General features: G+C 48.1%; 1 protein-coding gene across 5 annotated transcripts; it reads right to left on the reverse strand.

The window, feature by feature from the left end:
- Nucleotides 1-11,305: 11,305 nt before the first annotated feature.
- Steap3 (STEAP family member 3) lies at nucleotides 11,306-55,973 on the reverse strand. 5 transcript variants are annotated; one of them, XM_006529845.3, is made up of 6 exons: nucleotides 55,830-55,973; nucleotides 55,017-55,151; nucleotides 28,660-29,159; nucleotides 26,324-26,851; nucleotides 19,134-19,298; nucleotides 11,306-12,820 (listed from the first exon to the last, which is right to left on the reverse strand). In XM_006529845.3, exons 2-6 carry the CDS (start codon nucleotides 55,120-55,122, stop codon nucleotides 12,539-12,541), a joined length of 1,581 nt encoding a protein of 526 aa, XP_006529908.1. In that variant the 5' UTR covers nucleotides 55,123-55,151; nucleotides 55,830-55,973; the 3' UTR covers nucleotides 11,306-12,538. The 5 variants fall into 5 exon arrangements, with proteins under 5 accessions (XP_006529908.1, NP_001078878.1, NP_001366283.1 ...); NM_001085409.2 differs by having other exon boundaries at nucleotides 54,875-55,151; nucleotides 55,830-55,972; NM_001379354.1 differs by lacking the exon at nucleotides 55,830-55,973 and having other exon boundaries at nucleotides 54,875-55,162.
- Between the last annotated feature and the right edge of the window lie 15,684 nt (nucleotides 55,974-71,657).

Below are 71,657 nucleotides of genomic sequence, written 5' to 3' on the forward strand. Positions count from 1 at the left end.
ATCCTAGCACTTGGGAGGCAGAGGCAGGCGAATTTCTGAGTTTGAGGCCAACCTGGTCTATAGAGTGAGTTCCAGGACAGCCAGGGCTACACAGAGAAACCCTGTCTCGAAAAACAAAAACAAAAACAAAACAAAACAAAACAACAACAAAAAACCAACCCATGTCTCTCAACATCGCCCTCCTCAGGCATGAGTGGATTCTGAGTGTGTCATGTGGCTGCCTTCCTCTGGCTCAGCATGAAGTCTTTGTTGACGAACCAATAGTTGTCTGTATCAAAAACTTGGTTCTTTTTTTTACTATGCAAGACTTTCAGACGGGTGATGAACTAGTCTTTGTTGTTTTTTTCTGGAATTTTCTTCCATACCACTGATAACTATTCTATAAGTTATAGTAAAAGCCCTTTCCTCCCTCTCCCTTTCAGCCTGCACTTCAGGCTGGCCCCAAACTTGCTGTGTAGCAGAGGATAACCTTGAGTTCCTGATCTTAGGGCCTTGACCTTTCAAGTGCTGGAATTACATGCTTGCACCGCCATATTGCCTGAAATCCCTGTCCTGATTACACCGGCAGGTAGCTATAGCTTCTTCTTTATGCTACTCCTTAAATCACTTCCTGCCTGAAAGATCAAGTACAAGATGTAGTGTCCAAAGCTGGTACAAGGGCTGGCAAGATGGCTCAGGGGGTGGAGATGCTTGGTGCCAAGCCTGAAGACTTGAGTTTGATGCCAGGGCACCCCTGACCTCCACATGTGCACTGTGGCATGGATGTACTCATACACGTACACATGTTCATACACATACACACACACATACACATACATGATAAGTAAATGTATAATTTATTAAAAAAAAAACCTTATGTGCTGGTGGGTGGGAAGAGTTTAGTAACTGCTCACCAATGGTGCTGTAGACATTATCAGTTGCAAGAAGTGTTTTAATTTCAGAGAAATTAAAATATGCAAAATATGTGTCTCTGAATCAACAAAACATGGTGCCTCAGGTTTCCGTATCTGTGTGGGCCTGTTTTTAGGTTTTCTGTTCTATCTATTCCTGGGCTTCCACCACACTGTGTTAATGAGGATAACTTTAAAATACATCTTGATATTTAGTAGAGCGCATTTCCACGCCTGATTCATCACGAGCACCTTAACTTGTCTTGGTTCTTCTGCGGAGATGTTGGCACCAGCTTCTTCACCCGTGACTCCAGCTTCTGGGGAACCTGTGCTCTCACCCCTGCCCCGCCTGTGCCTGCCAGGCACACCTTAATTTGGACAACCTGATAAGATGATCAAGCCACCTCACCTTGGTCCCTTGCTTCTCTTTCACCCACCTTCTTCTGGGTGCACATTGTGTATGTATATGGTGTGTGCACGTGTATGTGAACACATGTGAACATGCAGAGGCCAGAGGACAATGTCAGGCATTCCATTCTATCCCTCACTCTACAAGATGGCAGACTGCACCTGCAAGTCCCCGTGTTCCCCAATTCCTCCTCCTCCCTATAAGACTGAGGCTACAGAAGCATGCAGACAAGCATGACTCTTTTTTAAAAATTTACTTATTTTTGTTTTATGCATATGGGTGTTTTGCCCGTGTGTGTACACCATGTGAGTACCTGTTGCACAAGGCCAGAAAACAATGTTGGATCCTTTGGAACCAGAGTTAATACATAACTGTGAGCTACCATGTGGGTCCTGGAAATTGGACCTGGTTCCTCTGAAAGAGTAACCGATGTTCTTAACTGCTGAGCCATCTCTCCAGCCCCCACTCCTGGCTTTTTGTGGGGGTTCTGGGATCTGAACTCAGGTCCTCATGCTCGCATAGTGAGCACTCTTACCTACTGAGCCATCTCTCCAGGACGCACTTTCAAAACAACATCCTCAGCATGTGCCACTTCTGTATTGGGGTCTCACACTTCAGCTCTCTCTGCTCCCACAAAATCATCTCGTAGCCAGGCACTCAGCACCCAGAGACAGCCCATATTCCCAGGGCCCACTGATATTCTAAACCTGCTTGCTCTACCATGCCAATCCCCTGTGGTGGACACCATGATGAAGCCCCCTTTGTCTTGACCTCCAACTGACTCCAGTGCACCCTCGGGTGGCCAACTGCCGCTGATGCTTCTCTTTCATTAGATCTGTGAGTAATGCACTATTGACAGTACTATAATAAAATAATAACAAAACCTATTAAACCAGCTGGACAGTTTCTTTTCAAAAAGATTGGGTTTTTATCTCATTGAATATATAAATAAATTTAGAGACAACTGGAATTACTAACATGGAGTTTTCCTTCCCAAGATCATAATATATAATGCTTTCAATAAAATCCCATCCTTTCCCATATGGATTAGGCTTTATTTTACACAGCTTGTATTTTTGTCATTGTAAAAGCCATTTTTTAAAACTGGTTTTATTTATTTATTTATTTTACCACTGTTGTTACCGTGTGAGAATTCAGTATTTTTTATTTTCTTAAGAGAGGATCCTGAAGGTTGAACAATCTATCTGTCTGTCTGTCTATTTATTTTGGGACAGGGTCTCATGTATCCCAGGATAGCCTCAGACTCTCTAAGCAGTGGAAGCTGACCTTGAGCTCTGATCCTCCTGCCCCCACCCCCCTCCCCAAGAGTACTGGGATGGACTCACCAGCCCTGGTTTATTCTGGGCTGGAAATAGAATTCAGGGCTTTGCATGCACTAGGCAAGCGCACTACCGACTGAGCCAAATTCCAGCCTCAGCAGATCTTTATGTTAATGAAGAGCAGGCTGGCTGAAGCCTCCGAGTGGCTATGAGAATGTTTCCACTCTTCTGATTTTCCAGGACACGGTGACTGTGTCATTTGAGAGTCCTGAGAGGTGCATCTTCCGTGTTGCATGTGGCTTTGCCTCTCTAACCATTTGGTCCTTCCACTTTGGCTGAGATCTCTTCTCTACGATAGATACGGTCTTAAATAGTGATGGTGATGATGAGCACTGTTGACCTGTTCTCTAATTAATTAGTCAATTAAATCATGGTAACAGCAAGGATGGAGTCCAGAGCTCTGAGCAAGCTAGGCCAGTGCTGCGCCACTGAGCAGCATCCCCGGCCCTGTTCTTGACTTTGATGTGAAATGAGACAAATGTGTCAGCATCTAAATGATTACAGATGGTGTAACAGGTTAAGATAAAAATCCTTCCGGCTTCTCTTTTGTAAGAACTCTCTCTCTCTTTCTCTCTCTCTCTCTCCCTCCCTCCCTCCCTCTGCATAATAGTCGTATTAGTCTGTTTTCTGCTTCTATAACAAAATACCTGAAGCTCAGTAATTTATAAAGAAGACAGGTTTTATTAACGGTTTTGGAGTCTGACAGTCCATGACTGGACAGCTTTATGGATTGGGGTTTTGATAGCTTTTTGGTAGATAGTATCATGATTGTGGGAACTTGTTTGGAGGGAGAAATCTCACGTGAGACAGAAAACTGAACACCAAGAAGGAAGAAGCTGTTCTTTCATGGGCATGCGTTTATATGTGCTATGTGCATGTTTGCGTGTGTGCAGATCTATGTGTATGTGTGGTTTGAGAACATGTGCGTACATATGGAAGGCAGAGGAGAACCTTGGGTATCCACCCTGTTTTTAGAGACAAGGTCTCTTCCTGACCTGGACCTTTCCTGTAGGCCAGGCTGCCTAGGCAGTGAGCCTCAGGGATCTACCTGTTTGTCTCCTCCATGCTGAGATTGCAATTGCACACACCATGCTTGGCTTTAAAAAGAAATAATGTGTATATATATGCTAGGGGAGTGGCTTCTGGTTAACCAAGCTCAGGTCCTCATGCTCTAAGGTGAGGGCTTTACCTGTTGCGCTGGATAGTTTTGTGTCAACTTGACATAAACTAGAGTCATCTGAGAGAATGAACCTCAACTGAGATGTTGCCTCCATAAGATCAGGCTGCATTTTCTTAATTAATGATTGATGGGGAGGGCCCAGCCCATTGTGGGTGGAGCCATCCCTAGGCTGGTGGTGGTCCTAGGGTCTATAAGAAAGCAGGCTAAGCAAGCCATGGGGAGCAAGCCAGTAAGTAGCATCCTTTCATGGCCTCTGCATCAGCCCTTGCCTGGTTTGAGTTCCTGCCTTGGCATCCCTCAGAGGACTATGATTCAGGATATATAAGCCAAATAAACCCTTTCCTCCTCAAGTTGCTTTTGGTCATGGAATTTTATTGCAGTAATAGTAACTCTAACTGAGAGCCAACGGGGCTGCCTCCATGGGGAGTTTTTCTTGATTTGTTTTCATTTTTTGTTGCAATTTTTTCTGTCAACCAAATCTTACAGGCTTCTTATGTCCCTTGAGTCCTATGTTAATCCCTGCCCTTGACCCTTTGTAAGGGCAATGCTCAGTGACTACCTAGTCACCTTACCCAACAGGCCTCACTCCTAAAGGGTCCCATCGCCTCTTTTTATTTTTATTTAGATATTTTCTTCCTTTATATTTCAAATGCTATCCCAAAAGTCCCCTATACCTTCCCCCTCCCTACTCCCCAACCCACCCACTCCCACTTCCTGGCCCTGGCATTCCCCTGTACTGCCCCACCCAGGGATCCGTCCCATAAAGAGCCACCAAACCCAGACACTATTGCATATGCCAGCAAGATTTTGCTGACAGGACCCTGATATAGCTGTCTCCTGTGAGGCTATGCCAGTGCCTGGCAAATACAGAAGTGGATGCTCACAGTCATCTATAGAATGGAACACAGGGCCCCCAATGGAGAAGCTAGAGAAAAATACCCAAGGAGCTGAAGGGGTCTGCAACCCTACAGGAGGAACAACAATATGAACTAATCAGTACCCCCCAGAGCTCATGTCTCTAGCTGTATATGTAGCAGAGGATGGCCTAGTCAGCCATCATCTTCTTCAAGTTGCTTTTGATCTTGGTATTTTATCACAGCAACAGAAAGCAAGCTAGGATGCAATTTTTTCTATACACACGAGCGCGCACGCACGCAGGCACGCACAAGCACACACACACACACACATATTTAAATTATATATTTAAATTATATATATTTAAATTATGTGTATGTAAGTGTGTCTATGTGAGTCTGTGCATGTGAGTGCAGGTGTCTGGCGAGGCCAGGAGGGGTTGTTGGAAACCTCTGGAGCCCAGTGTGTGTCCTCTGCAGGATCAGCAAGTGTTCCTAACCACTGAGAAATCTTTCTAGCCCCTCCTCATGTATGTTGAGACATTATCTAATGCATTCATTTATAAATACTTAAATATTTTAACTTTATATGATGATCCTCCACCCCAAAATAATGCCTTTTGTCATAAACTACACTTGATGTGGTAACCTAGCCACCCCTATCTTAATGTTTCTCTCTTCCTAACGCATTGTCTTCTACCATTGCCTTTGGTCTTTAGATATGCAGCTGTATACATAATTAATTATATGCATAACTAGATTGACAAAATCTAATCAGATAGTCTCCATCTTTTTTGAAATAATAAAAAAATTGTTTTTATTTTGTAAGAAAGTTCACTTAGTTTGAAAAATACCTTAGATTTCTTTCTTTTTAGAAAGCTTAATCTTCATACTTTTCTTTGTTGCAAATATTTGATGTGTTTACTATTTACTATTATTATTTTTATAATGATAACATTTCATGATGTTATTTTATTTTAATTAATTAATGTACTTATTTATTTACATCCAGAACACAGCTCCCTCCTCCTCTCCTCCCAGTTCCTGTTCCCCTCCCCTCTCCAGTCTCCATCTTTTAAAATAGATTTTTGTTTATTCTTTCAGAATAAAAACTTTATTTTGTATTTATTTATTTCATGCAGGCTGACGATGTGTTTTGATCGAGTCGGTTGCTGTTCCTTCCCCTTTGGCTGCTCCAGGCCTGCCCTGTCACGTCCTCTTCACAGTGTCAGGATGTCTTTTTGTTTAAGCCATTGAATCTAATTAATGCTGCCAGCAGGCATGCCCTGGGTACAGGGTCAGCCACTTTCTCTCCCTCTGCGCCAGCCTTCGCCTGCCACCAGCTCCCCAGCCAGGGTGAGTTTTCACAGCCACTCCTCACAATCTCTTGTCTTTTGATTGAAGAGCACAATCTATGAGAGCACATTGTGGTGACTGCCCACCCAGCCTGGGCTAATGTCAGAGGTCAACCTCAGGTGCCAGTCCCTATTTTCTACCTGGTCTTGAGACAGTCTTTTGTTCACTGCTGGGTACCCCAGGTTAGCTGGCACTTGGACTTCTGGGGAGTCCCCTGTTTTGCTTCTCATTCCCCTTTGGCAGCCCCAGGATTACAGACACCACATATCCTGCTTTTTATGTGACATCTGGGATTCAAATACAGGTCCTCCCACTGGAGGGTTGCCTAGAGTGGCCTCCTTCTGAGCTCCCCAGCTGCAGTGGGGAGGGGCTCAGGGAGGCTGGGTTAGTGTCCTGGCAGCCTGTGCTACAGGACAGGCTCGCTCTCAGGGGTGGGATCCTGTTCATTCTGTGAGCAGAAGAGCTGTGCTCCTTTGCCTCGGTAGACACTGGTGTCTAGGTTTATGCAAAGGCTCAGGGCAGTGCATCTGTGTTAGAAAGATCCTGTCAGACTTGGAGACTCTGGGGAGTTAGAGCTCTTAGTGGACATTGGTGAGTTTGTCCCAGGGCACAGTGGCTTCCTGGGGTCCTGGGGATCAAACTTGGGTCCTCAGACTTGGCAGCAAGCCCCTTTACCCCCTGAGCCTCCCTGGAGGTTTCCTTGTTTCCTTTTCAGCCTCCCCTCTGGGATCCTATGCCTTCTCACCAAGCCTGACTTTAGAGAAGAACTGTTGGGAACCTCTTAGTTTTTGCTTCCTGGAAACACTTATGTTGCCCTCATTTCTTTTTGACAAGGTCGTGTGCCTCTCAGGTTGGTCTTGGACTTGCTATATAGCCAAGGGTGACCTGGAACTTCTGATTCTCCTCCTAAGTGGTGGGTTTGGAGGATTGCATCCCTATGTCTGGGGACCAAACCCAAGGTTTCACTCATGTCTTTCAAATCCTAACTTGAGCTGGGCCTGGTGCATACACTTTAAATCCCAACACTTGGGAAGTAGAGGCCAGTGGGTCTCTATTAGTTCAAGGCCAGCCTGGTCTACGTAGTTATAGGTTGGCCAAGACTACATAAGAGACTGTCTCAAAACTTAATAAATAAAGAATGCATACATAAGTAAATAGAGACGATCACTCCTTCCCTGCCTTTTAAGAGATGTAGCCACTGCTTGCTGATTCCCACTGACCTGTTACGAATTCTCTTCCCATCCACAACTGTAAGTGGCTTGTCTTTTTGTCTTTCCTGGCTGCTTTTCAGAGCAGCTTGCTGGGTCTGAGTGTGGCTTACTTTTGTTTTCCTGCCTGCTGGTGAGCCCTGTGCTTTCTGCTTCAGTTAGATCCCAGTCTTACTGGCTTTAGAGGATCTTGGTTTTCACCTTGTCACCATTTGCCTTCTCACAATTCTTTCCTTGTGCAACTCCAACGATTGGTGGCATGTGAGTCTCTCTTTCTTTCTTAAAATTTTGTTTATTTATTTTATGTGTATCAATATTTGGCTATATGCACGTATATGCACTGTATGTTGGATCCCCTAGAGTGGGATTACAGAGGTTTGTGAGCCACTGTGTGGGTGCTGGGAATCAAACTGGGTTCTATTCAAAAGAAAGTGCTATTAACCACTGAGCCATCTCTCCAGCCTCTCCCCCTTTTAACGGTGTTTTATTTGGAAGATATGAATGTGTATGTGTCTATGTATCTCTGTGTGTGTATGTGTGTGTTTCTCTGTGTGTCTGTGTGTATATCTCTGTGTGTATGTGTGTGTCTGTGTATCTGTGTGTGTGTGTCTCTCTCTGTGTATCTGTGTGTGTCTGTCTGTGTGTCTTTCTGTATGTGTATCTCTCTCTCTTGTATTGTGTGTGTCTGTCTCTCTGTGTGTCTGTGTCTCTCTCTCTCTCTGTGTGTGTGTATGTGTGTGCAGTTGTGTTTTTGTGTGTGTCTTTGCCACATATGTGCAGGTGCCTACTGAGGCCAGGTACGATCCCTGGAGGTTGGATTTACAGGTGCTCACAAGCCATATGATTCAGATACTGAGAACTGAACTCCTGTCCTCTGCAGGAGCAGCAAGCACTCTCTACCTGAGCTCTATCTCCTGCCCCAGGGCCATTAGTCTCTTCAGTTTTAATTGCTTTTTCCTTGGAAAACAATTACTTTTGTTTGATTTTATGTGTATCGATGTTTCACCTGCATGTATGTATACTTGGTGCCTGCAGAGGCCAGAAGAGGGTGTTAGATCCCCTGGGGACTGCAGGGAATTGTGAGCCATCATGTAGGTGCTGGCAACTGAACCCCAGTCTTCTGGAAGAGCAAGTGCTCTTAATTGAAAAGTCGTCTCGCCAGCACCTCTTTTAAAAATTCAATATTTTAATCAATTTCTTGAGAATTTCATGAGCGCACAACGAATTTTGATCGTATTTACTTCCAACTAGTTCTGCCAATATCTCCCAAATCATCTCCTACTTCCTACTAACTTCATGGTTTCCATGGATGGTTGGCTGGGGTTTGTTGTTGTTTTATTAACCCACTGAGTTCAGTTGGTGCTGTCTGTATATTCGTGGGACTGGGGCCATTTACTGACACATGGTCAGCTTGCCAGTGGCCACACCCTTAAAGAAAACTGACTCCCCCTACTCCAAAAGCCACCAGCTGTCCACAGCTGCTCAGCTAAAGGTGGAATGCACTCCGTGCTGGAATATTGAGTGGCTCCGTCTTGTTCAGGCAGCTGTAGCTGCTGTAGGTTCATGAATGCATTGGTTCTGTCATGTCTAGAAGACACCATTTCTGCTCTTTAAGATCCTTGGGGATGTCCCTGTGCTGCCTCACCTGTGGTTTGCGGACAGTGGACAATGAGCTCCTCCTGAGCTGGTGTGAACAAAGTTGGTTTCCACTAGGAAGCAGCCAGTAGCCAGGCAGCCCTTTGCACATCTGTGTGCCCCTGTTTATTTTCAGCCCACTAACTACCTTGCTTCCTGAGAGTTAAGTGGAGCCATGCCTTAAGAGAATGTCTCAAGGTCAGAGAGATGGCTCATCGAGTAAAGGCACTTGTTTCTAAGACCTCAGTTCTGTCTCTGGAGCCTACTTGGAGGAAGCAGAAAACTGACTCTTTGTTCTCCTGAGTTGTACACCCACACACAATCACACACACACACACACACACACACGCACGCACATGCATGCGCCACCACACCACACCCATACATAATGAAATAAAAAAGATCAAACAAATAAAAAGTATATTTTCAGTCCAGAGACTGGATTTAGCAGGATAGATCCTTTGGAAGTAGAAGTCTGATGGGTGGGACATATTTCGCGATTGACTAAGTGTTTTGAAAACCAGTCTCTGCTTACAACGGGAACTTGCAGAAACAAGCCAGGTTTCTAGTCCAGTAAACAAAACCAGCGCTTGGTAAGCAGGGCCTCGTTATTCACCTCATGGGAGGGGAGGGAAGCTTCACATGTCCACTGTGTCCGAGGGGAGGTTGGAATGGCCAGGGTATCCAAGTTTCCACTGTGTGCGGAGCAGAAGCTCTCTGCAACCGTTGGAGATGTAACTCAGCAGAGATAAACTATCTGAAATTGTAGAACTTTTTGAGACCAACACCCAACACTTTATATGCTTCCCAGGAAATATGCAGTTTTTCGTATATGTGTGTGCAGGGTGGCAGACAACTCTGACTACCATTCCTCAGGCACCTTGTGTTTTACAACCCAGACTGTGTTGTGGGGACCTTGCCCGCTCCATCATTGGCTTGTCATTCCTCTGCACACCTGCCATTCCTCAGTGGCCACCTCTGGTGCAGATTAATGTTCACCTTGGCATCCCTATCATCTAATGTATGGCCGAGTGAGCACAGGCTCCAGGCACAAAGGAACCATTGCCCGTGTGGTCCTGTTGCCAGAAAGGAAAGCCTGGCGTTCACATGGCTCTGTGCTGTCGATTCTGAGAGATGAGACAGGAACTGTGTCCACCATAGAGAGACTTTGCAAGTCCACTGCAGGCTGTGGCATTTCATCTCTAGATCACTGGGCTGGGGTACTCTGGGACTTTACCAGGCTTAGAGTGACCAGTCTCCTTGAAGCTGCTGACTGCCCGGGGAGATGGGGAGAAACAGGGACAGATGCAAGATCACCTGCCACCTATGAGCTGATTGACAAGTACCCACTGCCCATCTGATAAGCAGCTGTGACAGCAACAAGGCAAGGAAAGGAACTTGTCTTGTTCCCACCGTGGGTATCCTTGCTAAAGTGGGCACCTCTGCTACAGTGGGCACCTCTGCTACAGTGGGTACCCTTGCTACAGTGGGTACCTCTGCTACAGTGGGTACCCCTGCTACAGTGGGTACCTCTGCTACAGTGGGTACCCCTGCTACAGTGGGTATCTCTGCTACAGTGGGTACCTTTGCTGCAAGGAACTGTCTCCCTCCAGAGAAAGATGGAGAAGGCAGTAGATCCCCACCAGCTGGGACTACTTGTGATTTTCAATGTTCTTCCTGCTTGCAGTCAGCAGGGAATTCATTGGTCCCTGTTATGCTGGGATCTCTGCTTTGCCTCCAGTGGTCCTCTCTGTGGGCCATAGCTGGCACCAGTTCAGGTCGTAGGCCCTGTTTCTAGCATGAAATATTGGCTGTCATACTTTCAAGAAGCAGCCAGACTCTCCAGTGTGACACCTCTGCCCAATAACAAAAGGGTTTTGCACTGGGCTCTTGTCCCCTTTTCACTTAAGGACCCTTGTGACACCCTCCCTGGTGGGAAGAAGGACATCTCATCCTGGGTACTTTGGCCAAGTACGTCTTCCTTCCCTGTGTCAAAAGATGCTTCCTGGCCCAGGGGAGTCAACAGGATCTCTCTTATGGAATGATAGATCACTCAAGCTCCGCAGGATTTAGGGGACTGGCTCTTTCCTAACTCTTTCCTCATAGATGGACGTCACAGGGCTGGGAGGATAGATGCGCCATGCCCTGACAATGGTCTGGCCCTCTGTGTTTGGGGCAGTAAAGCTTGACACTTGTAGCTTTGGCAGAAAAGCCACTCCCAGTTGTTTTGAATTATAAAGCAGTCTCAGGATTCCTGAGACTGTAGATAATCAAAACACATGTGGGAGTGTGCGCACGTGTGCGAGCACACACACACACACACACACACAAGCATATGTTACATTTCTCCTATACACGCCTGTGATTAAGTCTAATTAATAAACCAGGCCCAGGAAAGCTTAATAAGAATAATAAACAAAGGACAATTTTAACTATTGTAATAAAATGAGGTCTCTTTAAGAATTCAAAAAAACAATATTTGAAGACTTTTGTGGTTGAACGTAACAGTGAGGGAGGGAGGGAGGGGAGGAAGGAGGGAGGGAGGCAAAAACACGGGGAAGGGGGCTGTGGAACCCCCTGAAGAAGAGCATGGGGCCACTGTGTTTTCTGGGTGCTCAGAAGGTAGGTTTTCTGCCTACAGGCGACAGGGTAAATGAAAAGGGTCCCTATTATTCTCCTCAGGGACCAATTTAATGAAGGCAGGCCTGGGGCACATCCAAGGGGAGGGTTGCCCCAAGAAGAGGATTCGATGGTTATTCTCTGCAATCTCTAATGCTCCCCCCCACCCCGGACTGCCCAGACAAGTGTCCACTCCACGGAGATGTCCAAATTAATGATGGAAAAGGCGAGAAGGCACAGTGATTTAAAGGGGGGGTCACCAGCAACTTAATGGAGAGGAAACAATTATCCTCCTCCCGAAGACCAGGTTCATTAATGGCTCTGGAGAGGCGGTGACTTCACACCTTCGCAGAAGGATCAATTTGCAGGCTCCGGTGGTGACTCTGGACTTTCAGGGGGTGGGGAAGAATCTTCTCAGCTCAGCTAGGATCAGATGGGGCAGCTTCAGACCCTTCCCTGAAGAAAGGACGGACCTGAAAAAGCTCCTGCATAGATCCCAGGGGGTCTTGCTGAGCCTCCCCACGCACGCCCAGGGAAGCAGCAGAGTCCAGACCTGGTTCCCTGTTCACTCGAGGCTTCTTTCTTAGCCCTGGGATGGGGGTAGGCGGCACCAGAGGCATTTCTTGCCCCAGCTTTGCACCAACTTTAGGATTCAGCTAATAAGGAGCATAGAGATTAAAGGAGAGAATCCAACGAAAGACAGTTTCTCCTATACCAGAGTGTCTGTCTGCCTCTGTAGATACCACAAGGGTGGGATCTGCTGTTCAATGTGTGGCATTTGCTTTGAAATGCTTACGCTGAAATATAGGGACCCACTTTTTTTTTTTAGCTAAGTAAGAATAATAGCAAATCTTATTATATGTGAAATATATGTAAGTACATATCACATGTATGGGGTGTCATTCTGAGTATGTCAGTTTACACCTGCATCCCAGGAATTAGGATCTCAGCCACCCACGCATATATCATCACCTCGCTGTGCAGCATCCAGAAAAGAGACCCGAACCCAGCTCAGGGCCCCCACAAGCCATCTCCACTTCCAGGGCCTCACACGTGGCTTGTTTTCTCCCCCTGTGTGTGGTCGCCGGGCAGCATGAACTTGACAGCCCCATCTTTCTCCCAGCCCCTGCGTATCTTGGTGAGTCTGCGGTTGAGGCAGGGCAGGAGGAAGAGGCCCTTGGCCAGGATGATCACACAGGGCAGGAGCAGCGTGAGTGTGAATGTGGGCGGCAGGTAGAACTTGTAGTGGTTTTCCTCAAAGGCACGGGTCCAGCCGTAGGTGAGTGTGTGCATTGTGCTGAGTATCAGGGCCACGAAGCCCAGTGTGGACTGTGGAAAGAGAGAAGGCAGGAATGAGAGGACGGCCCCTGAGCCCAGGGCATCTCTGGGTCAAATCCCAGCTCCCTGTGCCAACTTGGAGGAGTCGATCTTCTCATTTTCCCATGTAAGTCCCAGGAATGAACTTCAGGTTGTCAGGGTTGGCAGCAACTGCCTTGACCACTGAATCATCTTGCTGGCCCTGGCCACCATCCCCTCCCCTACTTCTTGACAGGGCGTCTCCTCTTCTAGTCTACCCTCAAACTCAGTATGTAGCTAAGGATGACCTTGACCTCCTCATCTTTCTACCTCTGTCTCACAAGTGCTCTGTTGGGAAGAGAATCCAGGGCTTCATGCACATAAGGCTAGCTCTACTCCTGAGCCATAGCCCCAGAGCCCTCTGCTCTTCTTCTCTATGATGCTATGATTGCTTCCTAAACTATCTGGGCCTGCATCCCTGGCTGAAAACACACCAGGCTAAAGGCATATAAAGACTGACCCCAGCAGATCTGACTGACTGACGACCGTGCTTTCTGTCCTCTCTTTTGCTTTTTCTTTTCTTCCAACAACACTGTTTGGAATTCTGATGACTCCCAGAAAACTTTTAAGTGGGATTATACTGAAAGAGCTTAAGAACAAAACACTCTACTGATTTCATGTATATTTTCACATATATTAGAATAGAAACAAGATCTGCTGGCATATCCACCAAAATTTTACAGATAATACTTAGCTGGATTATAAAGGAAATTCATTATCAATTGTCTTAAGGAGAAACACAAAGTAGTTAAGAATGGTGGTGAGCTCCAGATAGAGGGAGAACATCATTCAGAAGGTCACTCCTTGTGATGTTCCAGGCTAACATTACAACAAGCATTTTCCAAGGGCTGCCCACTGTCTTCATGGGCACTGCCTTAGTGTGTGTGTGTGTGTGTGTGTGTGTGTGTGTGTGTGTGTGGGTATGTGTGCATGTGCAGGCTGAGGCTGATGTCAGGAATCATCCTTGCTCACTCTTCCACCTTATGTATTGAGGCGGGGGTCCCTCAGTCAAACCAGAGCTTGCTGACGAGCCTAGTCTCAGTAGCCAGCTTGCTTAGGGTTCCCACCCCCACCTCCTGAAGTTGGAATTGCAGATATGTGGCCCCCCTGTCTACTCAGCATTATGTGGGTTGTGGAAACCAAAACTCTAATCCTCAAGGTATGTGTGTAGCAAGCATTTTAACCATCTTCCTAGATCTCCTCCCACTACATTTTTAAAAGTTCAAATAAAATTCCCAAATGCAGCCAGGCATATGCCTTTAATCCTAGAACTCAGGTGGCCAGCCTGGTCTACATTTCGAGTTCCAAGTCAGAGAAACCATGTCTAGAAAAGCCCCCCCCTAAAAAAACCCAAATACAATAAGACCCCCTGCCTCTCTCCATCTGATTTTATTTCTGAAAAATCAGTCAATCAGAGGCTGGTTTCGAACCGATGCTGCACATTAATGTCACCTGGGAAGCTTAGTGGAAACAGGAGTCAGCCCCACCCTCAGAAATTCAGATTCAACTGGTTTAGGGTGGAGCGCAGTCATCTGTTGTTTTTTTTTTCAGAGTTCAGCAGATGATACAAATGTGTCACCAGGACTAAGCCACTAATTTTGGAAACCCTCGCACCCACACCCTTCTAGCTGGAGGTTGAGGAGCCCACGCAGGGCCCCAGGGTGAGGGCCCAGCTCCAGCCCCTCTTCAGATCCTGAACCACTGGCTGCACGCAGGGGCAGTGTCTCCTGCATGGTCCGATGAAGCAGCAATAAGAACTCACTCAGGCCTAGGATGTGGCCTCACAGGAGGTCGGGTATCTCTCCCAGGGATACACCCTGTGTTTGACCCACGTGGGTCAGTGTCTTAAGCACTGAGGGACAAGCATGCTGGCCCAGCATGGAGACCTGCCCAGGGTCCAGCAGCTACATCTAGCATCTCCTATATCACTCCTTTTGTTTTCTGAGTTAGTTCCATGATACACGTGGCAGGAATCCTAACTTTGGGCCAGTAGTTTCTAGCCAGGGCCGACAGCCAGAAAGCTTTTTGATTTTCCAACCCTGCTGGGAAGCCTGGATGTTTTCAGAGAATTTGTTTTCTTTAAAATTCTCTCTGTCCTTGGGAACAGTTTTTAAAATTTCTAGAGGACCAAAGGAAATTAGAAGGAAAAGTCTTGTCAAGAAGCCATTAATAACCCCAGCCCCAGACACGCACACCAAGCTAGGGCCATTTTTATTACACAGAAGCTTGTTAGCCGTGGGTCCTGCTGGCACTCAATTACTACAGCATGAAGGGGCTTTGGCCATCGCTCACCAAGTCAGGGTCAGGCTGGTCCTTGTCATTATTTCAGGCGGTGGCTGCATCAAGCAAGGTCAGAGGAATCGCCTATAACTCAGGGACAGAACTTGGGGTTTCAGGGCTACACCCTGGTTTCTGCTCAGTTGTATTACGTCCTCCTGGACACTTTACAGTGATATAGAATTTAACTGATAGGGAGAGTCCAATACAGCTGATGCTAGATAAAAACAAACACCACCCCACCCCACCCCCAACAAAAAGAAACACAAACCAAAAACTTTGAAAAGCGCTCTGGAGGGCTGGGCATATAACTCAGGAGCAGACTGCTTGCCTGGCATGTACAAGTTCCTGGGATCTATCCCCAGTGCCTCATAAACAGGGCATGGTGGTGCACACCTGTAATCTTATCATTTGGGTGACAGAAGCAGGAGGACCAGAAGTTCAAGGCCATCCTCAGCTATATAGATAGCCAGTTTAAGGCTAGCCTGGGATTCATGGGATCCTGTCTCGAAAAAGAAACAAGCAAAGGGAGGAGTTGCGGGTCTAAATCAGCTATCAGACACTTGCCTAACATGCGCAAAGGCCCGATGTCATCGCAGTACCACAGAAATGCATGTGATGGCCCATGCCTAATCCCAGCACTTGGGAGCTGAGGCAGAAGGGTCAGGCACTCATTCAATGGTTTTCTTTACTACATAGCTCAAGTTTGAGGCTAGCCTGGACTAAATGAGACTCTGTCCCCCAAACTGAACTGAAACCAAACCAAACCAAACCAAACCAAACCAAACCAAACCAAACCAAACCAAACCAAACCAAAATGAAACAAACAAAATAAGACCAAACCAAATCGGACCAAACCAAACTAAACTAAACATAACAAAACAACACCTGAATCACTTTGGAAACAGAAGGTTAAATGCAGGCATATGGGATCTTTTAATGGGATCAATATTTCAGTGGCTCTCAGATCAGCTAAACAAAGCATTCCCGGCCCAGGGATTGGCCCAGGGTCTTTGGAACACCAATAGGTTTCTAAATCCGATAGCTCCTCACTGCACGTGAACTTGACAGGAGTCAAGAAGGCCAGCTCTTCCCTTGAAAACCTCCCATCTGTTATTGGGTACAGAAAGCCTGCCTTTTACGTGTGTCCACTCATAGTCCTGGGTGGGGACAGGGACAAGCGATGAGACAGAAGCTCCAGAACATGGAGATAAAGTTTATCTGGTGAACCAGGGAGGCCAATGGGTGCTTTGGAGCTGATCCTGTGTTCCTGCCACTGGAGGGCAGCATGCACGCTTACGGGTCACCTAGACTTCCAGGCTGTCCCTGAGCATTTTATCTGAGCAGGAAGCCTGATATCTGTATCTCTCCCGAAGTTCTTTGTGGCTTTAGAGCCTTCCCCAGATGGTGGCTGACAATAAAGTTTATGACGTATTTCACATGCCCAGTGGACAGCCAGGCATAACACAGTGAGAGACAGAGACAGTAGCAGTTGGGAGTCAGGTCTGTAGCATGCACCTGTAGTCCAAGAGAAAAGGATCTTGGAGCCCAAGAGTGCAGTGAGACCCTGTCCCCAGAAGAAACCGATGGCCGATGCTTTTCAGAGATAGTAGGGGCGTGGCCAGACACCCCAAGAAGAGGAGCAAGGTGCTTTCCCTTCTCCTCTCACCTGCCTCACAAACATTTCTCTTACAACATTAATTTCATTTTTCAGGAGTGTAAATTGAGGGTTGGGGGCAGGGGCATGGGCATGGTCTGCCCACATGCACAGAGCAGGTGGTGCTGGAACTGGCCTCAGGGCGCCCTGGCAGACCCTCCTCCATACTAGGGCCCTCAGGAGAGGGGGCTGAGGTATCTGAGGCTAGAGCACAGGCGTCAGACACCCACAAACGAAACCCTCGCTTCACTCTCTTCAATATGTAAAGCAAAGCGTGACTTCTGGAGCCCTAGCCGGCTTCTGCTAACAAAATCAAATCCAAAGGCTTCCTGCAGCAGCCAGAGCTGGAGCATGTAATCTACAGCTGCTTAAGGAAAGAACTTTCTGGAAAGGGAAGCGACCCACAGCCTGTTTTAATTGTGACCAAACCACATACCCGGGATACTTGAGGCGGGAAGAGAAAAATCCAAGATTTGGGTATGAGACAAACAGGGATTAGTCCCAGATCAAGAAAAGTCCTTTCCTCCCCACCCTCTTAGGCCAGCGTGCGTCAGCCCTGAGCCCTCCTCCAGGGGCCTTCTGGGAGAAGCAGAGCCCTTGAAATTCACAGCCATGCTTTAAAAACCAACCACAACTGTTTGGTTCTAAGGTACACTAAGGGTCCCTAGTCACAAAGAATTAATTTGGATTACATAAGAGCAGTATTCTGTCACTGTCCCTTTGAGTTTTTGATGAACAGAGAAGCTACGACAGGTTTTGGTTGACAGTGGGGATGGGTATGAGGCTGTGCTCTGCCCTGATACAACTGGCAGGAGCCAGGATGAGCCAGCCTCCATCCCCCGGAGGGATGAGTTGATCTGCAGGTTCTGACCCTCCTGGGCTTCATAAAAAATAGCGGGAGGTGCCCAGGGAATTTGAGACAAGTCCCCAGGTGGGTGGTGTGCCTCTTACAAGCTCTGTCACCTTGATCCCAACTGCATCCTGGGCCTAGAGTGCCGCCTGGTGTGCGGTGCGTGCTCAGAGTGGCCACTGCCTCGAGGAATGCAAAGGAGACCCTTTCCCAGCAGCATTGGCTCCCTGAGTGTTGGCAGCTGTCAGCTGAGAGACAGAATCAACATGACAGTGTTCATAGATACCTGGCTATCAGAAGTCTGTGTGTATAAACTACACTAGAGTCTCCACTGTGTCAATGTATTCCATGACTCTCTTAGGGCAAGTAAATCCATAATCTATTGGAGGACTATCATTTGTCTGTCTGTCCATCTGTCTGTTTACCTATCACCATCAATTCATACATGCACTCATTCATCTATATGTCTGCTATTCATTCATACATCTGTACCAACATGGACCCACTCATTATCTATCTATCTATCTATCTATCTATCTATCTATCTATCTATCACCTATTTATCTATTATCTATCTATCTATCTATCTATCTATTACCTATTATCTATCTATCTATCTATCTATCTATCTATCTATCACCTATTTATCTATTATCTATCTTTCACCTATCTATTATCTATCTATCACCTATTTATCTATTATCTATCTTTCACCTATCTATTATCTATCTATCACCTATTTATCTATTATCTATCTATCTATCTATCTATCTATCTATCTATCTATCTATCTATCTATCTATCTATCTATCTATCCATCCATCCATCCTATCTATTTACATATTTACCTATCTAGTCTATCACCTATTTAGTCTGTCTGTCTATCTATCTATCTATCTATCTATCTATCTATCTATCTATTGCAGAGATTGAAGCATGAGCCTTGCACATGCTTGGCAAGTACTCTACCTGTAAGTGCCACCCTGGTCCTCATTCTTTTTTCTCTGGATCTGCCCAAGAAACAGCGCCATTTAGGAAACACTGCTTGATCCCATCACCCAGCAAGCCTCACACTTAGTTACCACCTGCCCCACATAGGGACGGGGTACACGTTGAGTTGAGGGTGTGTGCTGGCAGAGTTACCAAGCTAAGTCACAGCTCACTGCTTCCCACGTACACCAGGATTCTGCAATGACTGTATGGAAGCAGCATGTCCCCTGAGTAAGTTCAGCCCTGGTTCCATGCTCTGTCCTCCATTCTTGTCAGAACCTCTATGTGACAGACTTCCCAGGGTCAGAAAGATGAACTTGTCCTGAGCAAGTTGAAGCAGGATCAGGAGGCTGGGAGAGCCTGCAAAGTGAAGAGTGCTCAGCACCTGACCCAGTGCCCTGCCTATGACTAGGGAGACCCTGTAAGGTGGGGAGTTCTCAGCACCCGACCTGGTGGCCTGCCTATGTCCAGGAGCCAAGCTGCAGATGGCTCTCAAGGGGAATCTGCGTTACCTGCACGAAGCTGAACTCCTTCCAGTTGAGGGAATTAGCAATGGACGGGAGCGAGGTGACAGCCAGCAGCGACAACATGCCCAGGGCCAGCACACCCAGGGACAGGTATATCTCCATCCTCCAGACTTCTTCCTCAGCCCAGAGGCGGCTCTTGTTGGCCAGGACCTGACAAGAGAAAAACCATGACCGCTGTAGCCGAGGCTGGCACCCTAGAACACATTGACTAAGCACCGAAGGACAAGAGAGCCACGGTTATGTTCATGCTCTGCCAGATGGCTAACATGTGTCAGACACTGAAAGCCATTAACTATGGCTGCAGAGATGGCTCAGCAGTTACAAGCACTTGCTGCTCTTGCAGAAGAGCCAGGTTTGGTTCTTAGCACCCAAGTCAGGCAGTTTGCTACCACCTATAACTCCCACTCCAGGGGCTCTGACCCCCCTCTTTTGGCCTTCAAGAGCTCTTGTACTCATGTGCACATACTCATACATGGACATACACACGTAAATAAAAATAAATCTATTACCTGGGTGGTGGCAGTGCAGGCCTTTAATCCTAGCATTTGGAAGGCAGAGGCAGGTGGATCTTTGTGAATTCAAGGCCGGTCTGGTCTACAGAGTGAGTTTCAAGACAGCCAGGACAGAGAGACCCCCATCTCTAATTAATTAATTAGAGTTGCTTTCTTAAGTCATGGCTCCCTTTCTGGCTGCTGGCCAAGCACAGGGGTTACCTCAGCTAGAGGGTAAGAGATCAGCGAGATTGACAGGATATACAGACCCTCAGCCCGGCCTGGTGGTATGTGCCTAGAATCCCAGCACTTGGGAAACTGAGTCAGGAGGATCACCGGTTCAAACCTAGCCTGGGCTACACACTGAGACTCTGACTCATATCTCAACCCCACCAACCAAAGAAATATATGTTCCGTAAGCCTGGCTGTCCCACATTGTTTCAGAATGGTGCAGAACAGTGGAAAGGAACGGTTTCAGGCTGCAACCCCTCTCTGTGTTCCCACAGCTCTGCCAGCTGCCTCCCCTCCTAGCTTGCTTCAACCTGCTTCATTACTGGCTTGCACTCAGGGCACACAGTGACACTCGACAACATCCCCTCCCCTCTCCAAACTCAAACCCCTCAGACCTCCTTCCCATGTGTCCTCTTTTCTGAGGCACATAGAGCTAGCTCAACTGTTGCCAGGTAACGGGCTGACATCCCTTCCCTGGTTAGTTCAGCAAGCACTAGGAAGACCCTACTGTGTGCTAAGCCCGGAGCTGCAAAGAATGAGGACATGTTCTGTCATAAGTGATGTCTCCCACTGAGCTGCAGGGACATAGGTCCATCAGGGATGCTCTGCCAACCCCGAGGTCTCCCCCCTCGCCACTGGTATTCCCTGACCCAGCGCCGGCATGGGGGAGAACTTAGATCAAGGTCCTTCCATTAGGACTGTTGTCCTGCCCCATCTCAGCCCTGAATACTCTTGCTTTAATCTACCATCAAAAAAGCAATAAAGCCTCTCCTGAGAACAGAGGACTAAGCAGGCTGCTCTCTGCCTCTCCTAACAGGGTGAGTCAGTGAGTCAGGTGTGTGTGTGTGCATGTGACTACTTCAGCAGGAGAAAAAAAAAAAAACCCAAAACTCACATAAGCCTGTTACTGGCATAAAATATTAAAAATGAATCCAGGGGCTAAGCAAAAATGGCTACAAAGCAAAGGAACTAAAGAAACCAAGAAAATGCCACTCTGCCTGTAGAGTGTAAACTGATGGCCTGGCTTCTTGGGTTTTTTTTTTTGAGACAGGGTCTCATGTAGCTCAGGCTGACCTCCAACTCACAATGTAGCCAAGGATGAATGACCTTGAACTCGGATCCTCCTACCTCCCATTTCCAAGTTAAGTGCCACGATCTCAAACTTGCACCACATTGCCAGGTTGTATGCAGTCCTGGAGGGAACCCCGGGCTTTGAACACACTAAGCAAGCGCTGACCAACTGAGCAGCGGCACCACCAATTCCTTTCCTCCCCCCACTCCCCACTCTGTATTATTTTAGGGTAGGCTTCTTCATATCGGTATCTGAAAGCCACGAGAGGGCCAGGAGCTGGGAGACCTGCTTCTTTCCTGGCTGCCAGACATGTGGGACTTTGAAACACCGTCTCCGGACCTGAGTTTCTTTACTTGACAAGGGATTTTTCTGGTAATCGCGATGTGGTAAAATCTGCCGGAGCAGCATTTGCTCGCGGGGAGAGACTGACCAGACCTTACAGAGTGCACAGGTCCTTGCTGTAGCAGCCCCCAAACAAGACTGACTCATGGCTGCTGGTGGTGGCTAAGCGAGTCATCTCCACGTGGTCTGCTGTTCACTCATTACTCATCCGCTCACTGAGCTCGGGTGGTTAATATCACAAGTCCGGCTTTGTATAGCTGCAGTGTACTCAACACTGGCTTGCAAAACTGGTGGCCTCACCCCCTGCCCTGCAGTGATGAGCAGGGAACACGCCTGGGGGGCTGCGTGTTACTGACTGTGGAACTTGGCAAGTGGGCCACGCTGCTGGTCAGAGAGCACAGAGATCTGGCTGTCTCTGCTGCGTCCCCAGCCCTGGGAGGGCTGGCAGATGCCATCACTCTCTGCTTTTTTATATGGCTTCTTGTGCTTGCTCAGATTCTCATGCTTGCAAGGCAAGCCCTTGGTTGAATGACTCCCCAGGCCCACAGTCAGCTAAGTATTATCTGGTGGTACCACACTGGCTAGCTTTGGAATAAGGAAGACAGGGAAAGCTGCCTGTGGGTCAAATGTTGCATTCTCCCTTGACTTCTGCCTAGTCTGGAAATGCATCTCTATGAAGCACACAGGCAAGTCAGAAAGTCATGCCAATGGCAGTTAGAGATAGTAATGATGCTGTCATTAACATGATCTTGAAGGCCTTGGCCTTCCAGTCTGCACTGTCTTGGGATTCAAGGAAATCTTGGAGGGTTTTCTGTGCCCATGTTAATGTTAATGTGTTCACTATTCCCATAAGGCCCTGCAGCAGCCAGTGTGAGCAATGGCCACAGGGAGGCACTGTCCTAGGTGGCCAATAGTAGACAAGGGTGACTGCTTCCTGTAGATAAAGCTTCGGGGACTGGATATAACATCCAGGGACCCAAAGGTGGACCACCTGCCTAAACATATCTAGGTTGAATTAGTACATCCCTGCCAGGCATTGGCATGTGAAACCCCAGTCTTTGCTATGAGAGTCACCTCAGACATGTTCCATCAGCCTGGCTCTTCCTTTGAGAATTTGACAAAACAGCTGAAGCCCCATTAAGGGAAAGACCATGTCCTGTAAGGGTGAGACCAATTCACTAGTGCCATCCAGGCCATGACATTGGCATGAAGGCAACACAGCGTTAATATAACATCTAGGAGGGTCTGGCCTGCAGAGAATTTAGAGGATGGCATAAATTAAGAGGGAGGGGTGGGGACTCAGTTAATGGCACAAAGACCTCAGTTGGATCACTTGAACCTATGTAAAAAAAATCTGGACATGACACATGCTTGTAACCTCAGCACAGGTAAATCAGAGACAAGTGGAACCCTAAGTCTCCCTGGCCAGACAGCTTAACCCACTTAGCAAGTTCCAGACAAGTGAGAGACCTTGTCTCAAAAAACAAAACAAACAAAAAGTCCCCTAAACAGCAAGAACAAAAACCAAGGTGGAGAGTGCTTAAGGGTTGACAAATGTGGTAGTTTGAATATGCTTGGCCCATAGGAAGTGGCACTATTAGGAGGTGTGGCCTTGATGGAGTAGGTGTGGCCTTGTTAGAGGAAGTTCTTCTCTATGGGGATGGGCTTTGAAGGTCCCTAATGCTCAAGCTCTGCCTCCTGCGAAGACAGTCTTCTCCTGCCTGCCTTCATATCAAGATGTAGAACTCTCAGCACCTCCTCCAGCACCATGCTGCCTTCCTGCTGCCATGCTTCTCACCATGATGATAATGAACTGAACCTCTGAAACTGTAAGCCAGCCCCAATTAAATGTTGTCCTTTATAAAAGTTACCTTGGTCATAGTGTCTCTTCACTAAGAGAACAAGCTAGGCTGTTCTCTGCCTGCACATGCAGAGGCACACACAGTTATGTGTATACACATGCATGTGAACCTGCACACAGATGAACATGCACGCACACATAAAGAAAGGAAATTAGGCAGTTGGGGCTGGGGGGCAGTGGTTTCCTTTGTGCACTGGGGATGGGTGGGCCTTTTCTCCCTCAGCTCTACCTGAACACCTGCTGACACAGCAGAGAGGGCTGAACACCCAGGGCTCCAGCCCCTGCACCCACCATCTGCAGAGCAGGACACTCTGTCTGAAGCCCATTCAGTAGTACAGGGTCCCCACACCCGGAGAGCTCCCCCTCTTTTAGAAGAAAATATCAACCTGGACTTGATGGTGGAGGTCTGTAAGCTCAACTACCTTAAGAAGCTGAGGTTGTAGGATTTCAACTTCTGGGCTTCAGAGTGAGCTCAAGGATACCCCAAGCAACTTAGTGAGACCCTGTGTCAATAGTTAAAAAAGAATACCAAAACAAATACCAAAACAAAGTGAGAAGAGGTTGGGGATGTAACTCAGTGGTAGAGTACTTGTTTAGCTTATGGGAGACCCTGAGTTTTTTTGTTGTTGTTGTTGTTGGTGATGGTTTTTTTTTTTTTTTCGAGACAGGGTTTCTCTGTGTAGCCCTGGCTGTCCTGGAACTCACTTTGTAGACCAGGCTGGCCTCGAACTCAGAAATCCACCTGCCTCTGCCTCCCGAGTGCTGGGATTAAAGGCGTGCACCACCACGCCCGGCACGACCCTGAGTTTTTATCCCTAGTATGATAAAACAACAAACAACACTACAGCAGCAGCAACAACAGCAGTAGCAACAGCAGCAGCAGCAACAGTACACAGCAACAAAACCATTAACACTAAGAAAGATGAAGACTTACATATCGGGACCCCAAGATAAGAGAGCTTGACACTTGCGCTGATTGCTCTATTTGTATTGATTAGTTAAACTATTTCATGATTTTGTATTTGAGACACGGTTGCATGTAGCTCAGGCTGGCCTCCAACTCAGTAAGTAGCCAAGGATAGCCTTCGACTTCTGATCCTCCTGCCTCCACCTCCCGAGTGCTGCTTTTACAAGCGTTCACCGCCACCTTCAGTTTATGTGGTGCTGGGACTCAAAGCAGGGCTTCCCATGCATGCAAGCACTCTCCTGGCTGAGTGACACACACCCTCCCAGCCCAGTCTAGGTTCTAATCAGTGATGAAGGATGAGCCTGGAACTCTGGCCTTCAGGCCTCTGTGCCACTGCATTCCTGATGAAGCCTTCCTTACTCATACCTGTGGCAACAGGACCTTATAGAGCAAGTGCCTGGAGAGTGAATGAATGAATGAATGAATGAATCAAATTCTAAGATCATTTACTCAGCTGTTAATTTGGCTTGTTTTTCTGCAGAAAGTAATATGGGCACCAGCATGGCTCTAGTATAGAATGGCCAGTTCTAGTTCCCAACACTGCTGTGTGTTTTCAGTGTACTTACATAACCTCTCAGTGCCTTGGTTTTTCTCATTCTGTAAAGATCAGTATAGTACAGCCCTTGCCTTAGGGAATGAACAGGGGAGGGGACAGAGGAATCCACCATGGCTTCGTACAGCTCTTTTGGCGTGCCGGGAGCACAGAGAGCTCTTTTGGAAGAACTCGTGACTATTATTTTTTCCTTTCTCAGCTCCAGCCAGGACCTTGCTCCTCCAAGCAAAGCCTGAGCCGCAGAGGTTGTGCCAGGTGCCTGTGGGTGGGAAAATGGAGGCCTCGAAGAAGTCACGGCAGGGAAGTAGGAGCCTGAAGTGGGCAAGGGGTGGAGGCCAGTGGTCCAACAGCAGCGTGACCTCTGCGTCCCTTGGTGAGCATGTCAGGGAAGAGCCTTGCCTCATGGGGTCCCTGCACCCTGAGCAGCTACTGGTGCTAGAATGAGGGTGGGTGACACGTGCTTTGTTAGCCCTGGGTTGAATCCACTGGGAGACTGATGTCCTACACGGGCAGGATGCAGCCAGCAACCTGGGGCCCAAGCCTGACACAGAATAAGAAAAGCAGAGACATGCATAGTCCTGAGCTTGGAGCTAAGAGTGGAGAACCGGCTTGGAAACCAGGAGAGATGTCAGACTGCTTCTGTGTGCCTCACTACCTGCTGGTGCCACCCTTACTACTACTCTCTTGGCTCAAAGGTCTCCACTGTCCAGGAACCCACTGGGCTGTGTGGTGCCATATGGCTTTCTTAAATGAGTCAATAAGACCACAGCTCAGTTAAGGATGAGCGCTTAGGTGCTATCTCAGAGGGTAAAGTGCTTGCCTTGCAAACATGATGATCTGAGTTTGAACCCCAGAATACATGAATAAGTAAGCTAAGCTTATTTATTCCATAAATCCATAAATAAATAAGGTTGGTGAGATGGGTCAGTGGATAAAGTGTTTGCCACAAAAGCGTGAGGTCACACACATGTGCACAGAGACACATGAGCGCTCACCCCCCCAGCCCCTCCCCCACATACACGTGCACACTCATGTGTGTGCACACACACAGGTTTAATCCCAGAGGTGCGAAAATGGGAGATGGAGACAGACAGATGCCTAGAGCTTGCTGGCCACCTCATCTAGACTGTGTGGTGACATTCTAGGTTGAGGAGAGACACTGTCTCAAATGAGAAATAGACAGCACCTGAGAGATGGCAACTGATGGTGTCTTCTGACCTATACACATGCACAGAAGACAAGCAAGCCAACAAAACCTCAGGAACCAAACCCAGTTCCTTGCCCTTGTTCCCTCTCAGCAGGTGGCAGCCCAGTCTTTGGGTGAGTGTCCAGAAGCTTGGGGGACAGCAAGAGTAGGATACACAGAGGCCAACGAGAGTAGACCCTGCCTCAAACAAGGCAAGGACCAACTCTAACCTCCACAGGTGCTCCATAGCAGGTATGTACCCACACTTATAGGCAGCAACACACACACACACACACACACACACACACACACACACACACACACACTGGCACTTCTCTCCCGTCTATGTCTTCCTCCTCAGTGCTCAAGAACTTCTAAGTGTCTGCTCTTCCTTGGCCTCGCCTTGTTTAAATATGAGAAAGGATAGCCACACTGGACCCAGCCAGCTCCCAGGGATAGTGGTGGGTTGTACCTGCTTCACAGCCAGATTGACCAGGTCGTAGCGGTGGGAGCGGCGCAGCGGCAGGCAGAAGCTGTAGAGAGCGTGCAGCATCGCGAAGAAGAAGCTGAGCAGCCCGATCTGCTTGCGATGCTGCAGCCAGTGGTCCAGCCAGTCTGGGAAGCGCTGGTACTTGGTCCCCCTCCGCAGCTGAAGCGCAGCTGCCAGCACACCGGGCAGGTACACTAGGGACAGCAGCACATAAGCCACACAGGGTAGTGTGGTGTTGACCACAGACAAGGGCATCTTGTAGAACTTGTTCTCATCTTTCCGAATGTATGGCTGTAGAACGTCTCGGATGAAGTTGTAGGTGTAGAAGCACACAAAGAGCCCCAGTGCCAGGAGGGTGGGCACCTTCCAGGATGGAAGGAGGCGCAGGGGTATGGCTTCTACCTCCCTCGCTGAGGCCAGGGATCCCATGTCCAGGGGTGTGAAACCCATGGCGCGTGCCATCTCTGAGATGGTGCGCTTGGCTTCTGGCTGATCACTGCAGATGAGCACCTGTAGGAAAGAAGGGGACAGGTGTTCAGAGTCTTAGGTGTGGCCAAGGCCATGGTGACCACCAGGGTCTCACTCCTCAGTGAAGTGAAGAAATTGAGGCACAGAGGGACAAGTACCAGTTCCATGAGTGGCCAACTGATGGTACAAGTGGAATTGCAAGATGGCTCTGATGCTGGACCCAAGGATGTTCCCAGAGGCCCCATGGCATCCCCGAGAGAGCCACCACTGAAATAGACAAAGCTCTCCCTGTGGGTGTCCTGCCGGCTCGATGGCAATGCTGTCATGCTAGATGGTCAGGCAGGCAGGCCCTGTCACCTCTGGAACAGCTGCTTCTGAGAGCGAAGTGCTGAGTGACTGCATCTTACATGTGGCCCCTGAATTGTAGCATCAATTGCAGATGCACCCTTTAATGCAGAGTGTTCTCTATGAGGCTATCCCTTGGTTCCACAGAGACCTCAGTCCCCAGCACTGCCTGCAGTCTCAGCCTGTAAGTTCACTGTGCCCTTTGAACTCCAGTGGAAGACACATTAGTGTCTTCAGGTCCCCAAGAACCCCGAGGGCCCTGTTGACATAGCTGAGGTCCATCTAGTCTCAAATAGTAACTGGGCAGTTAGTCTGTCTGTTTAGTGATCTCAGTTGCCTGCAAAGCCTGCAGGTCAGTATTATGATACCCATCTTTCAGATGAACAGACTGGGGTCTCAGAGCCTTGTTCTTATTTGTTTGTTTGTTTGAGGGAGGGGGAGTGTTGTTGTTGTTTTAAAATTTGGTTCCTTTGCAGGTTGTCAAATCAGTCTGAGGTGTCCTCTCTGCTTCCTGAGCCCGAGTCTGAGGCCAGCTGAGGGCCTTAGATGTCTCCAGCAAGTCATCTTGCTCTGTCTGCTCCAAGCCCTCTGTCCTACTCAGCTTTAGCTCTCAACATGGTCATTAAGTCACCTGAGAAGAGCCTCAATTAAGGAACTGCCCAGATCAGATTGGCCTGTGGGCATGTGTGTGTGTGTGCCTTGTTAATTGATGCAGGAGGGCCTAGCCCACTGTGGGCGGCACCTTTCCTAGGCATGTGGTCCTGAGCTTTGTGAGAAAGCAAGTTAACCAAGAGCCTGAATGAGCCAGCAAGCAGCATTCCTCTGTGGTTTCTGCTGTACTTCCCTGGCTGTGAGTGAGTTCCCTGCACAGAGGTGATGCTGCATGGGATAGCAGACAGGCCTGGGTTCTTACCCTGATTTACTACAATGGTGGACTGTGACCTGTAAGCTGAAAGAAGCCCTTTGCCTGCTAAGTTGCTTTCAGACAGAGTATTTTATCACAGCAACAGAAAGGAAATGAGAATAATGTCTTATTCTATCCTCTTTCACTCTATCCCATTGAACCTGAAGCTTGCCTTCTTCATTAGACTGGTTGGCTACCAAGCCCCAGGGGCCCCTGTCTCTGCGCCCTCCACCCCCACCTCCCCACGCGCTGGAATTACAGCCACCACATCCAGTTTTCATGCAGATACTAGGGAGCTAAACTTGGGTTCTAATAGTGGCATAGCACATATTTTGCCCACTGTGCCATCTCTCCAGACTCAAAATAGCTCCTTTTTGACTCCCAAGTCAGCGGCTGTCATCTTTTCCTTCTTACTCTGAGGAAACTCAGTTCCCGTCTCAAAAAGAACATGGATCCCATGTCTATATAAGTAGGGTTCAAATTCCAACTCACCAACTCTGGGTTAAGATCATGAATGTTTCCAAGCTCCAACTCCCTGCTGTGTAAGATGAGATTTTTATAGTGGCATGCAGGATGCTGGCAGCCATTCCTTAGCACCTACCTGCCTGTTCCCATCCCTTGGGCCAGCCTGTAGGGCCCATGCAGAGATGACGTTGAAGGCCTTCACCACAGTGCACGCAGGAAAGAGTGAGGCCAGGTACTCAGCGTTAGACTGGCGGTGCTGAAGATGCTCCTTCTCCGTGGGGTTGCTTACATCCACGAGGATCTTGCCAGCCAACTGGTCAGCGAGACTGCACAGTGAGGAATAGTGCTCCCGGAACACGGCCACAAAGATGACCTCTGGAGAGCTCACGGCTTCCTCCTGGAAAGTCACTTGAGCTAAGGAGGGGAAGAGGCCAGCCGTGCGTTTGGGGTTACGGCTCCCCACCACCACACTGAAGCCAGAGCCCACCAGGCGTGTGGCCAGGGAACGGGCAAAATCCCCACTGCCCAGGATGCCCACTTTGGGGGCCTCCTTGGGGACCTCAGCCAGACTGCCATCACTGTCCACTAGGCGGCGGCTGATCAGCGGCTTGTCCATCTCCCCCGACATAGCAGTGCCTGTAAGAGAATGCAAAGACTGGGTCACTGGAGGTCACTGGAGGGCTCCCAGGGTATCTGGTTCTCTACCTCCCAATTTGTGTCAAAAAGGCTGGTTAGGCCTTCATCCAGCACACAGCAATGAGTGTTCCTCTTGCAAACACAGGGACTAGAGGATCAAGAGCAGCCCTACCCAGATGAGGGCACGTATGCACAGTGTGGGGGAACTCCTACCCAATGAGGAAGACTGGAAAGACATGGAAAATAAAGACTGGAAGATGGCTCTGGAGGTAAAGCCATGAGCACAGGACCAGAGTGTGGATTCCCAGCACCCACATAAATGCTGGATGGGTGTGGAGCTCAGAAATTAGAGGGAGAGGATCCCTGGAGCAAGGTGATTAGTTAGACTAGTCGTATTGGTGATCTTTGGGTTCACCTTGAGACCCTGCCTCATTGAATAAGGTGGAGAAGAGCAGGCATACACATACTCGTGCACACATACCGCACACAGACACATTGGGCGGGTGAGTCAAGATAACTTAAGAGGACATGGGACAGGAGAAAGGAATCTGGGTGAAGCCTCTCAGCAGCTGAGAAGCAGGAATTCCAGCACAATGCACATCCGCCCTGCCGGCTGCCAGCACAGACTATACTTGTTTTCTACGGAGAGAACAGTAAACGCAACGAGCTGGGATGGGAGGTGGCTCAGTGGAGACAGTGCTTGACATGGACGCATGAGGATCTGAGGTGGGACCTCCAGAATCCATGTACAAAAGCCAGGCAAGGTCTCGTGTGCTTGTGTGTGCAGTCAGGCAGATCCCCAGGCAACCACAGCCCTGCCAGCCTTGCTGAACTGGTTTCAGGTCCCAGTGAGAGACCCTGTCTCAAGAAATAAGGTGGAAAGTGGCTGAAAAAGACACGAGACATTGTGCTGGCACTCGTGCGCGCGCGCGCATGCACACACACACACACACACACACACATACACACACACACACACACACACACAGTGCTTTCCTTACAAGGCTGTAGCAATAAGTAGACCAGAAGGAGGGCTGGGCACATCTACACTCATGGGTGGATAGAAGCTTCTACTCTCAAGTTGCTGAGGCAGGAGAATAAGGCAGACAATAAGGCTGGGGAAGGCTTTGTGCAAAACCTTACAAAATTAGCATATAAACATTGGCAAAGAAAGCTTGAGAAACCTTTGCCTTGGCATTAAAACAGATCATTTAGCATAGGTGTAGGTGTTTGTCAGTCTGTGTGTGTGTGTGTGTGTGTGTGTGTGTGTGTGTGTGTGTGTGTGTACATTTGTGTATATGAGTCTTGACATGTGTGGATATCAGGGGACAGCTTCTCTACTATGTTTCAAACATCGCTTCTTTGCGGATTTCCTGCATCCTTTGTGGGTATGGCCACACCCAAGGACAAGGCCTGCCACTGGTCTGAAGGCCATGGGGAGGCTGAGAAGTTGCCACTGCCTGTGTGTTTGGTGGACGTAAGAGGTTGAGTCTGGCCTCTAGCTGTGCCTCTGATGTGGGATCTATTTATAGACTGAAGGCACGGAGGGAGAGAATATCTGATTGCAGCTGTTGGGCCTAGGTCTGTAGCCTGCACTACTCACCTCCCTGCCAAGCTACAGACAAAACAGCACTGTGCCTGGGGTGATCCTGTCCCCTCTGGGCCTCTACCCAGGCTGCTTGTCCCCTCATACTTCCCAGCAGAGCCAAAAACATGGGCTGCAATTCTGGCTCTGATGTACCGCCAACCCGCCAGCTCCTGCCAGCTCCTGGGTATGCAGGAATGAGGATAGTCATGCAGACAATGGCCCCAGCCTTTTCTCATGGGTTTTGACAATCCTTCAGATTCTAAGCAGCCAGGGATGGCCTGCAGGAATCCTCAGAGTGCAGTTATCCTTCCAAAATACAATACATGAGAAAAAACACCCGGAACCCACGATTACCCCCAGCTTCCAGGGATGCCCCTATGTGATCTTTGGGTGTGTGTCCACACTCTGAGGATGAAGCCCAGAGCTTTGCACATACTAAGGCTCGAATTCATTCTATTACCAAGCTGCACCCTCTGCCCACTTACTTTTCTTAACCTTTATGTGGGGGGAGGGAGATGTCGTAGGGCGGTGTTATAGCGTGGGTGGGCTGAGAGGGTGTGCACATCGCCATAGGTCAGAGAACAACCTTGATGTTGGTCCTCACCTACCACCTCTTTTGAGGTGTTCCTGTGCACAGCAGTTGTTTAGTGTGCACAGCAGGCTAGGTGCTCTCCACGCTCTCATCTGGGCCACTCATCTAGCTGCAGGAACACTGGGATTACACACACACCCCAGCCGCTGGCTTTAATATAGGTTCTGGGAATCTAAACCCAGTTCTCTATGCTGGCACTATAAGCTCTCTATCTGCTGAGCCATCTCCCCCATTCTGTTTTGTTTTAATTTCAAAAAGAGGTCTTACGTAGCACAGGCTGTCCTTGAACTCAGTTTGTAGCTAAGGATGACCTTTAACCCCTAACCCTCCTGCCTCTACTTGCTGAGTGCTGGGATTAGAGATGTGGCCATCATACCTGGTTTATGCAGTGATGGAGATTGGACCCAGGATCTCCCACTCATGTTGGGCAAGCACTGTATCAGACATCCACAACAACATCCCCAGCACCCCATGTTTGATAGAATGTCTATCTATCCTCGGATTCCTCTCTCATGGTTAGGACTGTGTTAGCTATTTGCTTCTGACAGACAGTCCCTGCCTAGACCCAGGTCCTGCTAACCTGCTGCTCACAAGTCCCCCATGTCCACAACACATGCGTAAAACGCTGACCCACAAGAACAAGAGATGACCTTGATCTTGTCAGCCCAGAAACCAGAAGTTCACGCACTGAGCAGAAGTGGAAAGCGGTATGGCCACTCTGGAAGGAGGTGTGTCTGATGGGTCCTCCTAAAGTTAGGCAGAGAGTTTCCCACTGCTCCAGCCATTCTGCTTCTGAGATCAATGAAAACACATCCATGCGAAACACATATTAGCAGTACTCGTAATAGCGAAAAGCAGGCATAACTCATGCCTATGAGCTGACTGTTAAATGAACAGAGGCCATCCCAGGAGTAGAGCACTGCTCAACTGTAAAGAGGAACTATGCACTAATTCCTGCTCCTGCATGGTGACCCTTGCCATAGTATGCTTGCCAGCTGGAGTAGCACATGCCTACAGGCCAAGCATCTGAAAGGCTTAAGGGGAAGAACTTTGAGTTCAAAGCCAGCCTGGGCTACTTGCTAAGGCCTGGGTCAAACAAACAAATGAAAGCAGATGCTTAGGAGTCAGGCAGTGGGAAGGGCCATGCATCCTATGACTCCATCAGTGTGAAGACACCACGAGTAAGCAGATCTGCAGATAGAAATCGGATTAGTGGTGGCAGGCGGAGGAGGGGGGGCTTCAGGGAAAGTGGAGAGTGAGCTCACCAGCACCAGGTTTCTTTTTGCAGTGACACAAATATTACAAAATTGACTGTGGTGACAGCCGCACAGTTGAAGATATGCAAAAAAAATAAACATATGTAAATTGGGCGCATGCAAAATATATGCTCGAGCGGTGGCTCAGCGTTTTAAAGCATGCACTGCGTTTGAAGAGTTACAAGTTTGGTTCCTAGCACCCACAATGTGTGGCCCACAGCCTGTAAGTTCAACTCAAAGAGCATCTGATACCTCTGACCTCACGGGCGCTACACTCATGTGCATGCACCCACACACAGACACTTAGTTAGAAATAAAAATAAAGTAAGTTTGTTTTTATATGCTTGTTCAGCATATCTAACGACTCTGGGTTTAATCCCAGGCATTACACATACAAGTTTTGTTTTTGTTTTTAAAGAAACTGGGCTTCTAAAGGCTATTATTTCTGTAACTGAAGAGCAAGCATGCTTTGGGGTTGAGCCTGGATTCTGTGACTCACTTGACTCTGCACCCCAAGGCTGTTTCTTCGTCTTCTACCTAGTGGAGCCCTCCAAGCCCCGTGACCTGCAGAGAAGCCAAGCTTATGCAACAGCCACTGTTAGCTGTTGGAGAGGAGCCACCGTCTGGTCCCTGGACTCAACAACGCCCTTGGCTCTCAACATCCCTGGTCCTGGAGGGCCCTGGGGCTTGTTTCGCCTCTGATGAGTCCATCATTCCAGGGCTGTGTGGAGAGATCTGTGTGGGAGTCTCTGGGGGCACCCCCTCCCCACTCCCAGAGTGGCCTGGTGTTAGGACAGTTGTGCTCCAGGTGGGAGGGACCACTCTGCTATTCACTGGAAGGTCTGGGGTTTAAATAAGGACATGCAGCTGGATAGGGCACAGCTGCAAATCTTCCAGGAGGTTGTGCATCTCATTCCTCCCACTGCTGTGAATCTTGTTTGTCCCCTCTGAAACTCACACTGAAATCTAGCCCCACTAAGGGGCACAAAGAGGAGGGACATTTAAGAGGTGGATTAAAGGGGCTGAAGGGGAATGCTCAGTTGACAGTACCTTGCAAGCATGAGGCTCTAAGTCTGATATACAAGACCCATGTAGAAAAGCCAGCCATGGTGGTGCTCATCTTGTAACCCCACAGCCGGGGAGGAGGATCACTGGGGCTCCCTGGGCATCTAACATAGCCACATCAGTAAGTCCCAGGCCAGTGAGACAGATACGGGGACCTGATGAGATGACTGAGTGGTCTTAGATCTCAAGTAGTCTCTATGTCTAGAAATGACCCAAGATGGACTATAGAAGGATTTCTGGCAGAGAGATAAAAGTCAGCATTCCACAAGAACTTGTGAAACAGGTCCATGTTCCCCTAACAGGAGATATTTCTCCTTGCCTCTGGCAGGAGCATGTGGCTCTCCATTGACATATACCTGTGCCTGTATATCAAAACCCACATTGCTCTCTAGGTTCCCCCAGTCCCTACCCACAAGTACCTACTATATATTCCCAAGCTCCCACACTAGCCTCCTGGCCTTTCTCACCTCCTCCACTACCCTAAACTGTGGGCCCCGCTCCAGCTCATGGGCTTCCCTCCCCAGGCTGCTCATCCTTCTTATAACTCAAATGGTTTTTCCGCCCTGTGCTCTTTCATGGACAGCCCTGGCCACAGCCAATCTGCTTCTTTCTGCCCCTGCTCTGGACTTTTCCAGGTGCCTCTGCATATTATCTCTCTTATTGACTACAAAACCTTTCCCTACAAACCCAACGGAGCTAAATGAGAAGGAAGGAAGGGCCAAGCTAGAAAGATTCAGTCTCACTTAGAAGGGGGAATAATATAGTCATAGGAGGCAGATGGAGGGAGGGAGCTGAGAGGGTGGGGATTGGGAGGGGGATGGGTGGCTCAGGATCAGGTGTGGGGAAGCACAGTAGAGATGGTCATGAAAATGAATGGAAACCTGAACTGGGATGAGGAAGTGGGGGGGGGTCATCTCCAGGATGAAATAGAGACCTGGGATAAGGGAGGTGTCCAAGAATCAATGGGGGTAACCTTAGCTGTGACTCATACTGAGGATATGGAACCTGAAGAGGCCGCCTCCTGTAGTCAGACAGGAGTCCCAATAGAGCAATAGAGACACCAACCCACCCACAAAACTTTCAACCCAAAACTTATCCCGTCTACAAGAAATTCAGACACAGGGGATAGGGCAGAGACTGAAGGAACGACCAACCAATAAATAACCAGCCCAACTTGAGACTCATCCTGAGGGCAAGCACCACTTGTCTGACACAATTAATGATATTCTTTATGATTGTAGATAAGAGCATGTTGTCCTCTGAGAGGCTCCGCCCAGCAGCTGACTCAGACAGATGCAGACACCCACAGTCAAACAGTGGATGGAGCTTGGGGACTCTTATAGAAGAATAGGAAGAAAGGTTGAGGGCGCCAAAGGGATAGGAACTCTACAGAGTCAACTAACCTGGACCTTTGGGGTTCTGAGAGTCTGAACCACCAACCAAAGTACATACACGGGCTGGACCTAGGCCTCCCCATACATATGTAGCAGATGTGCAGCCTGATCTTCATGTGGGTCCTAAACAACTGGAGCAGGGACTTTCCCAAAAGCTGTTGCCTGTCTGTGGGATGTGTTCTTCTAGTTGGGCTGTCAGTGGGAAAAGAAGTGCCTAGCCTCAAAGAGACTTGATGTGCTGGGCAGGGGGTGGGTGGGTGGGGACACCCCCTCACAGGGGAAGGGGAGAAGGAATGGGGAAAGGATTGTAGGAGAGGGTAGCTGGGGGGGGGGGCAGTGAGGGATGTAAGATGAATAAGTAAAAAAAAATACATACATAAATAAGATAAAATTAAAAAGAAAGCCCTTCCCCTACTGGAGCAGCTACTGGGGCAGTTTCCTTGCTGCGCCCCTGTGCATATAGGCACATACAAGTGAGTGGGTAAAGGCACATGCCACCAAGTTTGACAACCTGAGGTCTATTCCTAGGACCCAGTGGAAGAAGGAGAGAACTGACTCCTGCAAGTTCACTTCGTCTAAACCCAGCCTCTTCCCTACACGGGGACCATGACACTTCACAGTAAAGGCTCAGCTCTGTGCCCCACCCTCCCCAAGACAGGGTTTCCCTGTATGGTCCTGGCTGGTCATAAAGATATGCACTACAACATCCAGTCTTTAGGATTCTTAAGTTTACTCTCTCCATTCCACTCCTTTTGTCTAGGGTTTAAAAAACAAACAACAACAAAACCCTCCATTTTGTGTCTTGTAAAGCACAAATAGATTTCCGAATCAATAGAGCACATTTTCTAAATATGTGCTCTGAGATAATGGCCTGAAGGCACACATGCATTTCACCCCAAGCCAGCTTAATGGGGTGAGGAGTAGGGTGGGGGTGTGGCTGAGTCAGAAGAGTGCTTGCCTAGCAAGCAGGAAGCCCTGGGTTTGACCCCTTTGCCCCCTGCATTCAGTAAACTGGAAGTGGCGATGCATGCCTATAATCTCAAAGGCAAAAGGACCAGAACTGTGAGGCCATCCTCACCTACAGAGTGAGTTTGAGGCCAGCCTGGATTCTATGAGACCTTGTCTAAAGGAAAACAGAGATGGCCAAAGGGAAGCAGAGGCTGGGAGGAAGTGGCGCTTGGGGTGGTGGCACAATAGGAAGATGGGCAGGGCATCAGCAAGTTTAGAAGTGGAGCCTGGGTGCCTGCCAGTGACAGTCCTTAAGCCATGACAACCCCAGGAACACTGCTTCCTTTTGCTCCTCTTCCTCTGATTTCTAGCACCCAGGAGCCCAAGGGTGACACTCTCCCCAGTGGGGTGGGCCTTTCTAGACCAACCAAGACCATGGCCCACTGACTTGCCCACAGGCCAATTTGATGGAGGTAAATTCTCAATTGAGGCTTTCTCTTCCAAAATGACTCTAGCTTGTGTCAAGCTGACTTAAGACTATCGCACATACCTAGCATGCATGGTGCCCTCTGCCTGCTCACTAAGTATCACATACACCAAGCAAGGTCATCCCAGCACTCTGAAAGTGGAGGCAGGGGAATCTTAGAAGTTCAAGATCACCCTCAGTGTTTTGGCTAGCAAGACATTCTCCCAGACACGTGCACCCTCAGACCCTGACATCACTATCACATCACACAATTTGTGGTTCGGGACCACTACCCCAGGCCTGTTTTATGTGATTTCTTAGAGGAAAGAAATAACTTAAAATCATCGATAACAGGTTTCACATGATTTGGGGAGGAAATCCCAACTTACTCCATGAATATGCTACCTACTCATAAATATTCATAAAATGTCTTTAAAACCCATAAGAACCTACTAGGCTGTTTCCTGCCTTGGAGCAGTCTACTCAACTCTCTCTTCAGTGTTAGTTTTGCTTAGCTTTACCCAATAAACTTCTGCTTAAGCTGTCTCCTGACTGAATTCTTTTCTTCTTGACAGTATCAGTACCGATACTGTCAACTTTTGGCAGGACCTAGAATCATTTAGGAGACAAACTTCTGGATACGTGGAAGGGAGTTTCTAGATTAGACTGAAGTAGGATGACCTACCCTAAATGTGAAGGGCCAGGCGCATGGGCTAGGCCTGGAATCAATTAAAAGAAGAAAATGGAGTATGCACCAGCATCTGTTTCACACTCCTGCTGCCGTGACTTCCCCCACCATGATGACCTGCACCCTCAGACTGTGAGCCAGCACAAGCCCTCCCTCCCTGAAGCTGCTTCCCTTAGGGGTTTGAGCAAGGTCACTGATAATGATTCATAGCAGGAGTGAGGAGAGGGGGGTGGAGGGTGTGGTGGCATTTCAGCCAAATCAAACCTGATGGTGTTCGCTTCTGCGGGGCAGGTAGGTCACCAGGCCCACAGCAGTCTTGGGAACAAGTGTGAGGAGTGTAGTATTGCAAAGTCACAAAGGCTGGATGACCAGGATGTTAACACACAGCCTGGCTGGAAGCAGGTTCTTGAAGGACTGAGCATTTCGGCTGAAGAACCCAGATGGCCACCTCCCATCCGTTCAAGTTTCACTTCTTCAACTCAACAGAGAAAGTCAGAATGGCTGCTCATTAGGGCAGCTCAGTTCAACTCGTAGCCATTAAACTTGGCATGGTGGTCAGTGCGGACTGGGAGAGGGGAGAGGAGGCCCTGTCATCAGCACTAAGGCTGGGACATGAGCCAACCCCTACATCTTCTTCACTCTCCATACATTCTCCATGCATCACTTTACACAGTGATTCATGTGCAGAGCGCCCCCTGTGGTTGGGCAGTGCAAAACAACATTTAGTCTTGCCATGTCTCCTCAGAGGACTCTCCTCAGGTATTCCTTGAATCCCCACTGTGTGCACAGGGGAAACAAGATACTAGGTCCAAGAGATCTTAGGAGATGGGCTGGCTCTAAAATACAGCTGGAAGAAAAAAAACAAAAACAAAAACAAAAACAAAAAACCAAAACCCTCTGTATTAGTTTCTTTTCTTGTTTCTGTGATTGAAATACCCTAACAAAACAACTTTGGGGGGGAGGGTTTATTGTGGCTCATCGTTCAAGATTAAGTCTACCATGGCATGGATGGGGTGGTAGTAAGAGAGGAGGGTGGTCACATGGCATCCACAGTCAGGAGAGGGATGAAGGCTGAGGCTCAGCCCACTTTCTCCTTTGTTAGGACTAGATCTTATAGAATCTAGCTCCCTCAAAGGCAGGCCCAGAGGCTAATATATAATATACTCACAATATAATTTTAATATAATAGGTGTGTCCACAGTCTTGTCTTCTAGGCGATTCTAGACTTTATAAAGTTCATAATCCATATTCCACCATCATAGACTTCAATGAGAGCCTAACCAGGCACCATGAGAGCCGGGAGGGCCAGCTTAGCTGTGCACAGAGACCTCCAGAAGGAGGCCTGTGAGTCAGCCAGCTCTTGAATGGCTGTTAATCCAGTTAGGCTGGAGGTCATGGAAAAACAACACCCAGGCCTACATCCTCAGCACCTGAAGTGAGGTGACCCATTGCTTCCTGGAAGACTGGAGCGGCAAAGCCAGGAGTCCGTGCGTCCTGAAGGCTGTGGCTGTCCCTCCCCTTGCCATGGGGAGGGATTTGAAAAATCAGAAAAAACAAAAGTTTGGCCCAGCTTTGTTCCTGGACTGGGAAGCGTGGGGGTACAGAAAAGGCAGAGGTGGCCAAGACACACAAAGACAGCTCCAGGCCTTCCTCCTGAGACTCAAACTTGTGACATCACTTCTCGTTCTGTCTAGTTAGGAGTTTCTTTTCCAGAAAGCCTTTGGGGGAGCCTCCCCTGCCGGACACTTCCTCTGGACTCTTAAGGACACTGAACTTGGTCTCCACATCCTCACCAGCTGTTCTGGGAGGACCAGATCACAGATCTGACCGATCCCCAACTCCTGCCATGCCAGAGCAGGCTCTTTCCCAGGACTCAAAAGACTAACCCCAGGTTTCCTCCTGTCCCAGGGCAGAGGGGCTCCTTGGGCTCCGTGACTCGCTCTGCCCACTTCACCAACTGGCTCACTTGTGGGTCCCTGCATGAAGTAGAGGTTACCTTTGGATCATATGTGTGTCTCCATCACTTAGCCCAGAGCCTGGCATCCAGTCGGTGCTCAATTAATATTTGTTTGAATAATATTACTTCTGATTTCTATGCCAAGGTCAGGGTGTGCTTGTGTGTCTTAACTGTTCTCCTAGAACCTAGCTGGGGCCCTGCATCCCAGTGGTAATTAAATAAGACAAACCTAATCTCTCTCCTCTCTCTTTCCTTCCCTTCCTCTCTGCCCCCTCTCCCTCCCTTCCTCTTCCTTCCTCCTCTCCCTCCCCTTCTTCTCCCTCAGGATCATGTTTGGTTTTTTGTTTTTTGTTTTTTTGAATTAATCTTTTTTTGCCTGCAAATCTTCTTCCCTCCATCTAACAAAACTCAAGGCCTGATCGAGTGGCTTTTCTCTTGCTGTAAAGCCCACTGGCTTGGCCGGGCGTGGTGACACACATCTTCCATCTGAATACTCAGGAGCCAAAGGCAGACAGATCTCTTTTGAGTTCAAGGCCAGCCTAGTCTACACAGTGAGGTCTAGGAAAGCCAGGGCTATGTAAAGAGACCCTGTCTCAAAAAACAGACAGACAGACAGACAGACAAAAACAATCAAACACAGGGGAGCAGAAGACACCAAGTAAAAGCAGCTTGGGGAGGAAAGGGTTTCCTTGGTAATAAATACTTCCAGATCATAACCCATCCCAGAGGTTCTGGAAGTCACCAGCCCCCATCATTATTTTCCTTATTTTTCTACAAATGGCCAGAAGTTTTATGGACAGAGTCACTAAACTACTTGCTCCTCACAGGAGATGCATCAGGCTGATTTCTAGATTGACTTATAGGATGTGGTCCAGGTAATCCAACAGAGGCCATCTCATGCTAGAGAGGCCAGGAAACCAGGAGTTGCTCACTGTACTGGTTGGGTATCTCACAGTTTCAAACTGTCCTTATGAGTCTGGAGATTCCTGGAGAACCACTGGGCTTTAGTCTACAATGGAAACCCAAAGGTTTTAGCATCAGTAGGGGTGGGGAAGGGTGGGGGTGATGAGGGGTGGGTAGAGGGGGTATGCTGCAGCAGCAGGATAGATGAGCTTGTCAGCAAGACTGAGGGCAGCAGGCAAAAAGCAGGGGTCTCCTCCATGTCCTTTTATCTGGGCTGCTACCAGAAGGTGCCACCCACATTTAGGGTGGGTCTTCTTGACTCAAATAAGTCTGACACAGCTTTAATCCCAGCACTTTAAGAGACAGGCAGCCAGATTGCTGTGAGACTGAAGACAACCTGGTCTACATAGTAAGTTCTCTGCTAACCAGGACCATATTATGAGAACCTGTCTCAAAAACAAAACCAATATAAAGTCCCTCACAGCAGTGCCCAGCAACTTTTATAACTATCTGGTCCCAAGTTTAGTCATGTTTATAACTAAGATTAGCAATTACGAGGTCCAACAGAAGGCCCAGCTGATGGGGCTAAGGAGATGGCTCAATCGGTAAAGTGGTTGCCTAGAAAGTATAAAGAACTCGAACTCCCCCACACCCACACAAAAATCGGAGCATGGTGGCATGCACTTGTGATCCCAGTGCTGGGGAGGCAGAGACAGGATGGTCTCTGAGTCAGTTGGTGAGATCCTGAAGGTGACACCTAATGTCACCCTCTGGGTCCACATGAAACCCCCCAACACACACATGTGAGCACACGTTAGGAGCATACAGACATACATATACACAGACTCAGTATATACATGTGAGCACACATACACACATGAGTACACACATATGCATACACTTTAAAAAAGGAGGAAGAAGAGAAGGCTCCCAGTTCCTCTTTAAGATAAAAATAGACATTTTTGTCCTCTGATCCCTTAGGCTCTCTGTCACAGGGATGGACCAAGTATACAGTGCCATGCACCTTCCCTTAGAGTGCCCTTCCCACGTGTTTATGGCGACATTAAACCTAATATCCTCTGATATGAACTTACAACCTTCAGGCTGGTGGAGGGAATAATAATGTCTATAAAATCGTTCTGGGCTGGGAAGATGGATCAGGGGTAAAGAGCATGCCATGAAAGTACCCCTAGCACCCATATACATGCCAGATAGGAGTGGTAGCCTGCCCGTAATCCCAGAGACTGAGACAGAGGATCTCTGGGTAAGACTAGCAAAATTTGGGAGCAGTTGTTTCTAGTGACAGTCTCTGCCTCAATATATATGTCAGAGAGTGATCGAGAAAGACCTCTGGCCTTCACATGAACGTGTCTATATGTGAGTTCACATGTGTGAACATACAGACACACAAGTGACACACACACAAGTCCTGCTCGTTATATGGACCTTGATTTATGGTGGCGTGGCAGCCAGCAAATCCACTGTAAATTGATGATGCTGTGAGTTTAAAATTCCTGGGAAACATCCAAATTCACAATTTGAAGAACGGTTTCCACTGAACAATGTTGGTGTTGTACCTCCCCTAAAGTTGAAAGATCCTGTGTCAAGCCATCATTAAACAGGGGATTGCCCACACAGCCTGAATGAAAATTACACCCTTGCTGTGCAAAAAGAAGAGATTCCCAGGGACAACGCCTTCTCCCTCTTTCTGACACATGACTTCCCTAAGTAGTAATCCAAGGTTTCCTTGGGGGCATAAGGCTACTGAGGGAGGCAGCCAGCATGTCTCTCTGTAAGTGTCTGGTCCCTGAACAACCCAAATCCTCAGGGTCGAATGAGAAGAGATTAGAAGACAAGGGCAGATCTCACTGTGCAGCAATACATGACTTTGGATGTGTGTTGGGATATGACCTACAGAGGATGCTTCTACTTTATGCATCATAAACTAAGGCCCAGACAGGCAAAGGGAGCACCTCTCGGTCCCAGAGCTGGCTCTGCCTTAATCTAGTCTCAGCATCCAACTGACATCTTGGGTGGCAAGGGCAGAGGCTCTGTATGTGGGTGCTACAGATGTCACCTGGCCAGCACCAGGTTCTAGATTTAAGTCTGTTTCCTTCCTGTGTCCTTTATCTTCTCTCTGAGCTGTTGGGAACAATTTCCCAGTCCCTCTTCTTGCTGTTCCTTTAGAGTGTGGCTGTCCTCCATCCTGGGTCTTAAGTAGGCGTTCACTTAGACCCAGGCCTTTGTTCCTTCCTAGGCTCAGAGACCACAGTCTCTTTCCTTGCCCAACCCGTGTCTACCTCCCAAGGTGAGGTGAGAGAAAAGAGGCTACCAGTCTGAAATTAGCATGTAAAATGTAGTGGCAGATCTGGAGATGGAGGCTGATTGGTAGAGAGCTTATGGAGTATACAGGAAGCCCTGAGTTATATCCCTAGAACCATACAAACATCGTGGTAGTGTGTATTTGTCATTTCCATATTTGGGCGGTAGAGGCAGGAGAATGAGAAGTTCCAAATTGTCCTTAGTTACATGATGAGGTTGAGACCAGCTTGGGCTACAGCAGGCTCTGCCCCAAACAAAATAAAAGCTAATGACATCAAACATGTCCTAAGTGGCACACTTCTGTTTTCTCTGTGGGCATCTCCCCTATCAGATGGACTCTTACAAACATTTTGCTGTTACGTTTCTTGCAATACTACCTGGGATTGTTATTTAGACATCATAAAAATCATTATTTTTTTTTAAAAGGATGGCAGTTTTGTGCCTGCCGAAGAGGAAACAAAGTCCATGCACATAAGCCAGGCCTCCCCCCACACACACTCACTCACACACACACACACACACACACACACACACACACACACACTCACTCTCTCTCACACACACACCCACAGACACACTCACACACACACACACTCACACACACACTCACACACACACACAGAGACACACACACACTCACAGACACACACACACACACTCACACACACACACTCTCACACACACAGACACACACACACACAGACACACTCACACATACACACACACAGACACACACACTCATGCACACAAGTTTGATCTGTTAGAAAACAGCATTTTCTCTCCACATCACTTTGCAGAATAAAAGCAAATGAATAATTGATAGAGCTTTTACAAACATCTAGCTTTTCAAATCCTTCTAGAAAAATCCAGTTCGATTACTCGCAGCCGGCAGTTCTGTGTAAAATTTATAATTCCCGACGGGCCCACATTCCTCAGAAATACATCATGAACATTAATTTTTTTTTAAAGCAACACACACTAAAACCCACGAAGCCGCTGCTTTCTCTGTGTGTGCAAACCAGAGCCCTGCACTCTGAAGAGGCTCTTGTGTTTACTGCCTGAACGCCCTCCCTGAGAAGGTGGCCCTGAAATACACACAGCAGACAATCAATCTCCTGCTTTATTTTGACAAGATCTTATTCTACTGTGCTCCTTGCTGCCAGGCTGAGGCTGTGCAACTCTCAGGGAAACACTGCTCTCTCTGGGCTCTGGTAAAATCTGCAGACCTTCAAAGAACAGCACTCTCAAGTGGACCAGAGGATGGCGTACTAGTAAGTGAATCTGGTAGCTGCCCTGGAGCCCCAACAGACTTACCAGCAACAGGTGACTGCGCCATCTGGCCTCAGGGGAGGTCTGAAGTTTTAGAATGCCCAGACAACCCCGCTGCAAGTCGCCTCTTCTGACTAAAGTCTCCACCTTCGGCAGTCTGACTGGGGTTTTTCAGAATTGGGACGGCCACGGGCCCTTCTAGGGCGTGGGTAACTGGGACACCTCCCCTCTCAGTTTGCCCACCTACAGCTGGCCACAGGGACTGGCCCCTGGAGAGGTGGCTGATGTTCGGTTAGAGAGTGCCCTGAGAGAGCAATTCTGCGGGAGACTTCCTGTTTGGGGAGGAAACCTCACTGAAGTAATTAGTGGCTCAGACTGCAGAGTCTTTGGTACAGGAATTGAGGCAGGATGGCAAGCTGAAGCCAGGATGCATAAAATGAATAAATGTCATGGAGAGGTTGGGCAGAGACACTGAGACCCTTGGAGGTACAAAGCCAGCATTATGGTAACAGAAAGTAGCGAATGATCAATTTCTAGGAGGGTAATTCATTGCAATCACCATGGCTGTTACAGGCTTCTCGAGAATTCTCTCAGCAGTTTGTGCTGATAGGGGGATCTTCTTTGTCACCACATGCCAGACAGTGCCTATAGCAGAAGATGATGGACAGACCGCTCTATTATCATTTCACTGGAAATGGTAGATAAGGGCACACGCCCACTCGCTGCTGGCTGCTGACTGCTGGGTTCCAAGGCTTTGAGGGCAGCCCAGAGTTCAGGAACGGTGCTGTCTGGGCTTGTGTATGGGCATATCTGACTGTCTTCAGCGTGTCAGAACTAGCAAACTTGCAGCCCAGTGAAGTCTGTTGCTAAGCACACACGTCCCAGTCTGTGGCTTTATAAGGACCAGCAACTAGAGCAGGTCCATATTGCTCTGACTGGCAGTCCTCTTATGTCTGTCCCTAACAGTAAAGCCTCTTGGGGGTAGGGCTAGATTCTGGAATCACATGGAGTCCAGTGCAGGCCAATACAGAGACTGGTTTTGTTTTCTCTTTCTTCATGCCCTGACCTGTGACTCTCTTGCTCTTGGCCTGCTCTTTCCATCTGAGTTTGAATATACTCCTGACCCACCCAAATCCCACTTCCTTGGAAATACAATTCCCTGTTGTCGGCATCTATCAGCTCCTGTAGTCCTGGACAACATTTACCCACTCTGAATCAACAAGTAAGGCTAGGTTAGCAGTTGGTTGCCCTAAATATGAACTTGAGTTTAACCGCATGCTAACAGTGTGACCTTGGGAAGGCTTCTTTCCTACTCTGAGGGTCTCACTTAGACCAGGTTGGTCTTAAAGAAAGACCTTGAACCCTTGATCCTTCAGCCCCTGCCTCCCCAGTACTTGGGATTACAGGGATACTCTACTATGTCCAGTTTATGTGGGTCTTTGGTTGGAGCCCAGGACTTCATACATAATAAGCAAGACTTTGGACTTTGCCTACATCCCCAGTGTTCCCTATTTTGACCATTAAGTAAAACAGTGACTATGGAAGCCCTTAAAGACACAGGTTACTCAGTGTTTGCCTGTTGTCTGAATCTGCTCTCTGTTGCTGGGGTACCATGTGATCCCTGGACAGTATCAGCTGAGGATAGAAACCTGTGCATCACCCCTAGTCCCTCATTCTGAGCTGTGCTCCCTTGATGCTGGAAGATGCCTGCGGAGGCAGTGGGGTTCAAGGAGGACTCTCCATCACCAGTGAGCCCCAGAGTCACCCAAAGCTCTGAGCAGCAGGATTTGGGACAGAATTCCTGACTCAGTACAGGAGCCCTTTAGCCTACTGTGTCCCAGACAAGGTTGCTGGGTGATCTCCAGGTCCCCTTAGAGTAGCAGTTCTGAGAGGAAGGGACACTTCCCCAGGAAAAGACACCTGCTGGGTGAAGTGGAAAGGAGCTAACATACTCTCTCTGTAGTTCCTTAGGGTTCTACCTGCTCCCATTGGGGCTTTGCTCGGGGAAAACAGAGGTGCATTAAGGTGTCCATCTCTAGCCACAGAGCCTGGATCTCTAGGAGTAAGGCTTTCCAGAATACCACCCCCAGCCCAATCAAAACTCTTGATGTCTGGGCTCCAGTTGCTTCCTCCCCTTCTAGCTCTGACCAGTCAGGAGCCATCCCTCTAAGGACCATCCGAGGGACTCATGTCATCTTTTACATTGGCTCAGTCTTCGTGGGGGCACTGGTTTGCTGGACACAACCACTGCTTCCAGTTTGCTTCTGACCCTTGCACAGGCAAGGCTGGTCACCCAGACAACCGAGCACTGGCTCCTTGTCATATCCCACACTGTTCAGGTCAACTCCACCAGGAGGGTCTGGGTCACAGCCACCTAGAACAAGTTTGCCCTCAGAGACATCCAACCTCACTGTTGGGGTTCTGCCTCCTCCATAAGCCTGCCGGGAAGAATGACAAACCTCCACCCCACAGGTAACAGGCGTCTATAGTATGGGGAGGTGGTCACTGTGGAAGGCCTGCTCACCAGCCTCAAGAAGGCTTTGCTCTCTTCACAAGTGCTGGGATAACCCACTCCACCCTTCACTGATCTCATACTCCTCCACATCCATGCCATTGGCTAGTGTGATGCTCTTGGGACTGTCTCCTTGTTTGGACAAGCTTAATCTCCTAAACTGAGAACTAAAGAGGTACAAAACAAGCAATCAGAGCTGGAGAGCAGTTCAGTGTAAGAGCGCTTGCCCAGAATGCTCTAACCCTGTGTTTAGTTCCCAGCATGGAAATTAATGTATAAGCACCAGGCTGCTGGCATGAAGCGGAAGACAGACCTGACTACGGAACGGTGATATCCATAGTTGCTCCTGTGGGTGACCAAGGTGACAGGTAAAGATGTGTTGTTTGGGAGGGCTAACTCTTCTGGTGGAGGGCTTTTACACTGTAGGGGCAACTGGGCAGAGGTCTACTCAAAACATTGCTCTGGGGGGCCAGGCACATGGAAGAGAGGCCTTTCTTTACTTGTACTTGGTAATACAGAGGTTTCAGATGAGTTTGGAAGTGGAACAGCTGGGTAGTACTGCCAACTGTGCTGGTCTGAGTGCCTGGCACCTAGTGAGCGCTCTGCAACTGTTACTTGGACGAGGAAGCACGATTTGGACAGACCTAGAGTGAGTGGCAAGGAGTCTCTGGTTTGGGATTGAAAGAAGAGACTGAAGGCTAGTCGGCCCTTGGAAAAGTCATGTGGTTGGGAGGATCACACCATTGCTTGGGCCAGGCTCGGGTGTGTGGGGAAGCTAACCGCTCAGGAATGAGGACTGTCATTTCAGGTGGGATGGCATCAGTGCACAGCAGGCCAAGGACAGGAAGGGGGTGAGCTGAAGCTCTCTGTCAGAGGCTGGGTGGGACAGATTATAGGCCCAGTTTGGGGGTCAACTAGAAGATATGATTTCCTGACTTTATACTTGCATATCATGTGAGAAGCCCCCCTCATAACCTTAACAACCTCACAGATTAAAATGGGGTTTCATGGGTGGGGCAAGAGAAGGAAACAAACACTGCTAAGATGGGTCAATGGTTAAAGCACAAGCCCTGGTGACCTGCTGACCTGGTGACCTGTAAAGACACAAGAGGACCACAAAGTCTCCCGAGTTGTCCTCTGACCTCTACCCAAGAACCATGGCATGTACATGTCTTCACACACTACAAAACAGAGGCACACACTCATCCCTTCACAGACGAAAGGAGCCAACACAGGTTCTAAATTGGCAAACTCCTTCCTTTTAAATCCAGAGGCCCATTCCTGGTCCAGACACTAGAGGGAAATTTCATAGAGTACTTAAAGTACCCACCTCCTGCCTGCCCAACCCAGCAAGTCCTAACCACTCTGCAGGGTAGGGAAGGCAGCAAGAGGCAGATCCAGTTTCAGTTGGAAGGCAGAGAACCCAAGTCCCAGAAGACCTTCCACCCTTGCCTCAGCCTATTAAGGTTTCAGTTTGCAGACAGCAGAAAGCAGAGAAAGACTCTTTCCTGTCCTGGAGGTAGGTGCCCAGACTCTCAACAAGGGTTGCTGGGGCCTGGAGCTGTGGCCAGCCCTGTCACAGAGAAGGGGATGTCAGACTCCACTCTGGGCTTTGATGGTCTTCTCTCCATGAGCCTGGAAGGTCCAATCAGATTCATACTCAAATCTGACATAGGGAAATAACTCAGTTGATAAAACTACTTGCCTTGCAAGCTTGAGGACCTGAGTCCAATCCCCAGAACCCATATGAAAAAGCTGAGGATGGCGGTGCACACTTGTAATCACAAACCCGGGGAAGCAGGCAATCCCTGGGGCTCACAGGCCAGCCAGCCAAGCTGAACTGGCAAGACCCAGAGCAGTGAGAGAGCAAGGAGCAAGAAGAATGACAGCTGAGGTTGATGTCTGGTCTTCCCGCTCATGTGAAAACACACTTGCACACCTGCACACACCCTGACATAGACATAAACTCAAACACATGGCATTAATACTCAAACCCTTGGGAGCAGAGTGAGGAACCTGATACTTAACAAACTCTGACAACTTGGAGCTCTGTATAATGAATGCCCGTGGGTAGCACTCTCTCTGTTTTATGAGGATACAGTGCCTAAGGGCCCAGGAAAGGCTTACCAATTGCAGAGCCAAGTCCAGAGATCCAGAAGTGTTGGCTGAGATTCAGACTCGCTGCTTGCTGGCTACAAAGCCAGACTCTCCTACCTGTCTCATCCCACCCACTGCGAAGGTGTGTGGCTTTGGACTTCGATCAAGAACTTTCACTTTTTAACACCTTGAAACCCTGCCCAATACTCTGTCTCTGAAGAGGCTAAGGAAGGAAGAATCCTGAAACAAGGACAGAAGACAGGCTGGGCCAGGAATCCATCTATCTGGTGTCTTCAGACTGGAGAGATCCAAGCTTAACCAGATCAGGCCTGGAAGACCTCAGGAGGCTTCAGGTAATCTGATCCAACTCTAGATGATCAGGTGGGCCATCCTGAGCTCCCAGCTGACTCCGAGGCCACTAGCCTCCCATGTTTCCCATCCCCACCCTTTCCCTCATGACATTGCTTGCCCCTTTCCGTCTCTTCATCCGTGGAACACTGGGTTAAGCATTTGTTTCCTGTCAACCCCTTTGCAGACCACTGGTGACAGAGATGAGCAAGGCAGACAGACACACTGCCGGGCCCTCCACGTGCTCCTGGCCGACTCAGTTGGTTGCCCAGGAGGACTGGACATCTGTGTTTCTAACAGCCCTTGCAGGGCTGGGGAGAGAGTTGAGTCAGTGAAGTGCTTTCTGGGCCAGCCCAAGGAGCTACGATTGGGTGTCTAGAACTCAGGTCAAAAGCTAGTGCACTCATGCACAGTTGTAATGGCAGAGTTGGGGAGGCGGAGACCGGAGGATTCCCAGGGCTTGCTGGCCAGACAGATTAGCCAACTGGTGAGCTCCAGGTTCAGGGAGTGAGCCCATCTCTCAAAATGTACAAAGCAATAAAGGAAGACACCCAACATCCACCTCTGGCCTCCACATGGACAGACAGACTACACACACCAGCCCTTGGGGTGACTTAAGAGGGCATGCTCTTTCCTCTTGTGGGCATTGTTCTCGCCCAGCACTGCGTTCATGGTGCTGTCCAGACAGCCTGAGGATCTGACCTCCTTTACCTGATAGAAGCCCTCTTTGTTGGGAAAGTTTAACAACTTCTATAATTTGCTACCTGTGTCCTTGCAAAACACCGGGGATTTGGAAGGCTCAGAATTCCCCTGAATAACAGAACAGACTCTCCTGGCTGCCAGGATTAGTTGGACTAATGTGCACAGAGCCCCTACTTGCACCCAGGCACATATAAGTGTCGGAGAAATGTTAGCTGCTAATTATATCATAGCAGCACTCTGCCGGACAGACATGCCTCCCTAGGGCATTTCACAAACCCCCACTTCTGGAGCCTGTTTTGGAAGTGGCTCTGAACACTTGTTTGGCTTCTTGGTCCCCCCCACCGCCCCTCATCCCCGACCTCCACCAGCGCAAACTGCCTCTTGACCCAAACAGCCTAAGCCACAACCTCCACTGTATCTATCTAGAGTGACCAAAGTTACCACTACACTCCTGCCGGTAACCTACTCCCAGATTTCAGTGGACAGGAAGAACTTTCCAGGCTAAGGTTCCGCGGACAGAGGCGGGCACTAGGCAGATCTGCCTATTGGGTACTAGGCACTCTCTCCCCCGAAACCCGCTGAGCAAAAAACGAAGAGCACGTGGGACCCTGGTAGTTCAGGACTGCCCCGGAGGGTGGCTCACAAGTGAAACCCGGGCTCCAGACGCCCGCTTTCCCTGGTCTGTGGGCACCCCGCTGAGATCTTCTATCTCCAGCCTCACGTGGCTTGGTTCTAGGAGACAAGGTTTCCCGACCTGTAGTGACTGCTCAGGGTGCGTCACAGCAGGCATGCTACAAGGGTCCTAGGGACCATGCACAGCCTAAAGCACGCGAGCGTGCCGGGGCAGGGTCACTCACCTCGGCAGCCGGCCGCTTGGAGGAGCCTTGGCAGCTGCAGGTCGCGGGAGGAGGCGGTGGCTCGGCCTCAGGCTCCTCCTCTCCTTGAGTCCCGCCCGCCCGTGGGGCCGGACCTGGCGGGGTAGTGGCTGCCCGCCAGCTTGTAGCCGTTTATCCAGCAGTGCCACCCCTTCTAGTCTCAATCGCTGTCTCCGCCCTGCACTACAAGTGGAGGAAGCCACCAGCCACCAACCCTCCACCAGCCGTTCCCCTAGGGAGTCTCAGAGCCTGTCTTGTCACTTCCTGATCTGCCCACAGTCAGCAGAACCCACCACCATGGACGAGGAGGAACAGGGAGCGGGAAGACGGGGTGACCTCTGCGTGCCTCCCCCTTTCTAAGAACTCTTAAAATCCAAGGGCAGTTTTTGATCAAGGTCAAAGTGGTCATTTAGGCAGCAGGCTAGGGCTGCACAGGTGGGTGACAAGCGGGTGTGAGTTTAGCAAACCCCTCCTGTCTCCAACAAGGGTGCACAGGTTTGTAACCAGACCGGGGTGACTGTAGCTGGATCACATCTGTCTCCTCAGAAATGATTTTTGACCTGCTCTCAGAAGTCTTCAGGTTTCAATGCCCCGTTGGTTTTGTGGTGGTCCATCCTGGCTCTCTGGGAACTACTGGCTAAGCTAGAACCCCTACACACACCTCTGAGTTCTAAGATACCACCCTGTCCTGATAAAGGTATCCCCTGCCCTGGGACACTGCCCACTGCTATTCCCTGCCCCAGTTCGCCCTGCTTTGTCGCACAGCAACCCACTAGGGCACAGCATAATGATGTCACTTCAGACTTACGTTATGGCCTTTCCTACCTGATACCGATGGCCCTAGGGGCATTAGCTTCATGCTCAGTTTATGGGAAATGGGAGTGTGGTTTTCCTGACTCACAGGAATGAGACTTTCTAGACTTCCTAGAGCAGAAGTCCATTAACTCCTACTAAGGAGCTTTGACTTTTACAGTGCGTTCAGGAGGGTGAGGAACCTATGAAGGTGTTTATATATGTGCACGCATGTGTTGGGGGATGGGAGCATGCACACATGAGCATGTATGCATGAGGGCCACAGATCAATGTTAGGTCTTCTCTTCACTTGGATCTCCACTTTATTTTTTATTTTCCCTAGCAGAACCTGGAGCTCACTGGTTCGGCTAGGCTAGGCTTGCTGGTGAGCCCTGGGTAGTCCTGTCTCCTTTGCCCAGTGCTGGGATCACAGTCATGGAGTGCTGCCTTTTTTACATGGGTGTGGGTGACCGGAACTTAGATCCTCCAGCTTGCTTGGCAATGCTTTGCCAACTGAGCATCTCCTGGGCTCCTTGTTTTGTTTTGTTTTGGAAACAGCGCCTCCCTAAGAGGCCCAGACTGGCCTTGAACTTTTAGCAGTTAAGGGCCACAGCGCCTGCCCTGCAGGGATTGCAGGTGTGAAGCTTCAAGGCTCAGCTGGAAGTTACATTGAGGAATTCTAAGAATCTTGTTTTCTGGGAAGCCTCGGGGTATCTGGAAACAAGATTTTGAGAGGCCAGAAGTAAGAAGGCTGGGCCTCAGGGATGGCCCTAAAGTATCCAGGAAGAACCAGCAAGATGGCTCAAGGAGTAAAGGCAGTTGCCAACAAGCCTGAGTTCAGCCCCCAACCCCCAGGACCATAAAGTGAAAAGTTGTCCTCTGACCTCCATATGTGTACTGTTCAAGCTTGTGCACACACACAATAAATGATTTTTTTTTCTTAAAGGTACAGTGGGTTGAAGAAGCAGAGTTCTGTGCTCTTTGAGGAATGAAATGCTGCTCTTAAGGGTTTCCCTGCTCTCCCAGTAACCCAGAGCTCCCACAAGCATCCTGAACTTCCTCTCGGCTAGGGGCTTCCTCCACCAGCTCTCTATTTTGTCTGCTTCAGTGCCTAGATCCTTTCTAGCCTCCTTCAAGGGGCCCACTGTCCAAACATGTACCAGCAAACACATTTCTGAGTTCCTGTGGTCATTCTTAAAGGTACTCTATCCATTTTAGCTATAATGCCCCAAGGTGCTACACAGGGTAGGTTTCAGGGCAGGCAAAATTCGAGGGATGGCCCCTGTCTTGAGCAGACAAGAACCAGAGTCTAGAACAGTATGTTTGCTCAGCATGCTGCCTACACACAGTGCTTGGCCTTGAAAAACTGTCTGGGGAAGTGAGGAGAAGGCTCAGCCAGTAAAGTACTTACTTGTCTTACAACCATGAGGACCTGGGTTTGGTCCATAAAAAAGCCAGGCATGATGGCACAAGCTTGGAATCCCAGTAGTAGGAAGGCAGATGGGCAAATCACTGACCAACCTACTTGGTGAGTTCTAGGCCAGTGAGAGACCTTGCCTCAAGAAGGAAGGTAGATGGTACCTTGTGGAACTGCACTGAAGGCCTGACCTCTACATATACATGCACACATTTATCTACACACACACACACACACACACACACACACACACACACACACACGTGCATGAACACATACACAAAGCTTCTGTCAGTGAGGGGTTCTGGCTACTCTGCTCTCCTGTGTACCCAGCTGCACTGGAATGTGGCAGATACAGCAGAGGCCACACATACAGTATCTGTACATTCAGTTGCCAAGCAGTCTATTTCCAGAGACCTTGAGGTAGCTCTTTTACGTAAAGATAAGGCTAGCGCTTTGGCTAAGAGGACAAGAGCATCCAGGAAGAAAACTCAGATTCATCTTCTACTTGGCCCAGCAAGGAATGGGACATTGTTTGCTTTTCTATCTTGGATTGATCCCCCACTTATAGATGAGGACAGAACACATCTGTCTCTGTGTACAAAATAAATGTTCTACTTGCCTATTAAAACTAGATGGCCACAGGAAGCCACCGTGTTTTCTGGCTGCCATGATCAAGAGCCCGGCCACTTGAATCTGGTCCTGTCTGGCTGAGGCCCGGGGAACATCCTATTGTCCAGCTGTGCCAACTAAGCCAGGCACCATGAGACTCCCCCAAGCTTTGGCAGTGTGGGGTGTGTGGGTGGGTGGGGGTTGTTCTCTTCTATATAGGAGATAAGCTGCACTTGGTGAGGGTGACCCAGAAAAGTGAGGAATCCTTTGCTATTAACATAACCCAGTGGGTAAAAGGCCATCTCAGATGTACCCAGAGAACCGAGACAGGCAGGTGAGGGGGCAGGAGGATAGCCCTTGAGGCTAGCTGGTCTTGGAATCAAAGGTATATCGTTCCTGTTGTGACCTAGTATGGTATATCACTCTGTATTGTAAGGTGTGGCTTATGAGACACTGGGAGCCACCTTGAGTATTTCCCAAATCCCCTGCACCTTGATTGCTGCCCCACTATAGAATAAGGTTACCTCTTTCTATTCCTCTACTGAAGTAGAACTTTTTTTTTTAATTGAAGTGAACTTTATTTTAGATAAAGTCTCATGTATCTCAAGCTGGCCTTGATACTCCACAGTGTCTGGTTTCAAACCCAAGGACTACATATTTTACATATCAAAGCAGACCTAGCCTCCAGTTTCTACCAGCATCCCTCAGTCCCTACATGGTATACCCTGCCCCCAACCCAGCATACCCTGCCCCAAACCCTGAACTTTCCAGTCCAGCGGCTGAACAGTCCTTTGCCCAGATGCTCTTCCCTATACAATCCAGACATCTTGGTCTCCCTTCACCTCTCTGTGCTCTCCCTTCCTCTCTATTTCCTTCCCCACTCCCCCACTTCCCCATCATGGCGACTCTCCTGGCCTCAATCCGTGGGGCCAATGAACTTGCCTGAAAACAGCTTCCCAAAAAACCTGCCTTTAATAAAATATAATCTGGCTTGAATCGGCTCATTTCACCTGTGGTGGAGAAATAACCTATCACCTGATACCAAAATTTTCATGTGCAATCAACAGTCCCTGCTTGTGGCTAAACTTGAAATGTGCTACACCCATATGGAGGCCAGGGAGATAGTTCAGCAGGTAAGCTGCCAAACTTGCTAACCTGAGTCAGCCCCAGAACCCATGATTCCTATAAATTGTACACACACAAACACACACACACACACACACACACACACACACACACACACGACTTAGTCTATTCCTGAATTTCTGAAAATATGGAGAAAAGACTTCAGCCTTCAGACACTCAATACCCGTCAAAGCTTCAGGGGAAATACTTAGAGCGTCCTCTTCTCTGAGAGCAGCTGCCATATAGCTGACCTTTCTTCCTTCTTTACCTGATGGCAAGGACGTGGGGCCATGCTCCTGACAATGCTATCCCTATTATATTATTAGCTCAGTTGGCAAGCTTTTCTCTGTGAGCCATGCCTTTGGGTCAGGCTCACTCTATCAGCAAACAATTTACTGGTGACCCCTTTCTCCTTTCCCGTAATCCAGAAAGAATGAGGTGGGCTGGGGAGAGAACTGGGTAAGAAAAGTTCTCGAGGTGCAAGCACGAAGATCAGAATTAGATTCCCCCAAAACTCTCCTCCTAGGCACACACACCCAAAACCAGATAGATGCAGGGCTATGCCCAGCTCCAGGGAGGCAGTAACCAATAATTTCTGGGACTGCTGACCAGCCAGCCTAGCTAATCCAGTGAACTCCAGGCCAAGTGAGAGCCTCTTAAAAAAAGTAAGGCAGAGGTTGACATTTCTTACACACACACACACACACACACACACGCACACACACCAGGCATCATGAATCTATACATGCACAAGAAGAGAGTGCACACTTGCTTGGAGGAAGCATACCTTCGTGGACTTCTGGGGTTTCTGAGAAAGGAACCCTAGCACCTGGAATCAGTCCATGCAGATGGAGTCTGGAATCAGGGCAGAGTTGCTTCCTGTGTCTTCTATGCCCTGCTTCCTCCCTGCCCCACAGACTCCAGCTCACCAGGTCTAGAGTCGGCCGCACTGCCTTTCTTCTCTGGTGACTTTCCACAGCCCTCTGAGGGGATGGTGGGGCAAGAGCCCTGCTGCCTGTGGGCCTCTGCAGCCATTTCTTCTGAAGCTGGGTGGCTGGAGCTCACTGCAACGATTGAGCAGTGGTAAACAGTGTAAGCCAAATTCCAGACAAGCAGGTCACAGCCCCGCCCTGGACCTGGTGGGATGGGGGTGGAGTGGGGTGCCGGTCGGTCATTGACCTCAGGTCATCCCCAAGCACACCGAGGTCAAAGGTGGACACAGAGCCTCTAGTGTGAAGGTTGGGATTCCCCCTGCCCAACCTCTCCTTCTCTACTTCCTGAGACTTGGCCTTGCAAAAGGAGGGGGAGAGAAGGGCAGTGGTGGACATTTGCGCCACTTTGAGAACTCAGCAAAATGAGTAGATTGGAGCTGGATGTAGTGACACACGCCTTTAGAGCTAGGATTAGCTCTACGTGGCGGAAGCAGGCAGCTCTCTGTGAATTCAAGGCCAGCCACTATTACACAGTGAGACCTTGTCTGTCAAAACAAAACAGACAAAAAAGAATGGACCCAAGGCTGATGAGAAAACTCAGAAGGTGACTACTGTGTAGTCAAAATCTGACAACCAGAGTTCCATCTCTGAGACCAACTCCCTTCAAGTTGTCCTCTGACTTCCACATGTGCATCCCCACACATCTACTCAATCAATCAATCAATCAATCAATCAATCAAGGTAATAAAATGTTAATGTAATAAAAATTTAAGAAGAAAAGAACAGACCAGACCCAACAGAGTGACTCACCATCATAAGTTGAGATGTGGCATACCAGGTTCTCCTTAACCCTGGGTCACCTTTAACCTCTCCTTCCCAGGTGGAGGGCCCCAGTAAGCAGTGGCCCCCTCGCCTTGGGAGAGTCCTTTAGCTCAAGGTCTGAGATAGAGTGTGAGGCCTCTCGGGGTGGTGCATGCTGAATAACTGGAGGGAGATAACACTCTCCGGACACCACACCACAAACCCCACCCTGCCTAGGGATGGCTCAGCAGCTGTCCCCAGCCTCTTAACAAGGTGGCAGCTCCATGCTCCAACTCCCTACAATCACCTAGCTATTTGGTAAGTATGTGGCATAGCAGGTAAGTCACCAAGAGTGGTTCTGCCTGGTGCCACTGACTTCCTAGACCCCCATGCTAGCCGGCCATGCTTCAGAACCAGCTAGAGACTTGGTTTCCACGCCCAGGAGAAACTGAGGCCTGAACAGATACAGGCAGTGATGGCCTGGGGCATGCTGCATGTCCAAGGCTCTGTGTTCTAACCATTCAGATTGGGGCCTCTAGGGTAAAGGAGGAACAAGAGGCACCTCTGTCGTCAGAGTCACCCATGAGTATAGAACATGCATGGGTGCTGCCCCTTTGGGGCCGAGGATCCAGATGTTCTCTGTTGTGCCTGGTTTTGGTCAGATGTTGCAATTGCCAGTCAGGTCCTCATGTTTGTGAGTCCATCTTCCCAGCTATTCACAGACTCTTCACCAACCAACTAGAGGTACCCTAGACCCTTGAATTAGAAACACCCCACTGCAGCAAAAGCTACTGGAAAAGGCTCCATCCTGTGACAGGCTGGGGGACCTTAGAGATTATACAGCCCTCCAGGCAGGAATGAAGACATTCTAGAGAGATGCTCTTTAGCTCTAAGATTATTAAAACAATGAACTCCAAGAAACTGGAATTTCTCCAGGTATCTTGTGCTGGGAGAAGAAAAAAATCTGAAGTCTGGTGGCCTTTGGGGAAACGAGTTTCCTGGAAAGAGACATCCTGTAACTCTGACACCATGTCAGACTACCTTGGCAGGAGATACTGAAGCCCCAACAACCATAATAAGCAGGTCCACGCCATGAGCAGGACTGCCTAGCTAGGCACGCCTCTCGCCCCCTTTTAAAACCTAAACCTGTATCAGGACCTGGAATGTGGAGCTGGAAGTGTCACTGAACTTCTTTATTTGTTCCCCTTTCCAACATTGCTACATTGAATAAAGCTCCTTCCTCTGCTTTGTTGTGTAACATACTTTTCCTGAGAAGACACAACACACACACACACACACCACATCAGGAGCCCACAAAGACCAAAGTATGTATATTGCCTGTATGAATCAGAGATCTATAAAATAAAAGACCTTATAGAATGAATATCTCTCTACACAAACAGAGACACAGACAGACAGACACACGCGAATGTGCACACACACATGTTCATGCACACACACACACACACACACACACACACACAAGGAGATTTATTAGAATAACTTACAGGCTGCAGTATACCTGACTGTGAACAGAAAGTCCAAAAATCCAGTAGTTGTTCAGTCTATGAGGCTAGATATTTCAGCTGGTCTTCAGTATATGCTGGAATCCCAAAGAAGTAGCCCCAGTGCCAGTGAGGAATGGATGTGTTAGCAAGGTGAGGACAAGCAGGCAAAGAGCAGGTCTGCGTCCTTATACCTTCCAGCAGAAGGTGTGGCCCAGATTAAAGGTGTGTCTTCCCACCTCAAAGGTCTGGACTAGAAGTGGATTCACCTACTTTAAACCAAGCAAAAATAATCAATCCCTGGAGTGCTCTCCGTTTTTTGATTGTAGTTCATTCCAGATGTATTCAGTTGACAATCAAGAGTAGCCATAACACCATCAAAGTTCAACCTGATGAACCAATGAGTTTTATTGGGTCTGTGTCTTAGACACTGTTCTATTGCTATGAAGAGACACCATGACCAAGGCAATTTTCATAAAAGAGGGCATTTAAAGGCGTGGTAGCTCATGCCTTTAATGCCAGCACTCGGGAGGCAGAGGCAGGCGGATTTCTGAATTCAAGGCCAGCCTGGTCTACAAAGTGAGTTCCAGGACATCCAGGGCTAGACAGAGAAACCCTGTCTCGAAAAACCAAAAAACCAAAAAAACCAAAAAACCAAAAACAAAAAGAAACAAAAAACAAAACAAAACAAAACAAAAAAAAAAAACCCAAACCAAAAGAGGCATTTAATTGGGGCTTGCTTACAGTTTCCGAGGTTTAGTCCATTATCATCATAGCAGGGAACATGGTGGCAGGCAGGTGCTAGAGCAATAGCAGAGAGTTTTATATCCTAATCTGGAGAGAGAGAGAGAGAGAGAGAGAGAGAGAGAGAGAGAGAGAGAGAGAGAGAGAGAGAGAATAAGCTTGGTAAGCCTGGCATGAGCTTTTGAAAACTCAATGCAGTGACAAAGAGACCATACCCCCCCCAATCCTTCCAATCCTTTCAAAGAGTTCCACTCCCTTGCAACTAACATTTAAATACATGAGTTTATGGAGCCCATCTTATTCAAACACCCACAGATTACTTATGCTTGAGGGGTTACTGACAGGAGAAGAAATGACACAAGTAGAGCTTCATTGTCTATGCTCACCAAAAAGCTGAAACCTGGAACTCACAACACAGCCCCCAGGCAACTCAGTGGGCTGAAGAGTATCCTTTCTAGGTGGTGTAGTTGGCCTAAGCCCTTTCCAGGATGCTCAGTTTCCAGGCAGCAGATCTGGTATCAGTTTTCTTTGAAGCTTGTTTGATAGCAACTCTCAGTAGCCTTTATTGTTTACTCTTGGAAAGGGAGACCCTAGTGAATCCTGTCAGCTTCAGGGACTTCCTGAAGCTATTTTGAGTTGGCTACTCTCTGTCTTAGGAACTTCCCTTCAGGATAGAATGTCGCAGTCTCAAAGAAAACTGTTATAGAACAACTTTTTACTATTATTTGTGTGTTTTATTGGCTTTTTGAGGTCTGGTGACCCAGCCTGGCCTGTTAGGGATATCAAGGTCACTCTGCAAAAAAGGGGGCTGGGAAGAAAAGGTACAGATGAGGAAGGCCTGGCTTGCCTTTGCTGGCAGTGAGATCTAGGGAACACTGAAGAGGACAGTATCTGTGGTACACAAGTGACACTGTGTTGTCTGCTTGCTACACAGCAGAGACTGCATTTTGCATTAAGTGTTATAGCTATGTTCTTTCATTTAATCTTTTTTAGAATTAAGTGCACTTTGCCCATGTTCAAACAAGAACTCTGAGGCATGAGAAGGCTAAGACAGCTGCATGGTATGGACAGTTGGCAGTCAAATCCATGGACTTGCTTGTCATTCCCTTCTAGTTGTCTTTGTTAACTCCAGAAGTGACTCTGTTCTTCCCAGCTGTGAGACATTGGACCCAAAAAGGAAGTTTGGGGATGAGGCTTAGTTGGCTCAGTACTTTCCTAGCATGCAGAAACTCTGCCTCCATCCATCCGCAGCACCACACAAGTCAGGCACCCAGAACTTGGGAAATTGAGGCAGGAAGCTCAGAAGTTCGGGATCATCCCTGGCAATGTGGCAAGTTCAAAGACAGCCTAGGACTACATGACACTCTGTCACAAAGCAGAATGGAAGAAATTTTGGGATAATTAGCAACAGCCAGGTGGATGAGTCCTTGTATCTTGAAGCTTCTCAGAAGGCACGATAGATCTTGTGGGTTGGCAACTTGTCCTCAAGGCTAATTCAGAGTTCATATTCAGAGTTCAAAATAGCTGCCTGCAGCTGCCCCTTGGCCCAGACTGAACAAGCCGTTTAACCAAGATCAGATTTGCCTGGTGTCTACAGGAGGGAGAGGTGACTGCTGCCTGGCACCCAGTTTCTGGCATAGAAAGCACTGCCTTCCAGCGCTTGCTTTTCTTTTCTGTAGCAGTCAGGGGAGAGCATTACAGAGGAAGTTGCTCCCAGAGTACAGAAACGCCTTGAGGCCAAACAAGGTCCCACAGAAGCATATCAAAGAGCCGGAATTTGAGGTTCCAGATTCTATATTACATGTGTATACGCATGTGTATGTGTGTGCATACGAGTGTGTGTGTATGTATGTGCACACTCAAGTGCCTGTGTACATTGGTAAGCATGTGTGTAATGGTCAGAAGACATCCTAAGGTGTCATTCCTTAGGTGCTAACATCCTTTAGTCTGTCTCTCACTAACTGGACATAGTCATTAATAAATACCCTTTAAGCATCCAGGGAGCACCTGTTTCCAGCTCCCATCAAGCCACTTTTGGTATCTCAAATGTGCCCGATTGTGCCTGGCTTTTTATGTGGGTTATGGAAATCCAAGCTCCCATCCTTACACTTGTTAGGCAAGTGTTTTACTAACTGAGTCATCTCCCAGTCCCATGATGCTCCTTTATGGAAGACAGAGCTGCCTGAATGAAATGATAGGCAACAAGACCCACGGGGAAATAGAGTACTGTGCGGTTATGCAAATGACATGCAAATGAGGCTGCCCTTAGGGTGGGTACCCAGGGATAGTGGCAGCTGGTTGGGGATGGTGTGCCCCCTCTCTTTTCCTACTGACTTTGCTTTAAGCCTCTGAGGACTTTACAGGGACATGTCCACTGGCTTCCTACTGCACAGTTCCTCTTCCCAATGGGCTTCAGCAGGAGACAAAAGCAACTATAGAGCATGCACTGTGAGTAGGTTCCACAGAGCCAGGACTCTGAGAGACAACAGAGGGGCAGCCTTAAGTGTATCTTTAGGCTCAGCATAGTCAGTTTCAGGAGTGACTTCATTTATGATGTAGCATTGTGGTGCTCGGAAAGATGGCTGTGAGGTTTCTTGTCCCATAGCTGGAAGCAGGAGCCGTTCCACAGTTCCACCTACACTGCCTGCCTGATGGCTTGCTGCCATTGTAACATCACTGTTGTTTGTTTGTTTGTTTGTTTCGAGACAGGGTTTCTCTGTGTAGTCCTGGCTGTCCTGGAACTCACTCTGTAGACCAGGCTGGCCTCGAACTCAGAAATCTGCCTGCCTCTGCCTCCCGAGTGCTGGGCTCAAAGGCGTGCGCCACCACGCCCCAGCTTCATCACTGTTTAAGATACAGATGTGGTATGGTCATAGGCATGTGTACATGTGTGTGTGTGTCAGTGCTACAGTGATTGCCTAGCATGTGTGTGAGGCCCTGGGTTCCATTTTCAGTACCAGGGAAAGAGGGAGGGAGGCACTGGAGGGAGAGAGGAAAAGAAAGGAATTTGTGATGGTTTGTATATGCTTGGCCCAGGGAGTGGCACTATTAGAAGGTGTGGCCCTGTTGGAGTAGGTGTGGCCTTGTTTGAGTAGGTGTGTCACTGTGGGATTAGGCTAATACCCTTGTGTTAGCTGCCTGGAAGCCAGTATTCTGCTAGCAGCCTTCAGATGAAAATGTAGAACTCTCAGTTCCTCCTGCACCATGCCTGCCGGGATGCTGCCATGATCTTGCCTTGATGATAAAGGACTAAATTTCTGAACCTGTAAGCCAGCCCCAATTAAATGCTCTTTATAAGAGTTGTCTTGGTTATGATGTCTGTTCAAAGCAGTAAAACCCTAATTAAGACAGAATTAAATGTTAGAAATAGCTGCTGTGCTGTGTGAAATAGCTCTGTGTGTGTGCACGCGTGAGCATGCACGCGCTCACAAGCGTGTACGCACATGCACAGTTATGGGGTCATCTTAGATCCTCTCTGATAGTCTTTCCTACCGTATGGGAGGCCTAGGCCTCCTGAACACAGCAGTCTAGCTGTCACCCCTGTCCCTGGCTCAGAGACTGTTTCTCATAAAGCATGAAAACTTTCCATTGGAGCCTTTAAGTCTGTTTTAGTTTGTTTTGTTCTGTTCCTTGGTGGAAGGAAGTACCCAGGTCTTGTGCGGGCTCAGCAAGTGCTTTACTATTGTGCTGCACCCTTAGCCTTTGCTCTCTTCAGACAGTTTGACTATAACTTGGGGGGCTGACTTGGAAGTCACTATGTAGCCCAGGCTAGGCTTGAAGTCCAGATCTTATGCCTTAGCCTCTTCACATCTGGGATTATTAATGTGTGTCCCCGTGTCTGCCTGTTGACTGTAAGTCAGTCCTGTCCAGGCAGGACATTGTGCTCCAACATAGTTAGAGTAGGGTCTTCTGGATGTAGAAAATGGAGTTATTCACGTAGCTAATCTCTGGGAAAGAAGCTCATGTCGGAGCTTGGAATAGTCTTTGACTTGGGGAGGGAGGCCTCTCAGGTCTGAAGACCTCTTGGTCTGGAGATAGAAGAGATTCTATTTGGCAGAGGGGTTGAGCGGCTACTTCCCTTCTCATGCCCACTTCCCCCTCAGGTACGGAGTCATGTAGATTCAGGTAGGAAATGAGTGAATCTCTGTAGCCAGCCTTGAGGCCTGTGACCTCAGGGCTGAAAACACACACACACACACACACACACACACACACACACACACACTGAACTTCATAGGTATTTGGCTCAAAGTCATGACTGGCTGGTTGGACCATCAGGGATATCATCCTTCTCCCAAGCAAGCGGGCTCCATGGTCCTCACTGGAGAGACCCTGTCTCAGGGGGTCACTCACCTCATGAGACACCAGTGCCAGGATCTGAGGCCGGAGGAAAGATCCTTAGAAGGCTCCGGAGACAGTTATTTGGGGTGGGGCCAGGGGGCACTCAGAATCACAGTGGAGAGGTGAAGTGTGTAGTGTGTAGTTTTGCTCTCTCTACCTGCCTTTAGCTCTGGGAGGTGACCAAGCTACCTGCCTCCTTCCGGCTTCCCTTAAATCAGAGGATAAGACACACCCACAGTTTTTTCTTTTCAACTTGCCTTCTTTGCACAATTGCTGGGCACTACTATCTCCTGCCTGGAAAAGCGTGTTCTCACCAACATGGTGACTTACAACCAGCTGTAACTCCAATCCTGGGGGATCCAATGCCCTCTTCTGGCTACTGTGAACACTGCACACATGTGGTACATACAACCAGGCAAAAACTCATACATGTAAAACAAAATTAAATATGTCTTAAAAAAACAAAACATGAAAACCAAAAACTAAAAAACCAAAAATCTTCAGGCCAGCACTGGGCTTCTCTCTGTGAAGCATGTCGAGTGTTCCATTGACATCATACTTGTGTAGCTATATCATCTAAACAGAAACCTTCCCTCCAGGGGAAGGAAGACATGTAAGACTCAGGAAGTAAACAAAAATTACAAGGCTTGAAAGCTCCAAAAGGTACAAGATTCACAAGGCCCCTAGGGTGGTTGGAATAGGTTTGGCCCTCATAGACTCATGTGTTTGAGTGCTTGACCCATAGGGAGTGGCACTATTAGCAGGTGAGGCATTATTGGAGGAGGTGTGGCCTTGTTAGCAAAAGTGTGTCACCACGGTGTGTGTGTGTGTGTGTGAACTTTGAGGTTCCTATTCTCTTCCTGGCTGCCTTTGGATTAAGATGTAGAACTCTCAGCTCCTTCTTCAGCACCATATCTGCCTATATGCTTCCATGCTTCCTGCTATGATGATAATGGACTGAACCATAAGCCAGCCCCTGTGAAATGTTGTCTTTTATAAGAGTTGCCTTGGTCATAGTGTCTGTTCACAACAATGGAACCCTAAGACAGCCCCTCTCCTAGGTTATGTAAGCAGTGACAGTTGCTGAGGAGAGGTGGCTGTTGTAGACCTATCGCTGGGTCCTGCAGGGGCCTCAGAGTACCCCCCCCCCTTTTTTGAGTCACTACCTGTGCTGTCTGTCACCCATGTCCCTGTTATATCTAGGAACTTGCCCATGAGCCTATATAAATCCATTCCTTCACCAAGCTAGACTTGGATGCAACTGTTTCTTGGGCCTGTCCTGGTACTTTGTCCAGGGTGAACAGACGTACATTCTTATCTCCCCAGGAAAAGTTAGTTACATGATTGTTAGAAGAGCTCAGAAATGCCTATTTCTCAGTTGAGAATATTTAAATAACAGTTTTTTTCTTACTTTATGGCAAGTAGCAGAAAGTAAGTTGGAACTTTCTTGGATGTAAACATTCATTCTTGTCATCCATTCAGCCAGTTCCTCGGGCAGTGTCGGGAATGGAAACCCAAGTCCTCTGCGGGCAGGCAAGCATGGTGCCACCGAGCACTAGTGTTTGTGTTTTAAATGTTTTACACGATATCTGTTAAAGATAAACATAAACAAACAGCTTTTCAGGAGCTGGGGAGATGGCTCCGGGCTTAAAAGCACTTGCTGTTCTTACTGAGGTGGGAGTTCAGGTCCCAGAACCCACAGTGACTATAGACCTAAGAGATCAGAAGCCTTTTTTTCTGATTCCAGAGCCTCTTTCATGCACACACACAGACATAACGACCCTAACTGTAACCCTGACCCTTGTAAGTGCTTCTATGACATCGCCATCGCCCTCTTCATCGGGATTCCCGACTGCTGCTATGGTTTTAAATAGATTTTATTGTTTAAGCAGTACATTTAGGAAAACCTGAAAAATATATAAAAAGCATGCATATAAATAATTGCACAGCCAGACACATTAACTGAAAACAGTAAAGAAATGAAAGTCAGGGGCTGGTGAGATGGCTCAGTGGGTAAGAGCACCCGACTGCTCTTCCGAAGGTCTGAAGTTCAAATCCCAGCAACCACATGGTGGCTCACAACCATCTGTAACAAGATTTGATGCCCTCTTCTGGAGTGTCTGAAGACTGCTACAGTGTACTTACATATAATAAATAAATAAATCTTTAAAAAAAAAAAAAAAGAACACTGTCTGCTCTTCCAGAGGTCCTGAGTTCAATTCCCAGCAACCACATGGTGGCTCACAACCATCTGTAAAGAGAACTGATGCCTTCTTCTGGTGTGTCTAAAGACAGCGATAGTGTACTCACATACATGAAATAAATAAATATATCTGAAGAAGAAGGAAGAAGAGGAAGAAGAAGAAGGAAGAAGAGAAAGAAGAAGAAGAAGAAGGAAGAAGAAGGAAGAAGAAGGAAGAAGAAGGAAGAAGAAGGAGGAAGAAGAAGGAAGAAGGAAGAAGAAGAAGGAAAAAAAAGAAATGAAAGTCAGAAATATCATGAGATATACAAAGGTTCAAAATGAAATTTACAAATGTACAAAGAGTTAATCCTTTACACAGTATTTTAAAACCATCTTTTTCATGGAATCTCACTTGCTAATTGTTAGGCTATTTCCTGAGCAAGTGGGATCCTGCTGGGAAATTGCTTACTTATGCCAACTGTGTCAAGGGTCTCTAGAGGAGCAGAATTCCTAGAATGAACATACACATGCACGCACGCACGCACACACACACACACACACACACACACACACACACACACACACATACACACTGTATTTATTACAGTGACTTACAGGCTGTGGTCCAGCTAGCTCAACAATGGTTGGCTCCCGGTTGAAAGGCTAGGAATCCAGTAGTTGTTCAGTCCATGAGGTTGATTGTCTCAGCTGGTCCTCAATCGATGTTGGAATCCCCATAAGTAGGTTCTAATAATGAGGAGGAATGCCTTAGCAACAGCATAGACAGGACAGATGAACTTGGCAGGCAGGGTGAAGGCAGGCAGGCAAAAAGCAAAAGCCTTCTTCTTCTGCATGGGCTGCCACCAGAAGGTGTGGTCCAGATTTAGGGTTGGTTTTCCAATGCAGATGATTTAATTTCTTCTCCCCAGTAAAACCTTAGTTTACACAAAGGCCCTTTTGCATTCTCAGAATTTAAGTGAATTCTGACCCCCTTTTTCTTTCCTTCATTTCCTTTTTGCCAGTTCTTTTAAAACTGAAATGAAAGACTGTGAGGCCAGACCTCGGCCAAAGGGAAAAAGACACAGTCACCAAGCAAAGTGCATTTTCTGTCCCCAACGGTTGCCCTGTGAGCACACCTTCTTGGTCAAGAATGAAGCTTTGGCTTGTTGAGACACTTCAGCTGGAGTGAGGTTCTCTATCTTCATTATCCCAAACTTGTTTCTGAGCGTGACCACCGCATCCAGTTGGAAGGAATTTCAAGGCCCCTGTTATTGGACTTATTACAGTTAGAGCCTGGTGCCTGTTAGCCCTAGCGACTGAGGCTTGGCTACCAGTCCTCAGCAGATGAATTAAACAGAAAACTAACAGTCAAAAGCAGAGAAAAGCAATTTGTTCAATGTGGCCACCCAGGGAAGAAGAACAAATAAAGAGACCTAATGAGCCTTGCCCCCAGCCCTGTCTTCAGAGTGCTGACATAGCATGTAGGCTTAAATAGGGAGCAAGAGTTATTCATACCCTGCTTAAGCAGTCCTGGCCACAATGTGCCCAGACTGACCCACCATCACCTCAGCTGCAGTCTCTCCTGTGAGGGAGGCACTCTGACAGGTTGTCAGAACTTTGTGGAGTCTCTTTCTGGGAGACATGCTCTCCCATGGCTGACACAGGGCTTCAGCTTCCTGCCTCTGAGTGTGAGTCTCCATGCTGGGGGTTGGTGGGGGGGGGAGTTCCAGTTTCTTGAAATCATTGTCTCAGTCATCTGACAGTCAAAGGGAGGGGCACACTGTCTCTTTAGAATTTAGTTACAACCTGGTTGTTAACTCTAGCCCACCCTTTCCCCTTAGAGATGAAAGAATTGAGTTTGTTTATTCATGGGCTTAAGGTTAAGTCCATTGGGAAGATGGCCCAGGTGGTAAGTGAGACACCACTAGGTCCTAAAAAGGTGTGCTGGATGGGGCAGGGGTGAGAGTGGGCAAGGCAGGCTTCCAACAAGCACTTGGTAGACCTTGACTATCCCAGGGGTGAGTCCTCATCATTGTTGATGAATCTAAGAAGATCTAGGTACTTTCCTAGTCTGTCTCCCCCCTCCCTCCTTCTCTTCCTCCTATTACCATCACTATTACCACCACCACCATCATCATGATCACCATCATTATTATTATCATCTTCCTTATCCTCATCATCAGTATTTTGAAACAGGATCTCTTTAGCCCAGTCTGGCTTTGGATTTGTTATGTAGCCAATAATGATCTTGAACTTCTGATCCTCTTGCATCCACCTCCTTGATGCTGGTATTGTGAATTTGTACCCCATACTCAGATTTATTGGTGCTGTGGATAGAACCTAAGACTTTCAACATGCACTCTACCAATTGAGCCACAAACCCAGCAGCACTACTGCCACCATCATCATTATCATCATCATCATTATCATCATCATTGTTATTATTAGTACACATATGTATTTCATATAAATGCTGAAATGCAGAAGGTATTAACGCTATAGGAGAGTCTCTCAACAACAGGACATGTGTCTTCCCTCTCCTTTCATGAACTTCCAGTTTTCGTTTCAAAATTTTTTATTTCTTTCCCTTTTAAATATAATTTCCTCTTCCTTCCTTCCTTCCTTCCTTCCTTCCTTCCTTTCTTTCTTTCTTTCTTTCTTTCTTTCTTTCTTTCTTTCTTTCTTTCTTTCTTTCTTTCTTTCTTTCTTTCTTTCTTTCTCTCTTCCTTTCTTCCTTTCTTCCTTTCTTCCTTTCTTTCATTTCTTTATTTGACAGAGACTTGCTATGTAATCCAGGTTTGTCTCAAACTCACTGTATAACCCATGCTGAAATTGATTTTAACAATCCCCCTGCCTCATCCACATGCTGCATGGATTATCACCATGCACCGCCATGTCCAGCTGCAGTTCTATGTCATCAACCTTGGACATCTCATCATTTCTCTCTCTGAGCCTGCTTTCTCATACGTGTAACCCCACCCAGCTTTGCTCAGAGATTCTTGGTGGAAGGCTTGGACTCAGTATACGGGCTACAGAACCATTAGTACACATCCAGTGGTAAGGAAGACAGAGTGACACCATTCACAAAATAGCCTTCATTAAGAGAGGGAGGATCTGCCAAACTTAGTGGTGCATACCTTTAATCCCAGCATTGAGGAGACAAAGGCAGTTGGATCTCAATGACTTTGAGGCCAGCATAGACTACATAGCCAGTTCTAGGACAGCCAGGGCTATGTAGAAAGCCCCTGTCTCAAAGACAGGTGAGGGTGCTGCCTTACAACTATAAGGGCCATGGAGACTTGAGGTAGGGGAACATTATGAAGGACAGTACATCACAGCAGAGGCAGTGTGGCACAGACATGAGACAGGTTATAGATGTTATAAAAACACCAACAACCTTCACTTCCTATGAAAGAGCAAAAGCAATTGTGGCATGAACTCAATGAGGGGGACCTGAACTGTTGGGACGGAGAGGGAATCATTGGGGTGTTTTTTGTTTTTGTTTTGTTTTGTTTTGTTTTGTTTTGTTTTGTTTTGTTTTTTACCTTTTCCTAGGGGTTGAGAGTCTGGCCGTGGTTCAGACAATTTAGGGGCAGAGGCATCAGGTCATGTGTTCAGAGCTGTAGAACAGTGTAGGTTGCAGAGATTAAGGAAGCGTGTTTGTTTACTGTTACATTGGCCTCAGGCAGAGAATAGAGCAGCAGAGGAGGTGATCTTGTTAGGGTTACTACAGCTGCAATAAAACACCGTGAGAAAAGCATCTTGGAGAGGGAAGGGTTTAGGCTCAAATTTCCATATCACTGTTGATCATCAAAGGAAGCCAGGGCAGGAACTCAAACAGGGCAGGAACCTGGAGGCAGGAGCTGATGCAGAGGCCATGGAGGGATGGAGGGATGGAGGGATGGAGGGATGGAAGGATGGAAGGATGGAGGGATGGAGGGATGGAGGGATGGAAGGATGGAGGGATGGAGGGATGGAAGGATGGAGGGATGGAGGGATGGAGGGATGGAGGGATGGAGGGATGTTGCTTACTGGCTTGCTCAGCCTGTTTTCTAATAGAATCCAGAATCATCAGTTCAGGGTGAACTCACCCAGAATAGCCTGGGCCCTCCCCATCAACCACTAATTAAGAAAATGCCCTATGGGCTTGCCTGCACTCAGATCTTACAGAGGCATTTTCTCAGCTCAGGCTCTGGCCCTCAGATGACTACAGCTTGTGTCTAGTTGAGATAAAACTAGCTAGTATATGGAGGTCTGGCCTGATTTCTGAGGGCATGTGGGGTTTGGGGCTGTGTGAAGACAGGTCTGTGCCACTGTGCCTGGCTCTAACTTTCTATCTTAAAGATGAAATGGAGGAGAAAAAAAATGCAGATCTCTCCCAAATACTCACAAGTAAATGAAAGAGTCAGACACTCACCCAATGCTGGGAGGAGAGCATCAGGACAAAGGTGTGGTCCTTTATGTCAGAACCATGCTTTCTTCTGAATCCCAGGGTGCAGGATGGGTGTATGTCTCTCTGTGTGTTTGTATGTATGTATGTGTGTGTGTGTGTGTGTGTGTGTGTGTGTATGTTGTGCACTTGTGCAAGTGTGCTTGTGCATGTGTATTTAAGTAACCTAAAATCTCAGTTGTCCCACACTGCAATCTGTTAGCATGTTTTCCTTTAAAAATCATCAGAGTTCCATTCACACAGATGGGGACTCTGATGAACTGGCGTGAGATAGGGCTTCTCACAGAATCTAGGGAGGCTGAGGGGAGACAGGCAGGAGCCACAGGCAGCCAGGTCATGGGTTGGAGACTGCCTAGCAGGACACTGTGGCCTCCCTATGTGGACAGCAAATGTCACCTTTCATTTCTACCTCTGTCCTTGGCTAGAGCATCTGCCTATCTGATCATGGGACACTGCCTGCTGCCCAGACACTTTGCCCAGGCAAAGCAGAGCCTTCTCAAATCTCCCCCACACTCCCCAAGGCACATTCTGAAATGCAAGAGCATCCTCTTGTGTTTTCTGCATCCTCTGGCCTTCCTGCAACTGCCCGGAGTCCTTTGTCCCATGTAGGGGTATTTGTAATGGGGTGGGGTGGGGTAGGAGAAGTGCCCTAAGTGTGCCTGTGTTTTTTCAGAGCCCACAGAGAAGGCACTGCCCAGTAGCTGGTGCCTGCTTTCCTCAGAGCCCACGGAGAGGGACCTGCCCAGTGGCTCTAAAGCTTTTTTCTTAGTTCTTTAATTGTGCTAGAAATGTTAATTTCCTGAATACAAAATATTATGCCAGGGCTTTTCCTTTCTGATGACAGAATTGGCCTCAAAGGCTTGTTAGCCTTCAGGATGACAACTGTCAGGGTGAAGGGGGCACACAGGAGCTTCCCTCTGGCTATGTACACTCTCGCATTTGGAGCTGATTGGCCCTGTGGTATTTTCATTGCTCAGCCAACAGGAAATGGCAGTGGCCCAAATAGATCACTCTGAGGTATGCATTCCTTCACTTGCTACTAACCGTATGTGTCTATCATTAACCTGTCTGTCCATCGATCTATCCATCCATCTGTCTGTCCAACCTCCTTCCATCCAACTACCATATACTTTCCCATGCATCCAACCATCCATGCATGCATGAAAGTATCCATCCATCCATCCATCCATCCACCCAACCATCCATTTATCTGTCCATCACACACACACATCTCTCCTCCCTCTATCTAACCAACCACCTACCTGTCCATTCATGCTTACAACCATCCATCCATCCATTTATCCATCCATCCATTTATCCATCCATCCATTTATCCATCCATCCATCCATCCATCCATCTCCATCCATCTCCCTGATTATATACTCATGCCTGCATCCATCCAACTGTCTATTCACTTGTCCATTTACCTACCTGTCTGTCCATCTATATGTCCATACATCTCTCTACTAGTAGAGAAAAAAAGCCAGGAGGTCATCAAGTATGAGACAGGGAAAGGCAATCTTTATAGGGGTCAAAACTTACTTAAGGAAGGTGGGGACTTAGAGAGCTTTGGCCTTGGATTTGGGACAGTTCTGGTGGCTGTGTTAGCTAAGGTAATAGTTGTGTGCAAGGGCTTTAGGATTTGAGCTTTTCTTCTTCTTCTTCTTCTTCTTCTTCTTCTTCTTCTTCTTCTTCTTCTTCTTCTTCTTCTTCTTCTTCTTCTTGATTTATTTATTTATTTTAAGTATATAAGTACATTGTAGCTGTACAGATGGTTGTGAGCCACTATGTGGTTGCTGGGATTTGAACTCAGGACCTTCAGAAGATCAGTCAGTGCTCCTAACCACTGAACCATCTCTTCAGCCCAAGATTTGAACTTCTTTCTCTGATGCCTTTGTGGCCTTTGGGGAATCTCTTGGCTTCTTTGGTCTCTGTGGTTGTTGTAAGGACTATGTGGTGGTTTGAATAGGAATGATCCCATAGACTCATTTATTTGGATGCTTGATCATTAGGAAGTGATGCTACGTGATAGGGATTAGGAGGTGTGGCCTTGCTGGAGTAGGTGTGGCCTTGAAGGAGTAGGTGTGGCCTTGTTGGAGTAGGAATAGCCTTGTTGGAGGAATTCTGTCCTTTGCCGGTCAGCTTTGAGGTTTCAAACGTTCAAGTGCTTTTCTCTCCTTTCTGCCTGAGGATCCAGATGCAGAGCTCTCAGCTTCTTCTCCAGCACCATGCCTGCCTGTGTACTGCCATGCTTCCTGCCATGACAATAATGAAACTTCTGAAACTGTAAGCAACTTCCAATTAAATGCTTTCTTTTTTAAGAGTTTCCATGGTCGAGGTGTCTCTTCACAGCAATAGAACAGTGACCAAGACAGACACAGAACTTAGGAAAGTGCTTGGCACAGTACCTTTTACCTTATTATGGAAAGTGCCACTTGTAGGCAGTTGGTGTCACTGCAGCAGATCAGGGCAGGAAGTATAATTGGAATGGCAAGTACTGGGAGACAGAGACTACCATGTCCCTTACTTTGGTTAGGAGACCAAAAGTCACGGAGACCCCAAGACACGGGAATTCCCCCAGGATTTTCTGTATTGTGAGAAGAGAAAACATAAA

Source organism: Mus musculus, chromosome 1 (genome assembly GCF_000001635.26).
Source record: "Mus musculus strain C57BL/6J chromosome 1, GRCm38.p6 C57BL/6J".
In the NCBI taxonomy this organism is placed as follows: domain Eukaryota; kingdom Metazoa; phylum Chordata; class Mammalia; order Rodentia; family Muridae; genus Mus; species Mus musculus.

Excerpts from the sequence above, each read along its gene's own strand:
- Steap3 (XM_006529845.3), bottom strand. The coding sequence starts at position 55,122 with ATGGCTGCAGAGGCCCACAGGCAGCAGGGCTCTTGCCCCACCATCCCC. Across the intron at positions 26,852-28,659 it reads CAAGGGATGGGAACAGGCAG|GTGCTCATCTGCAGTGATCA; the intron begins GTAGGTGCTAAG and ends TCTTTCCTACAG. Across the intron at positions 19,299-26,323 it reads TCAATCTGGCTGTGAAGCAG|GTCCTGGCCAACAAGAGCCG; the intron begins GTACAACCCACC and ends TTCTCTTGTCAG.